The sequence below is a fragment of the Vombatus ursinus genome, unplaced genomic scaffold (genome assembly GCF_900497805.2).
Source record: "Vombatus ursinus unplaced genomic scaffold, bare-nosed wombat genome assembly UNPS02014841.1, whole genome shotgun sequence".
Classification (NCBI taxonomy): domain Eukaryota; kingdom Metazoa; phylum Chordata; class Mammalia; order Diprotodontia; family Vombatidae; genus Vombatus; species Vombatus ursinus.
Genome location: NW_020954619.1, coordinates 18,433,973 through 18,506,061, shown reverse-complemented (window position 1 = coordinate 18,506,061; position 72,089 = coordinate 18,433,973). Strand labels below are relative to the sequence as shown.

The window sequence follows — 72,089 nt, the reverse complement described above, 5'->3', positions numbered from 1 at the left end:
AGAGGTGATAAGAAGGTAGTTATTAAAAATTTTGTCAATATAATCAATCTTTCAATCAATCAATAAACATTTATTAAGCACCTGTAATGTGCCAAGCACTGTGCTAAGCACTGGGGATAAAAAAAAGAAACAAAAGACAATCCCTGCTGCCCTCAAAGAGCTTATAATCTACTGTGAGAGACAATATACAAAGAAATATATACAAAGCAAGCTATATACAGGATAAATATAAAATAATTATAGAGAGAATTATTGTTGTTGTTCATTCATTTTCAGTAGTGTCCAACTCTTTGTGACCTCTTTTGGGGTTTCTTGGCAAAGATACTGGATGATTGGCCATTTCTTTCTCTGGCTCATTTTACAGATGAGGAAACTGAGGCAAACAAGGCTAAATGACTTGTCCAGGATCATACTGCTAGTAAGCGTCTGAGGCCAGATTTGAATTCAAGAAGATGAGTCTTCCTGACTTCAGGTCCAGTAATCTATCCTAGATGCCCACCTAGCTGGCCCAACAGCATGGGGTATTCCTGATGGGGTGCTTGGACCTCAGCCCTAGGACCATATCTCTCTCCAGTCCTAAGACCCTATCTCTGACAATAACTCATGAGTGAGCCCAGTGAAACAAACTATCTTTCTCTTTTACAAGAACTGATCTCTATAGAACTTCCCCTGTATAAACAGGACTATCTTGTACTGACTCCTAAAATAATCTTGTACCAACTGGACTATCTCATACTGACTCCCTCAGTCACTGTATACATTCTAAACATCAAGATATATGTCTTCTCCCCTGGCTATCTTATCTAACAGGACATTGACTACCACTCCCTAATCCAGCCCCAGACCACCTAATTAAGAAGACTGCTTGAGTCCACGAAGTCTTTCCAGATGACTCTGTCCTGTAACTGGATATTTTGGTCCCTGCACCCCTGAACTGCATCATTCCCAGGCAGCCTCCCATTCAAGTACGAATGAGGTCTGAACCTGCTTAGCTCCCATGGTCAAATGAGATTGCGAGTGTTCAGGGTGGTGTGACTGTAGATATAGGTTAGGCACTGTAATAAAGAGAGATTGAAGAAGCCTTCCTCTAAAAGATGGGATTTTAGTTGGATGCTAAAGGAAGCTAGGGAGGTCAGTAATTGGAGCAGAGGAGAGAGCATTCCAGGTATGGGGGGGATGTGGGGCAGCCAAGAAAGAGTGCCGAGAGATGGATCGTCTTGTTTGTGGAAAAGCCAGGTGGCCAGTGTGTCACTGGATTGAAGACTATAGGTTAGAGAGTAAGGTATAAGAAGACTGGAAAGGGTAGGCAGGGAGGTTTTGAAGGTCTTTAAATACCAAACAGAGTATTTTGTATTTGTTCCCAGAGGCAGTAAGAAGACAGTGGAGTTTACTGAGTGGGAGGCTGGGGTGACATGAACTTAAGACAACTTAAGAAAATCACTTTAGTGGCTGGATAGAGGATAGATTGAAGTGGGGAGAGACTTGAGGCAGGCAAACCCACCAGCAGACTATTGCAATAGTCCAGGCATGAGGTGATAAGGCCTACACCAGGGTGGTGGCACTTTCAGAAGAAAAATAGGGAACATATTTAAGAGATGTTGGAAAGATAAAGTTGGCAGGCCTTGGTAACAGATTGGATATAGGGGGTGAGAGATAGTGAGGAATCTAGGATGATTTCTAGGTTGTGAGCCTAAAGGAGTGGGAGGATGGTGTTGACTTCTCCAGTAATATGGAAGGCAAGGGTGTGGAGGTAGAGAAGGGGAAGGTTTATCAGGAAAGATAATGAGTTCCGTCTTAGTGAGTTTAAGATGTCTGCTGGACATCCAGTTTGATATGTCTAAAAGGCATTTGGAGAGTCAATATTGGAGGTTAGCGGAGAGACTGGAGCATGATAGATTTGGGAATCATCAACATAGAGATGGTAATTAAATCCATGGGAGTTGATGAGATCACCCACTCAAGTAGTATGGAGGAAAAAGAGAAGAGGTCCTCGTACAGAACCTTTTGAACTGAAAAGGAAGCAGGAAGGAAAAAACTATAACCAAGTGAGTACCAGATAGAGAAGTTAAAATGTAGGAAAAATCATAACTATCGGAATACCCTAAGAGTCACAGGAGAAAAAAGAGCCAGTTCAGATTATTATGCATAAATTCATAAACAATAGGTAATAAACAAGATGAAATAGAGACCTTAACAAATTTGGAATCATAGTTCTCACTGAGACTTGGGGGCATGTGGCCCTTGACTAGAATATAGCTCCTAAGAGGTGTACCTTATTCAAAAGTAAAAAAGGATATTAATGGGGGGGCTAATGGAGCACTATAAAGAAAATATATGCATGGTAAGAAATTCAGAAATCAGATTGAATACACTTGATGAAGAGCACTTGGGTAATGATTAAACAGAAGTGACCTTGTCATTGAAGGATACTTCAGACCATCCGGACAGAAAGAAGAAATAGATGAGGAGCTCAGGTAAAAGATCAAAAGTCTGACATGGAAGCATGAGACAGTAGTGATAGAGGAATTCAATTATCCTAAAGTGCTCTCTCTCTGAAAAATGCAATAGCAAATAGACCCATTTATTTAAAACCAGAGCAAACAGAAATCAAAGAAGCTATACAGATAAATATATGCCAGATGATGTACAGAGTGAATAAGCTTTTCCATGAGAGGGAGATGTGTTAGGTCAACTAAGAAAGAGTGAGTTCCAGGGAAATTACCTATTGTATGGGGTGTTCAAGGAGGACTAGCTCCTCAGTGTGAGGGCTGGCTGAGCCCTTTTCAGGGCTTCTAATTCACTTTTGGTATCTACCCGCCACTCGGCTCTCACCTGTGACTCTTAACAAGCTGTAGCATATGCAGCAGCCACACCCTGGTAAACTGTCTGGGCAGATGGACTAAACTAGTTTGAGGGTAACTGACAAGCCTCAAACCCAGCAATGAGTGTGTGCTTCCAAGCACATGAAGACTTGCCCTGGTGGAATAAACAGATGAAAACAATTTATTCCAAAGGCCATGAAGGCGGCTGACAACTTTGTGCAACTTTGCTTCACTTAAATCCAATTCACACAAGTCAAGACATCACCCTGTGATGTTATTGGTCCTCTTTGAAGACAAAGGACAAAAATAACAACAACCTATAGTATTGTCTATAGTATACTCCTCTTCATAATGGCTTCTTCTAGAGTCTTTCTCTCCCTTCAGGGATGTTTCCCTGAAGTGAATTGGGAAACATGTGCCTCTGCTCTCAAAGCTGGAAGCCAGAACAGTATCTCTCTAATCCGAAGATCTCACCAACTCCTTTCCTTGTGCAGGTATGGAGCATTGAGTCACAGAGTCATCAGTCTGTACCAGTGAAGAAATGGTCTTGAGTCCCTGGCTACACCACACACACACACACACACACACACACACACACACACATATGTGCATGTATATATGCATATAATATGGGCTAACCTGGCACAGTGGAGGGAGAGCTGGCCTGGAAAGTAAGAAGACCTATGCTGAACTCCCACCTTTGGCATACTGCCTGTGTGAGCCTGGAGAAGTCACTTATCCCTCTCAGGTCTCTAGGCAACTCTCTAAGACCATAAGATGCAGAGAGGGTGTCAGCCTGCATTGGTAAAGGGAATTTCCTGTACCAAGGAAATCAAAATCACTTGTGGTCTAGTCCCTGTTCTTCCAACCCCAACAAATGTACAGGAGAGATAGAAGCTAAGGTAAATCAGGAATCACAGTATTTTAGAGTTGAAAGGGACCTCAATGAGCAATCCATTTCCCCAAAACAGTTTCCACTGTAACACACATAACAGATGGTCATCTAGTCTTTGACTAAAGAATTCCAGTGAAGAGGAACCCATCATCTTCAGAGGCAACCCATTCCACTCATAGATAATTTTAATTGTTAGAAAGGTCTTCCTAGCCTAAATTTGTCATTTTTTGCTACTTCAATCCATTGCTGCTGCCCTTCTGGGGCCAGACAAAACATATCTACTATCTCTTCCAAATGAAAGCCCTTCAGATACTTGAAGATAGCTGTCGTGCCTCCCCTGGGTTCTTTTACCTCCAAAATAAATAGTTCCTTCATCTGTTCCATATAGGGCATAAACTTAAGATCTGTCACCATATTGGTTGCTTTCCTTTGGATGCTCCCCAACTTAGCAATGTCTTTCTTACATGGTGACACCAAAACTGAAAACTGCACTTCAAATGTGGTCTGATCAAGGCAAATAGAGTAGAAATGTCACTTCTTTATTCCTAAAAACTTTCCTTCTTTCAAATTACAATCTAAGATCACACTATCTTTTTTGGCTTCTGTATCTCACCATTGAATTATGTGGCACTTGCTATCCCCAAAATACCCAGATTGTTTTTTTTTTTAAGATGAATCATGTGCCACTCATCTTTTATTTAGGAAGTTGGCTTTTTTCACCCAAGAATGACTTTACATTTAACTCAATTCAATTACTGCAGGACTGGGGAACCTGTGGCCTCAAGGCCACACGTGGCCTTTTAGGTCCTTGGGTGTACAGCCTTTTGACTGAGTACAAGTTTTACAGCACAAATCCTTTTATTAAGGGGATTTGTTCTAAAACTTGGACTCGGTCAAAGGGCCACACTTGAGGATCTAGAGGGCCACATGTGGCCTCCAGGCTGCAGGTTCCCCACCCCTGCTCTAGCCCTGCATTCTGGAACTGGAATTTTCTGGGAGACAAGTTTGAGACTCCTCAAAGGATTTTGCTCAGCATTACAAACAGCTACTGCCCCCAGGTGCCTTCAGGATGTTAGTGCTCTATGAAGCCAAAGGCATCAAATCCCTTTCTTACGCCTACAAAGAATATTCCTTCCTTCTCTTGAAGCTCATGACCCGTAAAGAAAAAGTTCTCTATCAGAGATCCTATGAGATCCATCCAGTTCCAGCCTTGCCACTAACAGTTATTTTCCAAACTCCTAGAATATGTCTGAACTGAAGACAAAATTGTCTATAGGATGGCCCATGCTAGATTTAACTTTGAACTGAAAAAGGAGGGGAGGGAAAAAAACTACATGTAAAAATCCACCAAGTGAGATATACTCTTAACTCAGTTGTTTTTTTTTTTTAAAGTCACATTTATACAAATATAAACCTAGAGAGAATGTCTCTTCCTTCATGGACATGTGAAAGACCTACTCTTCAACATCTAGAGAATTATTCCCTTTAAAACTGTTCATCAATGTTCATGAAAACCTTTATTTTTCTTCAGAAAGGTCAGTTGGTTCCAATTCATTGTGACGATTATTTTCTAGAATGTAAGGGACCTGGAGACGATGCTGGGTAAGGATTCCTGATGGTAGAGATACTCCTACCTGACCCTGCCTGAAGTTTACCTGCTCCCAGGGAGTTCAAACTCTATTTCTAAATTCTAACTGCACCAGCAACTCCAATCTGAGAGCTGCTAATGACAGTGGGCTAGTTATATATGCTGAAAGTAATATTACCCTCAATAGAAATACCCTAACATTTTCTGAAAGGCCAAGGGAGGGTAGCAAGAGGAAGGATGTAGGCATGGCATATCATCAACTCAGGGCACTTGGTGACATGGCATGGGAATTAGTGCCCAGGGGTAAATTAATGGATTGGGGAAGAAGAGTCAAAATATAACTTGCCCTTAAAGAGACTGGGAGACAAGGTGAGAAAAATAATAAAGACTACATTAATAATATCTTCCCAATTCTCCTTTCATTCTGGAGAACAAAAACGATGAAATGGCTTGATTCTCCACTTCAATTAGGCCTAGTTAGCCATGGTGGAATTTGAAAACTGTATCTAGGACAAGCTATTTATATGTAGGACTAACAACTAGAAAGGCCTTTGGTGACCAAATATCTCATTTTACAGGTGAGGAAACTAAAGGCCAGAAATGTTAAGTCATATTTCCTCTAAGGTCTTACCAAGAGTAATTACCAGGACTGTGCTGCAAACTCAGGTCCTCTGACTCCAAAAATGAGGCTGTCTACACAATAACATACCTACTGCTGATACTTACTTTGGTTACTCTAAAAACAGGGGCTGCCACTGCACAACACATTAAGATAGACTTATGGTTATGCCACCCTTTCGCCTATAATTCAGACAAAAAAAAGTCACTCACATAAAAGGATACACCTAGAGAGGTTGTCCCACTCTCCATGGACATATGAAAGATCCCTCTCCAATTTCTAGGTTAGAGGATTGTTCCCCTTAACCCTCTTAATCAGTTTTAATGGAACCTTTTTTCTTAAGAAGAGGTTCATTAGTAAAATTTAATCTCTTTGTACTCCTTTTATCAGTTCTATTTTATGCTCTCTCCCTCATTTTTCTCCCAAACCTGAAGTGCCTGGGTGGCTTACACAAGTGTAACCAAAAGACACTAATAAAGTAATCTGTATGATTTAATCATGGCTTCTGAATACATAGTAATTGGGATTCAAGGGTAGTTAAATGTTCTCCCTTAAAGCAAAGCTTGATTTTGTTTCCCATTATTTTGTGCATAAATTATAAATTTTGTTGTGGAACTCTTTTTAAATATATTTAAGAACAGGGAATTGTTTCTTTTCTCTTCTTTCTTTTTAATCTTGGCATTGCCAGTGCCTAGCACAATATCTGGTACATAGTAGCAATTAATAAGTATTCATTAATTATAGCTGATTACTTGATCTTGCTTGTTGCCTAAAATTCACTGTTAGTTCAAAGTTAGGCTTTTTACTAGCTTTAACTTTTGCTGACCACGTAGGTGTCATTTTGTGGACCTCAAAACTGGCTGCAGTCAGTTCAAACCCTCTTTAAACCAGTTTCAGTCAGTTTCAGTCTATGAGTTCACATCTAAATAGTTCACATCAGTTAAAGCCAGTTCAGATGGATTCTGGCCATCTCAAATCTGTTTTAGCAAGTTAAAATAATTTTCCAAGTTTCAAAACATTCTAAAAATGTTGCAGTATATTTACAGAGAGCTTTGACATGTTTGAATTTCCATATGTTTTCAGTTTCTGGAAAATAGTTCCAAAGCATTTGAAAAATTTTCCTCAAAATTTTATACACCTCTCTCTTAGCCTCAACATACCATTAATATGCCCCGACTTTACGCATGAACTTGTCAAGGTCAGACATCAGAAATGTGCACATAGACATGTTTGTATTTATCCATACTCCAGAAATGTGTGTGTGTGTGTGTGTGTGTGTGTGTGTATATGTATACACACAAATACATATTAGCTAAAATTAGTTTCTACTTTTTCTTGAGGGTGGGGTGGGGAGAGAAGGGAAGAGGATTTTGTCCAGCAAAGGCCCTCCCTCTATTTTAGTTGTTTTGGGTTTTGTGTCACAGTCTTGCTTTGAACTATTTCTGGAATCACATGGTTTTTCCTCCTCCTTTTCCTGTTGTCCTTAAAACAAACATTGAGTCAGTTCGTTTGCATCATACCTGCATTCCCTGATGTGAGTTAGAAGAATTGGGTAGTAGTGTATTGGAAAGGGCCCTGAAATTGAGGTCAAAGAACTTGGGTTTCAACTCTGTATTTGTCTTTACCTGTGTGACCTTGAGAAAGTAAGACTATCAAATAAGATAATATATGCAAAGCACTTTGCAAATCCTAAAATGCTATATAAATGTTAGCGATAATGATGATGATGAAACCTCTCTGAGTATGTTTTTTTTATAAGTAAAATTTAGATGACATCTAAGATCCAGATCCCTTCCAGTTCTAAATCTCTGACACTATGATAATTTTATGATAGTCAGTGGGCTAATGTTGGAATGCCAAGTTACAAATCCTGGCATAACATGATTTGTTATGGAACTGCTGACAAATCTGAAACTATAATAAGAAAACCACTTACTGACTTGGCTCTCTAAAGTGCTGTAGAATATTTCAATAAATGATCTTTTCCTTTTTCATCTAAATATAGTTTCAGAGGCACAGAACTCAACCAACAGAAATCAGCCTTTCATTTCAAAGGCTGTACTTCTTGAGCCCCAAAGCACTTCTCTTAGAGATTCAAGTCAAGAAAGAAAATGACAACAAAATAAAAGAAAACTTATTTTTCTCCATTTCTTTTCAGAAAAGACCATGATGCTAATCAAAACATGAATGAAGATTAGCATATAATACTGCACTATGGTTATGATCTATAGTTTTTCTGTTTTAACCCCAAAGTGTCATCCTCATCCAAAAATATTCCATCGGTTGACTAAATAACCAAGAACATAAAATAATTTATCACTAGCATTATCATCATCATCCATCCCTAATCTTTCTTTTGAACTCTGCTCCAAAATTAACTACTACTACCTGGATGTCCTATGAGTATCTCAAACCTTACATATCCAAATCCAAACTCGTTATTTTATCCCCAACTATGCTGCCCCTCCCCACACCAAAAAAGCAACAACAACAAAAAACCCTTTCCTATATCTGTTGAGAGCAGCATAAATTAACAATGAAGTCATTCTCTACTCTTCCCTCTCCCTCTTGCCTCAACTCCATTCAGTTGCCAGATCTTGTTGATTGCATTTCTACATCTCTTCCTCCACTTACAGAGCTATCACCCTGTTAGACTTCTATCTCTTGACTGGATTATTGCAATAAAATAGACTCCTAATTGGTCTTCTGATTTCATTCTCTCACAGGGTTGTTGTGAGGATCCAAATGAGATAGTATTTGTGGTTTTTCCACTAATTAATTAATTAATTTTACTCTGAACTTGAGAAATAAAACAAGCCTTTCCATAACTGTAAAAAAAAAAAGTCGGCAAAGTGCCTGGCATATGTACTAGGCACCATAGAAATGCTTATTCCCTTCCTCTTTTGAATCTTTCTTTCTCCCAGCTGCCAAAATTATCTTCCTAAGGCACGGGTCTCCTGTGCAGCTCCTCTGATTGAGAACATTTAATGCTAAGAAGATAAAATACCAACTCAGTCTGGTGTTTAAAAGCCTTCACATTCCACTTCCATTTACATTTCTAGCCTTGTTTCGTGTGCTACAATCTACGTTATCACCAATTAGGACCACTAACTTTTCCCTGAATTCAGCATTCCATTTTCCATCTCTGTGCATTTCTATTGCTTTTGTCCCATTATTGGAATAAACTTTGTACTCATTTCCATCTCAGCATCCTTAGCTTCCATCAAAATTTAATTCAAGGGCCACCTCCTCTTGTGAAGTCTTTCCCTATTCCCCTAGTTTTAATGCTTGACCCTTCCTCAAATGACCATTTGTTTACTTATCTGTTTTATGTATTGTATCAGTCAGTCAACTTGCCAGTCAGTAAGCATATATTAAATACTTCCTATGCGCAAGGCTCTGCAAGCATTAGGGAGATACAAAAGAAAGGCAAAAACACAGTTGCTGTACTCCAAGTAGATCAGGTTTAATGGAGGAGAGAACATCTATCAGATAGATACAGTGTAAGTAAGAGGTAATTTCAAAGAGAAAGCACTAATAGTCAGGTAGCATTTAAGTACCTACTACGTATCTGGCACGGGGATTACAAAGAAACACACTCTATCCACTGCACCATCATTTCTCCATTTTTTTTCCTGCAGCACCTCATGCACTGCCTTGCACTACTAAGAAAAAAAAGTTTGTTGATTTTAATTGAATCTTAAATGATGATGATTATGAGGAGGAGGAGGATCATGCTGATAATTAGCTATGAACAGTCAATTAGGACAGCAGTTTGTTGCAACTTCATCTCTAACAGGATTTCCTTTTTGCATTGTTTGATTTAGAAGTAACATTGTAATTTCTATGAGTCAAAGTTCTAAAGTGATAGCTTTAGCTATTGCTTCATTTTAACTAAATTGGAAGAAGAAAGCTGACTGGATTGCAATAGGAAAATTGTACAGTGAGTTATAGTACCTCTAGCTGCTTCCTGATGTGAAGATCCATCTTTTCAATGCAAAAATTCTCTTGACAATGTTTTATTGTTAAACTTGGATAATACTGTTCAAGGAGTTAAAGTGGTAAGCGACCCAAAGGATTACAGAGACCTGTGGCAGGAATAAATAAGGTACAACTTATTTCCAATAATGATATGCTAAATAAGCGATGAAAGGGATGTCAGTGAGGAGAGGAATACTTGGAAAAAAGACATCTGCCCATCATTTGGCATAAACAAGGGATAATTTGCAGATGGATAGACCCACATTCTCCATTAATATCTTCAAATTACAGAACATATTTTAAAGAAAGTCAAGTTGTAGTCTGCCAAGGTCTTAGTTTCTTCAACTGTAAAATTAGGAGGTTGAAGCAGTTAGCTTTTGTGTTTTTTTCTCAGCTTCTTAAGATACTAATGTGGCTCCAACACGTGGATCCTCTTTGGTGTAAAAGAATATGAACAATAATACCATGGAATAAGAAGGTATGGAGGGGCTGCAATATATCCTGATGGAGAGAATCACTACATTGATGAACTCATAAATTCACTAAATGTGAAGTCAGCAGAATGGTTTATTTTTTTTAAAAACAAACATTTCTTAAATGCTTGTTGTCTGCCATGCACTGTGCTAAGTGAGAAGAAGCAAAGATTAGCTAATAGTGTCTTAGATTTAGAGTTGGAAGGGACCTTAGAAGTCATGTAGTCCAATCCCTTCATGTTACAGATGAGGATTTGAGCCCATTGTGAGGTGACAATGTGATGTCACTAGGAAAGCTAAGGCAATCTTATGCTGCATTAAGTTCTGTCCTTTAAAACCAAGCAGGACAAGTCGAATCACTGTTTCACATGACATCCTTTCAAAAACTTGAAGATAGTTCCATGATCCTTCAAGCCTTTTTATTTGTCAGGCTAACCATCCTAATTATATTTGTTTTGTTTAATTCCACAACTTGAAGCAAAAAGAAGGAAGTTGTAAAAAAATAGATTTAATGTTGAAATAATTACTAACGAGAGCTCAACAAAAGCACAGTGGACTGCCTTGGGAGGTAGTAAAGGTCTTCAAACAAGGACTAAGTTAAAAATTTTAATGTATTACAATGCAAGAGAGTTCAGATAAAGAAGCAGCAGAGGCTTGCAGGGATAGCAGCAAAACTTTGTTACTACTGTACTCACAAAGGGTGGAGGACAGCAGATGCTAACAAGGAACAGTCTAGGTGGGTAGGGCAGCATATCTTGGGGTAGTTTCCAAATATGGAATCATGCAACAGCTTTTTTACTCTGGTAGAAGGCCCAGAGCAGGGGTGGGGAACCTGTGGCCCTCTAGGTCCTGAAGTGTGGTCCTTGACTGAATCCAAACTTCACAGAACAAATCCCCTAAATAAAAGGATTTGTTCTGTAAAACTTGAACTCAGTCAAAAGGCCACACCCAAGGACCTAGAAGGCCACATGTGGCCTCTGGATCAGAGGTTCCCCACCCACAGCTCAGATCCCTCTGTACTCAAACTTACATAGAGTTTTAGACTAAAAGCTGGTGGCACTCATAGGAGACTGCTCTGTTATCCAAAAGGGAAAATAGTATAGCTAGGACCAATAAAATGAGGTTATTTTCTAAATTGTCTAAAAAAGGTGTGAGGAATGAGGTGCATGGACATAAGGAACTTAACTATTGTTGCCACTCATTCAAGAGGCTGGGGGGTGATTAATTCTCAGTCCCTGTATAGTCTGGAGAGACATGAACTCTGGGGGACTGGAACTGTACCAGTCAAACCAGTTTTCACTGAGGATGCTTGTTCAAACACAGGCTGGATTCTGAGGCCTCTGGCAACTCTGAGATTCTGGGGTTGTCTTCTTTCAAAAAAACCTTTTTTGATGTGGTGAGGAAGCAGCTTAGGGTCACTGAAAACATCACACCATTTTCTAAATACAATTCAGTCTGCCCTTTTTATTCCTATTTAGTTTTGGGTACAATATAAAAATTGTATGTATTCTAAAAATGACGCTTCAACCTAAAAAGAAAAGAAGAGAACAAAAGTAAAAATTCATACCATATGACTCCTTCCTTGTCAGACTTGTGGTTATACAATTTTGTTCTATTTTTTAGTTCTTTTCTGTATTTAGAGATAATGTTTGGAGAGGCCTGATCTCAGACATCTATTTTAAATTAGAAGAATTTTCCTGAGATTCTTATGGTTCAGTTTGTACATTTTTCTGAGCCTCAGTTTCTTCATCAGTGAAAGGAGGAAGTTGACTTCTTTAAGATCTTTTTATAGCTATACTAGTTGATGAATGTCTAAAAAATAAATCAGCAAAATAATATTTTACAATGTACCCATATAGACTTTTTGTTTGTAACTGAACTGCTTTCATTTTCACTTAATTGGTACCTGCTGTACTTAATAAGGGTTGTTAGTACCTTGATGGATTATTGGGCCTGTCAAAATGCATAAATTGCACTTGGGTTTATCATTTTGTTTTGAGCTAGTCCTGCCTCAGGTCAGTCCTCTAGTAGTTTAGGTTCAATATTGATAGTCATAGGTCATTTAACAGCTAATGGAAAGAGGAATATACTTACCCAGAGCAGGCAGATATTCCAGTAAGGGTAATCATTAAGAGTTGATTCAGCTGTGGAAAACTCCCACTGAAGTTCATCAGACAAACATCAGAGGGGCCCTCTAACTTCTTGGAGATGCTTTTTGTTGTTCAGTTGCATCTGACTCTTCATGAGCCTTCTAGACCTCTGTCCATGAGTTTTTCTTGGAAAAGGTACTGGAGTGGTTTCCCATTTCCCTTTCCAGTGGCAAGCAGAAGTGACTTGCCCAAGGTCATACACCTTGGAAGTATGTGAAGCTGGATTTGAACTCTGGTCTTCCTGACTCCAGGCCTGGCACTCTATCCACTGTGCCACGTAGCTGCCGGTAGTTAGAGTATTTCCTCAAAGCCAACTGAGTCTCAAAAAATGTCTCTCCCTTTTAAAGAAAAACTAGAATAAATCTTCATGCAGAAAGGGGTTGAGATATTTCTTTTACCACACCTTTTGTTTACAAGGATCATCGTTAGTTGTTTAAAACTCCTTTCAGTTCAATTCAATTTAACAGTGATTCAGGGCCAGTGATTATATTTGCTCAACAAATGTCCTAGGCACTGGAAAGAAAAATATAAAAACCCAAACAATCTCTGGCTTCCAGAAGCTTTATTACCACCAAAATGTCCCCTGAGTTCATTTAGTCTAATTCCCTCATTTTAAAGATAAAGCAAGTGAGGTCCAGGATGACTTTTCAAATTCACACTGGTAGGAAGTTACAGAGCCAAGATCTGAACTCAGTGCCATTTCAAAGTCAGTTTTTCCCCCATTGCACTACACTGTATTTGATAGAATTTCCCTAACTCATCTTCTGCAGTACATATTCATTCATAAAACTGTAATTATCTTTCCAGTAGTTTGCTGTGGGGTCTGTGAGGTGAAATGACCAAATGTTCTATAAAATTGTTTCTTGTCATTTTGAGCCATAGGATGAAAACAAATCTGCTAAATCCTTTACTTGCTCCAGTGAGGAGAATGGTAAACTCATTTTGTGGTCCTTTATATTCTTCTTTTGGTTTCATTTGTGACAAGTATTAATAGGAGGAGGCAGCTAGATGGCACAATGGATAAAGCACTGGGGCCTTATCTAAAATCCAACCTCAGACACCTACTAGCTGTGTGACTCTGGGCAAGTCATTTCAACCTTTTTGCCTCAGTGTCCTCTTCTGTAAAATGAACTGGAGAAGGAAATGGCAACCTGCTCTAGTATCTTTGCCAAGAAAACTCCAAATGGGGTCACAAAGAGTTGGACATGACTGAAAACCAACTAAACAACAACAAATAAATATGAGGGGCAGTAGCAGCAGTGTGGTTCAAATCCTGCCACTAGTGGATATTGATTATTTGACAGTGGGTAAGATATTTAACCTAAGGAAAACTCTCTAAGTCTGTAGGATAGGTGCAGATCTATATAGAGGAAATTTCACTAGGAGTTCTCTATACCAATGAAATCCCAGGCATTATATATATGTTTGTGTGTGTATATATGTATGTATAAATACAATTAATGTATAATTATATGTAATGGATAAATGAAGCCTTCATGCTTACTATGAGCAAAACACTGTACTGAGTACTGAGGATACAGATAAAAAAGTTAGACAGTCCATCCTCTCAAGCAGCCCACATTCTAATGGGGTAAATAACACATATGGAAGATTTCTTCCTCAAATCAGATGGAAAGGCCCCCTGGTCTTTAGGGTATAGCAGCAAAGCAAATGATGATACCTCTTCTTTCATGTTACTTCCACTGATAACAATCTTTAATAGTTTTTTATGTGGAATTATTTGACAGTGCCAAGGACTTTAGTGGCAAGAACTTTCTTTTCTGGGTCTTCAACAGATATTGTAGAACCTAGAGAAACAGTTGCCAAGGTTGCCTCTCCACAGGGATTGGATAATAATGGATAAGTACCATTACATAGTACTAATGAAAACTCTGTATCTAATTATCATCTATTTATCTAACATATTAATCTGTCTCTCCAACCAACCAATCTCTTTGTCTGTCTTAAACTAAGTGTTACACATACATCTTCTGCAATGGTGGGGAGGAGATAATTGCCATGATATAAGTGCATAGAGCTGCTTAGAATCAATGAAGTTCTTCATTATTGCCAATGGAAAATTGCCTCCTTGATTTAGTGCTCTGGATGTTGCAGAAGAAGTTGTAGATGAAGTACAGCTTGACTAGATGACCCATGAAATAATGTTTTTGGTTTGTGGTGTTTAAAAAGGTTCGAGAGACATAACTTGTGGATTTTTAGTCATTTTGTTAGCAATGCCAGTATTTTAATAAAAGGATGGTCATTTGGTTGTCTCTCTTTTAGACCAAAGACAGTTATGGAAGTGAGGCTCACAATTTATACATTCTTTCGGAAGAGGAGTGGTCAAAAGGATGGCAATCAGTTCTGATTGGTTAACAATTAATGAGAAAATGAATATTACAATGAGGGGCTAGACCTGAATTTTGATTATGTCATCCACTTCTAAGGTCCCCTCAGTCAATCTCTTGGGCAATCTATTCAAAGAATTTATACCCCACCCAAGCCTGAGCAAACACAATGGCTGCCCCACAGGGTCTAGTTAGAGGAGAAGGTTAGCTTAACTTTGAGAGAATGAGACCTTCAGGCAGCTAGGTGGTGCAGTGGATAGAGCACTGGCCCTGAAGTCAGAAGGACCTGAGTTCAAATCTGGCTTCAGACCAAACAGTTGACATTAGCTGTGTGACCCTGAGCAAGTCACTTAACCCCAACTGCCTTTAAAGAAAAAGTAAAAAAAAAAAGAATGAGGTCTTCATTTGAAGATTAAGAAAAGGGCTGAATCTCTCCAAGTCATTGGTTGTTAATAATCATTTCTCTCAGGTTCAAGGTGAACATATACAAGTGCACAGTTTTACCTTAAGTGCAGATTTTGGTATAACATAGGGGGAAAATGTCCTAATGATTAGAGCAGTGCAATAAGAGAAAAGGCTATTTTGAGATGTAGAGAGTTCACTGTCACTGGAGGTCTCAACATAGAGACTATATGGGTACCTGGGGATGTTGTAGAAGAAATTGTAGATCAAATTCAGGTGAGACTAGGTGGTCTTATGAGTTTTCTTCCAGTTCTTATATTCTGAAATTTTATCTATCTTATATTCTGTAATTTTATCTATATGTACATATAAATATAATTATAGATAAAACATACATACAATGCTCCAGTCATGGCCAGATAACCATTAAATTTACACAGTATGTAAACAAATATATATTAATCTTAACATTCTCTCTCTGAAATTACCCCCAATTTATTCTGTATATAACTTAATTGTATTGTATATTATATCCACCATTAGATTTTTAAAAATTTTATTCTGAACTTAAGAAATAAAACAAACATTTTCATAACATAGTAGAATAGAAAAAAGAAGTTGATTGCACATGAAACTATAAATATATTATGTACAACTTGTTATTTCTTTTAAATATATATTAAAGCCATGATGTAATTTTCTTCCCCCATTAGATTGTAGGGTCCTTGAGAGCAGGGACTGTTGCATCCCCAGTACCTAACACAATGCCTGGCACATAGTAGGCACTTAATAACTGCTTCTAGACTTTATTTACATGCATTCACCCGTATATAATATTTCTAGTCCAAAGGGTTACCTATACATGCATGTACCCACATATTTCTATGCAAAAATAAGTACATATTCCCAAATATTCATATAAGCATAGGTATATGTATATATGTATATATATATACTAATATTAACATAATCTCGAGCTGAAAGAGACCTCATAAAGTCATATAATCTGACTTGTACCTGATTTAGAACCCCTTTGCCAGCATCACCAACAAGTGACCATTCAGCTTCTATTGGAAAACCTCCAATGAGGATAAATGCACTATATCTTAAAAATACAGCCCATTCTCCTTTTGGACAGGTTGAATTCTTGAGATGTCTTCCCAAAATCAGTCTAAATCTAAATAAGTCCATATCTGTATATGCATTTTCTACCCATTGTCTCTGGTTTTAACTCTTTGGAATTAAACATAATAAATCCAATTCCTTTTCTACATGAGATAAGGTAAAACAACTCAACTCCCCCTCTCCCCAGTTTACTTTTATCAAAACAGGCCTCGGGATAAGGGACTCAAGGGACTCTGTATTCAGTCAGTGAGTGTGTTAACTTGTCTCTTCTTAATAAGACTGGAACTTACTTATTGAAAATTGAACTGTTCTTTAGAAAAGGACAGTGGAACACTCAGTTTCCTCATTAGTAAAATGAGGGGGGTTGGATTAGATGGAACAAGGGGGACTACAATGGATCATAACTATGGATTGAGGCAGTTTTATAGTAGGAAGTATCATTCTTTGTACTTATATCCCTAATGCCTAGCACAGTGCCTGACACATAGTAGGTGTTTAATAGATGCTTATTGGTTGATTGGGGCATATGGGGTGTTCAGGGAGAACTTTCACCTCTTGTGTGAAGGCTTGCTGAACCCTTTTCAGGGCTGCTCATTTGTCTTTGGTATCTACTTGTCACCCAACTCTCTCCTGTGACTCCAGGAATGCCAGCAGCTGGCTTAGGACGACACAGTTATGGAAAAATAAACAGGAGAAAGCCGGGTTAGGCGAGTCAAGGGTGATCAGCCACAGGACTGTTTATTTCTAGTAAGGCTTGAACTTTTATACATAAAAGTGAGTGATGATTTACAAAATCCCAAGAGCAAGAGATAAAGATACAAAGTTCTCACTAGATAAGACACCTGAGGAGCATTGCTTCAGGGTGAAGGTTAATTGTCTATTCTAAGACTTTTGTTTACCTGTGACTATGTGATTCGGGACTCAGTACATGTTTACTTAGCAGCAAAGCAAGTCCAGGGTACGATCAGGGACAGATGATCCAGTGAAGGCCATTGCCTTTACTTGTACTGACCCCTAATGGTTTAGAGATTTTCCAGGTAGATCCGGTCCGCAACACAGGAAGCTATAGCATGCACAGTGGCCACACCCCAGTAAAACGGTCTTCTCATACAGGCTAAACCAGGCAGACCTCTTACCTGTTGGGGAGTTAAGGAGATGTCTAGCCCAACCATATGAAAACTTCACTGAGTGGAATGGGCAAATGAGAACAATTCCATCAAAGTAGCTGAAGCAGGTACTATGGAGCTCTTCTAGCTTGGTTGAACATTGAAGACACCAAGGTCATCTACTTCATCTTGGGCCATCACCAGTTGTCTTGACTTTTGTCTTGCCACTGGACTTCGGTGATAATGGAAGAGAGTGTGAAGCTGATGACTTTGTGCTTTGCTTTGCTTAAATCCAATTCACTTAAAAGTCAAGACATCACCCCATGATGTCACTGGTCCTCTTCAAAAATGAAGGATAATTCATTGATTATTTGATTGATTGACAAGAGGGCAGAATGTCTTTGATTAAAAGCAGACCTTTCTCTTATAAGGGATTATTTACCTCTCTACCCAACTCTGACCCTTAGATCTGACATAGGGCTTGGTATGTAAAAGGTAAAATTATGCCTCTAAAATTCAAGAGCTTCTGGAAAACAGGGTTAAAACACTTGCAACATATGAGCCAATTGAACTAGAAGTAACGGAAAGGACACAAAGACACATAGGTCTTTGGCACAGCTCTTTGGTTCTTTCCTTAATCTGCTTTTTGACAGACAAAAGTGACAGCTGAGCCCTGGAGGCAAGTGTGCTTCCGCGTGGCAAGAGAACCCAAGCATAACTTTTCTCTCTCTGGCTTTGTCTGTTTCTCTCTATCTTTTTATGCCTCTCTTTTTTGTCTCTTTGTCACTGTCCTTGTCTCTATCTTTATCTTTATTTTCAGTTTCTCCCTCTTGGTTTCTCTTTCTGTGTCTCTTTGTCTCTCTCTATCTGTCTCTGTCTCTGACTCTATCTATGTCTGTTTATCTGTCTCTGGTTTGGAAAAGCTTGCTTAGTTATATTGTCAAAGTAGTCCCAACTGGGTTCAATAAAGAATCTCATGACATCTGATTAGGACATATATATTTTAGGGTTTCTGTTCAATATTATAACTTCAATTTTTAGAAGTGGGTTTTGATGGATTTTCATGTTTATATTGATTTAGAAATTTCCCTTAAATTCTACGTGCTTGATAGCTCTTATGAGGTATTCTCATTCTGTGTCTAGAGCAAAATTGTCCAATTGTTCAGTGGAGCTAAGCCAATCAGACATTTTACTGTGTGCTGCTTAAAAATATATCCCAAGATTTACTAATTGGGAAGAGAGTTGTACCTCCAAACCCATTCCCAAATCAGTGATATTAACAAATATGGTGGAACCCATGGCTAACCTTTAATACCAGATAAAATTGAATATTTTGAGTTTCTGCCTATGAAGTTCTTCTATAAATTGCTGCGGGGACTGGTGGTTTTTGCACTGATTCCCATTCTTCCTATTAATAACTACTTTAATATCTACTTGGATTTGTCATCCCCTACTTGCTAATTTGTCAACTTGCTGTTGAGTGTTAGTAATCAAGAAGGCATTATTTATCTACTTTTCTAGGATACTACTCACCCACACACACACGGCATCCAAAAAGATCTTCCATTTCTTATAAGCACCAGGTTGGCACAGTAACAATCAGTACCTTGCTCACTTGTCTCTAGGCTTATTCTTCCTGCTATAACCATCTCAATTGTTTCCCCCCCTTTAAATCTTATTTTTTTAACGAGACCTACTGAAAGTTCACCTCTTACCCATTACTCTGTCCTCATGAGATTCTAATTGTAGTTATAAATTTCTTGTTTCATTAAGGTCAGTGCTACTCTCTGTAGTCCCTTTGAACATACCAGTATTTTCTGAAGAATAAAAGAATAAAGTGAACTGGAAATATCAGAGATATAAAAAACTAAAATTTAACTAAAACGATGTTTCTGATACTAAATAGTATATGTATGTTTAATCCAACTGTTGCAGGATACTGTATCTTTGGTAGAATCATAGAATTTTAGAGCCAGAAGAATTTGAAGGATAATTTATAAAACTTTTTTATATATGAGAAAACTGAAGAACAGAAAGATGACTTGACTTGCCCAAGACGTCTGTCTGTCTGCCTCTCTCATTTACTCTCTCTGCCAAAAGTATAACTAATATATTTGATTTGTATCAATGATAATTTTATTCTTTGACAGATTTAGAAACCAATAAAGGGAAATTCTGTTACATATCTAACTATCACAAATCAGGAGGAACTTACTGCTGGGATGGAAATAATGAGAGCATTGACCATGAGTGACCACTCTGTACAGTTTGCGATAAATAGGAAGACCAGATACAGAATGACAGGTATTCCAGATTTGGGGAGAGCATATTTCAGAGAGGGTCAGGGAAAGACTAGAGAGGATGCTATAGCTTAAGATTCTCCTGGGGAAGTCAGCTCAGAAGTAATGAGAAACTCTGAAGATTAAAGTTATGAAGACACAGATAGATGGAATTCTAATGATTAAGAAAAAATGAGAATTTTCCAGAAAGACCTATGTGGATGTGGGGAAAACTCACCAAACAAGTTTTAATAATAAGCAACATTTGTATAGCTCTTTAAAGTTTGCAGAGTACTCTATATACATTATCTCATTTTCTCCTCACAATGACCTTGTGAGGTAAGTGCAGCTATTACCTCATTTTACAAATGAGGAAACTGAGGTATAGAGAAGCTAAATGACTTGCTCAGAGTTAGAGTGTGTTTGAGGCAGGATTCTTGTGTCTTCCTAACTCTTAGTCCAGTACAATCCACCATGACATCTACCTACCTTAGCCTCTTTAAATATATATTCTGAAGAAGGAAGAAAGGTCAGGAAACAGAATGAATATATGAGTAGGACACAGCCCAATATATCAAAATAAGCTCAGGAGTTCCAAAGCTCAGAATAAGCTGGTTAAAAAAAGCTAAAAACAACAAAAATAATTAAAAAAAACCCAAATGCTGAGGGAAAAGGGACCATCATGCAAGCAACTGGACACATGGGATGGTCATAACCAGCAACAGAGAAAAGGAAAAGCTGCTTCAGTTTTCCCTGCCATGGAGTATGACTTTTGCCCTGGAAATGATAAAACAAAAATGGCTAAAAGTGAGCTGATACTCACAACAAATAAACAGATCCTTAAGAAGGTACCTTTCTGTCATTTATTAACTTTGTTTGCCTGGCCCAGATGAACTGCATCCTCAGGGACTAAAAGGACTGTTAGGTATGATTGATGAGTCACTGTCAGTGATATATAAAAGATCTTTGAGAATAGCAGAACTACCACGAGATGGGAAAAGGGCAAGTGTAGTCTCAATATCCAAAAAAGGGAAGAGAGAACAACAGAGTACATAAAGTATAGGCCAGCAAGCTTGACTTTGATTCCTGGGAAAATTCTAGGAAAAAAAGCATAAAGAGATGGTTAGTGAATCCCTAGAAAAGAAAGCAGTAATTATTAAGAGTCAGCATGACTGTATTAAAAATAGGTCATGCCAGATTAACCTTATTTCTTTTAGTCAGTGTTACTAACTTGGTAGTCAGGGAATGCTGTGTAGTTTATCTAGATTTTAGCAAAGTTTTTGATAATGTATCATATGCTAGTCTTGTGAAAAAAAAATTGGAAAGATTTGGGCTAGACAATAAGACTGCTAGATATACTAAGAATTAGTTGAGTAGCCAGATTCAAAGGATAGTCATAAATGGTTCAACATCAGCTGGGAAGGAGATTGTTTGTGAAGTCCCCCTGGGATCTGAATGGCTCTGTGCTATTTAACATTTTTGTCAGTGACTTGGATAAAGGCAGAGACAGCATGCTTTTCAAATTTGCAGATGACACAAAGCCCATAGGGATAGCTAACACATTGTATAAGATGACTTAAAAGTTTTACAACATTGGGATGAATTTAATAAGATGAAATTCAATGGGGATGAATGTAAAGTCTTAAACTCAAGAGTTTATTTTTAATTGACTTCTTAAGTACAAGATAGAAAAGGCATGATTAAATAGTAGTTTATCTGAAAAAGGATCTGGGTATTTTAATGGACTTCAAGATCAATATGAGTCAGGAAGGTGATGAAGCAGCTAAAGTGACTGCAATATTGGGTTATATTAAAAGAGGCATAGTTTCCAGGAAGAAGATGGTAGCCCCTTTGTGTTTTGCCCAAATCAGACTACATCTGGAGTATTAGGTTAGGTACTTGATGCCATAGGTTAAGAAGGATGTTGATGGCTCAGATTCTTATAATCTAGCAAATAACTCACTAACATTCAGACTCCTTAAGAGCCTGCACGATATGATGGATGTTCTAATAAACCTTGTCTTTGACTGGAAAAAAAAAAAAACAGAAGGATGTTGATGAGTCTCCTGAGTCTATATCATATGAGGGCATATTTAGCTGGAAAAATGGAAGATTCAGAGGGCAGATGATAGCTGTCTTCAAGCAGTTGAAAGAGGGATTAGACATGATTAGAATGTAAGCTCTTTTCAAGTAAGAATTGTGTGCTTGTATCCCCAGTGCCTAGAATGTCAAATACTTCTTGATTGGTTGGCTCCAGAAGGCAAAAGCAGCACCAGAAGATGGCAGTTGCAAAGAAGAAAATTTAGGCTTGATGTCAGGGGAAAACAAAACGAAACCAAAACAAATTTGCTAACAATTAGAGCTGTCCCAAAGTGAAATAAACTGCTTTGAAAGACAGTAGGTTATCCATCACTGGAGGTCTTTAAACAGAGGCTGGGTGACCAGATGTTGGCTGTATTATAGTGGAGATTGCTTTTTTTTTTTCCACATGTGTTATCCCAGATGGCCACCGTAGTCCTTTCCAGTTCAAGGATTTCCTCATTGGGAAAATTGAATAGCCTACAACACTTCTCTACATCGCTCTCTGGGATACCTTTTTAAAAAAAATATTCTGAGATTATAGTTTTATGTCATTTCAAGTCATAAAGCAACACTGGGAGATTATCACTTTAAAATATGTTGTTTTATTTCCAGGTATGGCTTGGGATCACTGGAAAAAATATGCAAATTGCATATTTTTTCCAGTGATCCCAAGCCTGTTTTCCTTTTATTCTGGAAACAAATCATCATCCATCTGCGGCGTCTGCCTGAGATATATGTACAGATGCACTTACCCAATGGGTTTCACAAGACATCTTCCATGACATTGGTAAATATATGTCATCCTGTCATTTGCTTTATTTGATAATGATTAACTCAAGATTCTTGAACACAGTTATAGAACACTCCCTCTATAAAGTTGAGGTTACATATGTGTCTTTATGTGTCTCCCAAACATACCTGTGCTTGGGGAAGATGGACACACATAAGGTTTACAAATGAGGAAAATTTGTGAAAGGAACATATGTGGCTAGGGCAAATGCTTATGGACCAAGTCATGCCTCTGACACTGCAGGACCACCGACGTCATCAAGTATCGTCATTGTGGTATTCTCTCTGGGTCTGCTCTCTGTTGCATATAGCACCTCTGTGTTGTTGTCCTGATGCCCACTGGGCTTCCTAGTTTCTGTTGGACATCATTCCCTGCTACCAGCTTCTAGTCTCCGTCGCTTCAAAGACACATGCCAGTTCATATCTGATAGTATATAATAACTAGACTCTCTTTCTGACAATATTAGTGTAATGACTTTTTAGCATAGCCATATGCCTAAGCTTACAGAAACCCAAGCAGTGTACCTTCAGGCTAAGATTTTTTTCTTAAATTTTAATCCCTATATCTAGGTGATAAACACAGGCCTCTGTTCCAGACAAATATCTCATTTAGGGTAATCCATTTTTCCTTATTTTTAATCTGAGTCATCTTGGTTGTTATAAGTTTCCAAAAAGAAAATAGGAAGAAAGGGATATGTAGGAAAGCAAGTGCAAAAAAACCCCCCAAAAAAGAAAGAAAAAAAACTGTACCACAGCAAGGGACAGCAAAGGGAGACAAATGAAACAAAGAGAAGATGATTGGAGCTAACAACGCAAGCAAAATAACAAGAGTTAAGTTCCAGGAGTGAGAATAAATTTGTTTTTAAAAGGGCAGTTAAATGAAAAACTTAAAAATGATGATTTTCAGACAAATGAGAATTTGTATATGAGCATGTCACATGTTTTTTAAGTGGACCACATCTCATTTTAGAAAGGATGTTGACAAGCTAGAGTGTATATTCTCTAGAAAGTGACCAGAATGTGAAAAGAGTCAAACCAAGCCAAACTGACAGAACTGGGCATGTTTGTCCTAGACAAAAGAAGACCAGGCAGTCACATAATATGTACCTTATTTCCTTTTTAGAAATTAGGATATGTCCAATGTCACTCCCAAGAAAACCTCTGTTTTTCTCCAAAATGTTCCTTCCTTTCTTTCTTTCATTCTTCCTTCCTTCCTTCCTTTTGAAACTGAATCTCTCTATCCCACCAAGGCTGGAAGTACAACAACCATTCATGGCTCCAATGCCACTATTAATAGGCATATAATCTTTGACCTGCTTCATTTCTAAACTGTATCAATTCACAGAGACAGCCTAGTGGATCCCCACCTCTGGGGGCTCATCAAATTAGTATCAGATTTACTGAGGATATCTGATCTGCTTTAGCCCTGCTGCAATTCGAACTCTTGAGCTCAAATAATCCATTAGCTGCAGACTTCCCAAGTTGCAGGGACTACAGGCATACCCAGCTCCACAATTTTTCAAAGATTACAAAGGCGGCAGTTCAGAAATAGCATCTAAAAGTTCTTTCAGTTCCCTGGGGGCCCTGTTCATCCAGGCTTGGTGGCTTCAATTCACAAAGTGCAGCTAGGTAAATCCTTCATTACTAGATCAATTTTCTTGGTTTTCAGATCTCTCTTAACCATTTTGGTTCTATCTCTTACCATTCTGAAGGGTCATTTTTTTCCCAGCAAAAAAAAGAAGCTAAATGAAAGTAAAATAATTTCCCCTTCATTTCTCATCAATGTTCTATCCAGTCTGTGTAGCTGTCAACAAGCATATATTTAAAAAAATTTATAAAAAGGCTGTTTTGTTATTTTTTTAAGAGATAGACTTGCCTAGATAGTAGAGGTTTGTTTTAGGGAATAATAGAAAATAATATGGGGAAAGAAAGATTATGCTGGAAGGCCTTGAAAACCAAATAGATGAAAAAACTTTGTATATAAAATGTTTGCTGTTAGCAACTCAACAAATAAAGAAGCAATTCATTTTCTTATTACATACCTTAACATTTTCTTAGCAACCATTTCTAATAGTTCTAGCATATATTAGGAAGCACTGACCAGAAAGATATTTACTTAAATTATTCATCTGTAAGCATATGGCCTTTCCCATAAGGCTGGTGTAACAGGGCATCAGAGCTCTGTATCTCTCAAAATCCTTGGAAGAACTTAAAATAGAAGGAAGGCAAGATCTGCTAAAAAGGCAAAATCCATTGCCAAAAGTCAGCATTGCTTCCTTCCTCCTCTCTCTTCTCCTCTTCCCACCCCCACCACAGCCCAGTGGTTTTCTCCCCATAATGCTGAAAATTCTTATCACTATGTATAATAATCCAAGAAGACCAATGGGAAACATAATAAATACTCCACATTTTGATGGATTTGAGAGAAGAAATAATTTTCATTTTGAACTAGATACAACATGGAATGCTTCAGACAGGAATGGGAAGAAAATCCATGATAGATATCTAAGGGTCTAAATTCTTTGCCATCTCTGTGTTTTTGCACTGGCCATCCCACATGCCTGGAATGCTCACCTTTCTTGCTGCTGCCTCATACAATCTCTCTCTTCCTTTAACATGCAGGTCAGGTACATCATCAACATGAAGCCTTTCTTGGGGGAATTACCCTAAATGCTTGTTCTCTCTCTTCTAGACTACCTTGTATTTAAGTATTTTATATACATCTATAATTATTCACTTTATGTTTATGCATTTGCATATGTGTGTGTGTACATGTATGGATATATATATATACACATATATATATATATATATATATATATACACACACATATACACATGTACTTGTCTCCCCCATTACAATATAAGCTCTTTTCAGTTAGGAATTGTTTAGATCTTTGTACTTATATACCAAATGCCGCCCTAGCCCGTAATAGTTGTTTAATAAATATTTGTTGATTGATTGTTGCAATTAAGGGAAATGATACCCATATCTCTTCTCTTATAACTCAGTATTTCAAATGATATTAATATGCATTGGGAACTAAATTTCTTTCAGACTTGAGATAAAGAAGCCAGGGCAGTCACAGTCCATCTTTGGTTTCAAGTGACATTAGAAAATTTGGACAGAAACTAAAAAAATCCAGTGAAATGGATTAAATCCAATTTAATTTAAAAATATTTGCTAAGAGTCTACTATGTTTAATAAGACAATAAACTAAACACCATTAATACAAAGATAAAAATTACCAGAGACCAACATTATACTCAAGGGGAGCGAATAATAATAACTGGCATTTATGTAATGCTTTGAGGTTTGTAAAGTGGTTTATATTATTATCTCATTTGATCGTCACGACAACCTTTTGAGGTAGGTGCCACTATTATTCCCATTTTACAGAGGAGGAAACTGAGGCAGATAGAGGTAAAGTGACTTGCTCAGGGTCACACGGCTAGTGAGTATCTAAGGCAGGATGTGAAATTAGGTCCTCCTTACTCCAAATCTTTGTTTATACTTTATACACTGCACTTTATACACTGTGCCACCAGTTCATACACAAAGAAGATATCAAAAGAGTAAGGGGAGGGATGAGCAGGTCGGGAAGAAGAAATCCAGCCAAAGTGCTGCAGAAATATTTAAGATGAGAGACAACAAAGCATTTCAAACTGGGAGAATTAAGGAGAGTTACTAAAAGGAGGGAGTACCAGCAATAAGCTTTAAAGGAAGATAAGGATTCTGAAAGATAGAGGTGATAAGGGAATATATTTCAGACATGGAGAACGGCCTATGTGAATGCATGGAGGTGAGAGATGACGTCAGATTCAGGAAACAGCTACCAGCGTAATTTGGCTAGAACACAGATTATACCAAGGAGAGTAACGTGAATTTAGCTCATTGGTGGTCCACCTACAGAGAGCTGGGGATAAACACAGTTATGTGAATAATAACTAGCTTGGGCAAGAAATTTAGAGATAGTAACATCATGGGAATTATAGTAGAAATGGCTTCTAAGGAAAGCTATCTGCTTTTGCTTGGATTTGAATAAGCATTGTGTCCCTCAAGTAGAACCCATTCAGACTTGCTCAGTATTTAAAAGATAGGGTGTTGACCAGATGTACATAGCCAGTTTTGAGCAGAGTTGCAAGTGTCTACTAATGAAGCTGTAATTGCCAAGGAGAGGAAATGAGTACTATGACGTTCCACCCACAGAAAATACATCTAGGTTCATATAGCAGCTTGAACACAAATCTATACTTGAAGAGCAACCAGAAAAAATGACCTGGGTGACCCCTCTCCCTATATGCTACAGGTAGGGAAAGTTCCAAAACCAGAGGGTACATTGGAGTGTCAGTAATAGCTCCAGGGGCCTTGCTATATGGCACCAGTCAGAATTGTTCCCTGGCTCTGCCCTTTATGGAGTGGGTCCCAGATTCTTTCTCGTTAGAACAGCAATTTGGTATATCACTTTCTCTCTTTCCAATCTACTGGACTTCGCCTCTTTCATTCACCTACACGGTATAGAACAATACATAGGCAGAGAGGTAGCACGTTGGAGATAGAAAGACCTAAGTTCAAATCCTGCCTCAAGACGGTTTCTAGCTGTGACCTTGGCAAGTTACTTCTCCTCTCTCAGCCTCAGTTTCTTTGTCTGATAAAATTGGGATAATAATAGTGCCTACCTCTCAACGTTGTTATAAGGATCAAAGGAGATACCATATGTAAAGAGTTCTGCTAAACTTAAAGCAGTATGTAAACACTAGCTAATATTATATAAAAAATTCATTAGAACAGCTATAATAAATCAGACCAGGCTGACATCACTGCATGTACAGAGCAGCCCAGAGCCCATCCAGTTCTTGTAACAATCTATAAACAGCAAACAGAATGTGTCCCTTCACACGCTTAACTCCCCTCCCTCTAGTCAAGCCCTTTTCTTCCCAGTTTCTTATCCACAAAGCCTTTGTAGTAGATATTTAAAAAAAAAAAAAAGACAAAAAAAAAAAAAAGCAATGAGTCACAAGCTTCCCATTGCAGGAACACACAGTGCTGAATGTCTCTGGGAGGCTCCTTGAGCTAAGCAGGGCACTGGGCATTTGCTCCTCTGTTTTTTACTTTATGATATTAAAAGAAAATCTTTGTTTGGGCCTTGCTCTCAATAATGAAGCAAATCCTGGATGAAAAAAATTTTTTTAAAGGAGTTTATTGAGGCCCAAGGCAAAGGCATGTTGAAATGATTTCAAACTGCCTACTGCTTTTACTATAGACTTTTCATAATAAGAGTAAGACAATACTGATAAGTATGCATTTCCAAAATGGGATGGGTTAGTTCCATCTCAGAGATGAGTTTACAATCATGTTTCTAAAAGGGAACCGAAGCGCATGTGGTTGACCTTTCTTATGCTTGGGTTAGCACATATTGAGGCCACCCTATTTTCAGATGGCCATCCCTTACCAGAGGGTTGGCATGCACCACTAGGAAAAAGGGAATGGAGAATCATGAGTTCACTCTAATTAACTTGGCAGTAGTGGCTAAATTCCATACAATAGCCAGTACATTTCCATTTCCAAACAACCCAAACACCTGAAGACAGGCGTGTGCATCTAAGCAGCATCCCTGCTCCTTCTAGCCTGGGGAAGTCTGAAAGAATGCTGCTTGAGGGACATAATACCACTAGATTTTCACAGTTCCAGAGTAAGCAGATTGCTCTAGGGAGGACAGCTTGGCTCAGTAACTCTCTCAATATGCCCTTCTCTAACTTCCCTATGAGGGCTGGGTCTCTATCACTTATATGCTCATGCACATTCCAGACAGAATTGAAGTGAACTTCATGAAATAAATCTGTAAAGGCAGAGTAGAACCTGATTGTGAAGGACCTTCAATTCTAGGCTAAGGAGTTTCTGTTTTACCCTAGAGGAATAAAAAAGTGCTGAAAGGTTTGGGCAGAGGAGTGTCATAGTCAGACCTAGGTTTTAGGAAGATTATTAGTGAGGGGAGAGACTAGATGCAGGGAGACCAAGTAGACAGCTATTAAAATAATTATTATTATATTAATAAATAATATTAAAATAATCTAGGTGGAAGGGGGTGACTGATTGGACAAAGGGGGTGGTGTTAGTAGAAGTATAGAGAAGAGGATAGATGTTAACCTGTAGAATTGACAGCTGTTTGAATGTGGAGACTGAGAGAGAAGATTCAGAGGGAACTTTGAGCTTTGGAAGAATCAGGGTGTCATCAACAAACACAGGAAAATTCAGAAGGGAAGTAAATGTTAGAAAAAGAAAGTGATGAGTTGCATATTATAAATGTTGAATTTTGGTAGCCACTAGGATATCGAAGTAAAGCTGTCCAGGAGGCAGTTTGAGAAGTGGAACTAGAGTTCCAGGTAGAGATTTGGGCTGAATATATGTATTTGTTTTGTCTATGTGATATGAAATATCAGATATTTAGAAAAACTGAAAATTCTTCTAGGAATGTTTGGCACTGTGTAGACATGGCCAAAATGTTTGTTGGAATATAATTTCTTTATTGTCAAGGTAAGAAAGCAAATAAAAATAGAGGAAGAGAAAAAAATAGAAAAACAATTATATTTTCAAAGGTATAGGGGAAAATATAGACTGAAAAAATAAAAGAAGAAAGCATGTGTAATATTACTAGCAAAGGAATATAATTAAGTTCATAAATCAACTTAAAAAATAGAAAGTAAATGTCTTTGAATAAAAAAGGCAATTAAATGACTTTTGAAATCAAAGAATGATTTATCCAAGAAAAAGAACGTTAAAGGTTAAAGAAAACTAAAGCCAATATCCTTACCTTACTCTAAATTGAAAGATGAACAATTTTATAAAGAGAGATAAAATTCCATTGAATTGTTTTATCAGAACATGAGAATATGAATTAGGACATATGCTAACTCTTTCTTGCCCTCAATAACTTAAAAATAGATGATATGAGACATTTAAATTTATACAAACCCAGTAGTTATATTCCAAAGCTTAGACTATTCTGATCTGATGTCTTTGGGATCTTTCTGTGTTGCAGATTTTAAGGAAAACCATGATAATGGGTTTTTGATTGTCAAGTTAGAATAGCAAATCTTTTTTTTTTCTCCTAGGTCTATATCTAAACAGGGCTAGATTACATCAAGAAGCTTGTAAAAGGCATCAAGTAGCCTCACTAAAAGCCATAATTAGGATGGGCAACTACTGGGGTTTTGTCCCTCCTTCTTTCCTCCCAGAAATTAATGTCTTGAGAAGTCATACATTCTCTTTGTAGCCATTCTGTGTGCCTCAAAAGTCCTTTGGAAATTCTGGCAGTAAAACCTCACCCTCTCCATCTCAGCTCAGCTCCAGACTACCATACTTCAACGGTCTTATCACCGTAAGACTCCTCTCCCAGGGATCCCCCTGAGTGATGATACCCAGACCAGCATTCATTCTCCTCTCTTAACTACATTTGCCCTAGGTGCCACAACTCTTCTTTTATTCATTTGCAAGAGAAAATGGAGGGCCAAATGGCTATGGAGATGGATTTCTCCCTCCTTCCCAGCCTCTGGAAGTATGTCTTGTAACATAATATGTTCTTAATAAATATTTATTGAATGAATAAATGAATAACCCTAATGATGATGGTATGTTATGACTCAGTAAATAGAACCATGGAATGCTAGAGGTAGAAGTAACCTTAAAAATTATCTGGACAATTCCCATCATTTTCTAGATGAAGAAGATGAGCCTCAGAAAGATTTACTGACTTACCAAAAGGTAATTTTAAGCATACCTCAGAGATACTGCAGGTTTGGTTCCAAACCACAGTAATAAACTGAGTAGCAAGAATGTTTTGGATTCTCAGTGCATATAAAAGTTATGTTTACACTATACCATAGTCTATTAAGTGTGCAGTAGCATTATGAATAAAAATCTATGTGTCTTAATTAAAAAATACTTCATTGCTAAAAAAAATACTATTATTATCTGAGGCTTCAGCAAGTCATAAACTTTTTGTTGGTGTAGGGTCTTGCCTTGATGCTGATGGCAACTGATTGATCAGCATAGTGGTTGGTGAAGGTTGTAGTGTCTGAAGCAATTTCTTAAAAAAGACAAGAATGAAGTTTGCCACATTGATTGACTCTTCCTTTCACGAAAGGTTTCTCTGTAGCATGCAATGCTGTTTGATAGCATTTCATTCACAGTAGAACTTTCAAAATTGGAGTCAAGCCTCTCAGACCCTGCTGTTGCTTTATCAACTAAGTTTCTATAATATCCTTCAATATTGTTCTCTCAGGATATAGGGAGGCCCGAGGAGAGGGAAAGAGATGGGGAATAGTTGGTCGGTGGAGCAATCAGAATATACACATTTATTGTTTGCTATCTTATGTGGGCACCCCAAAAAAATTAAAATAATAACATCAAAGATCACTGATCACAGTTTCCCATGACAGATATAATCATAATGACAAAGTTTGAAATATTGTAAGAATTACCAAAATGTGACACAGAGACATGATATGAGCACATGCTATTAGAAAAATGGCACCAATAGACTTGCTCGAACAGGGTTGCCACAATTTGTAAATTTTTGTAAATGTAAAAAATTGCATTTTTTTACAATTTCTAAAAAGAAATGCAATATTTGTGAAGTGTAATAAAGCAAAGTGCAATAGAAAAAAAAGGTATCTCTGTAGTGGTAAAGACTGGGAGTAACAGTGGGTATGGTGCTTGTGGACCTGGAATCAGAAAGACCTGAATTCAACTTTAAAGAATTCACATCCTGCCAATTGCAAACACATCCTAGATGTGTGACAATAGGCAGGTCACTTAACCTTTCAGTCTTTGTTTCCTCATCTATAAAATGGATAAAATAGTACTTACCTCACAGAGTTATTGCAAGGCTTAAATGAGACAATCTATACAAAGAACTTTGTACAAGTTAAAGTTCTGTCTATATGAATGCTGGCTGCTACTGCTGCTAGTGCTACTACTAAGATAATGACTACTATTAGTGTTATTATTATTTGTTATCCCTTCTGATTCATGCTCTTTGTATAAGTTCTGGCAGGAAAATGAAGGATTTGGGAGCACTGGCTGTTTTTCTCTCTCCTGTCAGACAGAAATTTGGCACAGAGAAGAGTATATAGGAGGTGACCAGCTGGCTATGGAGATGGTTCCAGAGAACACAATTTTTTTTTTGAATGATGACTTAAAATGCTACTGTGATGGACACCTCAATAAGAATAGAGTTTACACCCATCTTCATAGCCTTGGGGAAATGAGGCTAGTAATAGGAATAAAGTAACAAAAGATTATCACTTGTACAGTAGAGACAGACTGATAGAAGGGGGAGCTGTTTACAAGAGTGTTTCCTTGTAATAAATCCTCAAAATGTAAGGTGAAAGTTCAGTGGAGAGAATTTTTGCGACGATAAAAAGAAAGAGAAAACAGATGTGATATTGTTGTTTAAACATGTCTGTCCTGGTAAACACAGTAGTTTTCTACTTTTTTTTTAAAGAGCTAAATTAGCTGCTAATCGTAGTCTTCTCCCATTATTCTGCATGCATGCAAATGTTGAATAAAGTGACAACTGAGGGTGACTGTCTTCAGCTCCTAATTTCTGCCAAGTAAAGTTTGTTTTCTCATTTATACACTCTTGATTACCCTTTGAGGAAAGAGAAGTAGGAGGAGATATATTATGTCTGGCAAATTTACTCATGTAGAAATGATCTGTACTAAAGTCCAAGTTTACTAAATGATACCCTAACTGCCTGAAAGTAGGAACACCTCTCCTGTCCCCATTTTCCTTAAACTCCCTTTCCCAATCCTCCAGTTCTTTGTTAGTGGGAGAAACTGGTCCATGTTCTTGGAAAACCTCACTTACAGTCTGTTTAAAGCATTTTGAAATGAATTATAGTAATAAAACATTTCATTGTTGCCAGTTCTTTGCTATGAAGATAGCCCTGAATATAATTATTCCATAATTTAATTAATCTACAGAGTAGTTCTCTTTTCATATTCTGCCAGAGTTCAGATTTTTTCCAATCCCCTTCTAATTATCTGTAAACTTCCTCATTATGTATGGTATTTATATGCAGAATTACAGAGTGCACTGGGCACAGTAATATTTCCAAACAGATTGGACAAGAACATTTTTTTCCCTAAGCTGGAGAAGTCCCAAGCAGATAATATAAAGACAAAATGGCAAGATGTGTCATTGATTATAAATGACATTCAATGGTATAAAAAACACTAATTATATCATTAATATGCAGGAGGGGGGAAGGGAAGCTGGGGGGCACTGTGTCCAAAAATCAGAAATTATTTACGTATTTACACTCGGATGGACAATATTTTTCAGGTCAGACAATCACATATTTAGAATTGTAAGTGACCTTAGAGGTCATCTAGTTTGGGCTCTTCATTTAACAGATGATGAAGTGAGGTCTAGAGAAATCAATTGAATCATCTAAGCTCAACGTAAGTAGTATTTGGTGGAGGTAGGATCCAAATTCTGGTATTCCACCTGCTTGCCATCATCAACAAACATTGGTGATAGAGTATTGTGCCTTGCTAAGGTCTGGGAATACAAAGAAAGAAAAAATGTTCTCTCACTAAAAAGCCAAGACTTTTTCCATTGTACCTTCTGCCTCAATCATATGTTTCAAGGCACAAGCTATGTCTCTTGCACATAGTAAATGTTTTATAAAAAATATTTGCATTTATTAATTTTATGTTTATGCCCTATATTATTTCAAAGGTACTAGTCTCCCCCATTCAGATGTAAAATCATTGGGAGTATGATGGATTATTTCATTTTTTGGTCTCGTACATCCAGGACTTAGTGTAGTATTAGGCATATAGTAAGTGCTTAAATAAATACTGAGGCAGCTAGATGGTACAATAGATAGAACACTGGACCTGGAATCAGGAAGACCTGAGTTCAAATTTAGCCTCAGATACTCAACTAGCTATGTCACCCTGGGCAAGTCACTTCACCTCTGTCTGCCTGTTTTCTTATCTGTAACATAGGGATAATAATAGCTCCAGGGTTATTATAAGGATCAATTGAGATAATAATTGTAAAGCACTTAGCATAATGCCTGGCATGTTAAAGGCACTATGTAAAAGTTAGCTATTACACTTACTTTTGAACAGCTAGGTGACACAGTGCATAGAGTGCCGGGCTTGGAGTCAGGGAGACTCATCTTCCTGAGTTCAAATCTTGACCTCAGGCACTTAACTAACTGTGTGACCTCGTGCAAGTCTCTTAACTCTGCCTCAATTTCCTCATCTGCAAAATGAGCTGGAGAAGGAAATGGCAAACCACTCCAATATCTTTGCCAAGAAAACTCTAAATGAGGTCACAGAGAATGCGACATGACTGAACAACAAAATTACTTTACTTTTACTATTCAGAGTAGTCTTTTCTCTCATTTTTATTTTCAATAACAAATGAGAGAATACCTTACTTCCTTACAGAACTGAACTCAGAGGCCAGATTTTCTTCAGGTTTCTTTGTCTCAGATGCAGATCCTTGAGCCTTTACTGAGGCTGTCAGTGTTGCTAAAAGACTCCTTTGATTTGTTTGTTTTCTTCATACCCTGCATTACAAGTAGGAGTTTCCAATTTTACTTCAGTTCAAATTCAACCTTCTGAAAGGGATCTTTCCTGATCCCATACTCCCATCCCAACCTTCTCTCTACCACCTCCACTGTTAGTGCCTTCCCTCTGAGATTACTTTCCAGTTAAGTGTGTGTGAGTGTGTGTGTGTGTGTGTACCTTATGTGCACACAGTTATTTCCATATTGCTTCTTTCATTAGAATGTGATCTTAAAAGCAGAGATAGTGTTGTTGCCTTTCTTTATACTCCCATTCCTTAGCACAGTTCTTGGAACATAGTCATCACATAATAAATCCTTCTTGACCGAATAACTAACCTTTCAGGAGCCTTATCCAATCCATTTTATCCTCATCTGCTTTCCTCAAACTATTAGCTGTTCCTCAGACCATAGTGATGGGGCTACCTCCCCATTAACTATGGAAGCTACCATTCTGAAGATCTCTGAGACTATACAGGAGGACTGGGAGCTCTCTCTAACCCAAGTATTTTCCTTTGGTGGTATCGTAGGTATCACTCTTAAGGGAAACTGATATGGTTTGAGAGGCATGGAAACTGGAAACTGAGAAGTCTTCTATGTTGAATGTCTGATTTTGTTAGGGGAAGAATTTTCACAACCCTTCTTTCATGTATTTCTTCTGGATGGAATTGTATTTCAGGGCTATGAAGTCTCACATTCTGTGCTTGTCAATCATTTAGTTTCCTCATTCTATAAAACCAGATGGCTTGTTCAAGTTGGCAGTTCAGTCATTCTTGTCCCCCTTGTCACTGTTCTTCCATTCCTTATTCTCTAGTAGCTGTGTCAACTGGTTTTCCTTCTCCAAAGAGGAAGGCAGTTCAGCTGGACTGTGAGGTGCTAACTGATGAGCCTTTATCTTTAGGTGTGCTTTGGTGCCTCACATTCTGTTTGATTCAAGATCAGGGTTGGGTTTGGGGAGGGGAACCTCCTTTTTCATGCCTAAAATTATCCTGAGAGCCATCAAGCTCCATGTCTAATTATCCTATGTAGAATATCAATCTTCATAGCATTCTCTCTGTGCTCATCCAGATGCTCCTCAGCCATTTGCTCCTGAGATCAAAGCCTCTACAATAGTGTCTGCTTCCTTTGCCATTCTGTTGATCCTAGCCTCCATACTAGACTATATTCTATAATGATTCATTACATAACTGCAACAATCACACTACTTGTCTCTAAAACTACATCACCTCTTTGAGGAGAGCAGTCACCAATAATATTGGTGTCAAGACAAGTCCTATAGTCCTCATAAGTTTTCCCAGAGTTCCAATTTTGATCCTTATTGCAGCCAAAAGAATGATCATCCATTCCCGTCTTTGTCTTGTACTTAGTCAGCAACATTCACTCTTATTTTTCTGCTTCTAGAGACTCTCCATTAAGACTTAAAGGACTAAGCAGGAACTCCAAGTCCTAAACCTTTCAACCTTGTTGGATTGCTTGGTTCACATGGCAAATGCATTGCACTGGTATTCAGTCCTTTGAAGAAATCCTTACTTCACTGTCCTGGCCAGGTTCTCTCCAGAAGTTGGTTATAGTCAGTATTGAGTTCCAAATCAGCTCATGGAATAGAAAGAAGGAAGAAATAACCAACTAGAAGCACTCCATAATTTGTCATTACTGTGCCACACAATGAAGACATCTCCTTCCAGATCAAAAAATCTCTTTAGCCCAGCTAACTGATTCAAGGACTTTAGTTCATCCTCCATCACCATTCCTACCATCCTCATTATGGGAGTCTGTCAAATTGAAGATGTTCTCATTTTTTTTTTTTGTAAAAAATTGAATCCTTCATGGTCACAGAGGGAAAGGACCCAGAAGAGGCAGTTGTTGTGAGGATCAAATGATATATATATATATATACTAGAGACACTAAATAAATGTTGGTGGGTAGCTAGGTGGTGCAGTGGATAGAGCACTGGGCTTGGTATCAGGAAGACTAGTCTTTGTGAGTTTAAATCTGGCTTCAGACACTTACTGGCTGTGTTACCCTGGGCAAGTCATGTAACTCTGTTTGCCTCAGTTCCTCATCTGTAAAATAAGCTGGAGAAGGAAATGGCAATCCACTCTAGTATCTTTGCCAGGCAAACCCCAATAAGATCATGGAGAGTCAGACATGACTGAAAAAACTGAACAACAAAAATATAAATGTTAGCCATCATCATTATGTTGGTAGATTTTCAATTGCACACTAAGCAAAATTACTTATTATTTAAGTAGTCACTTATTGCTTTAATAATATAGTCATATGTTTCATGTATAATCATACTCCCTCTTTATGGGGAAGGGGAGAAGAGAAAGGAGAAAACTATTAATTTGAACTATAATCTGGAATCCACATTTCTCAGAATCTTAGAGTTGGAGGGGACCTCAGAGACCATTTTGTCTAACCCATACCTGAATGAAAACACCTTCAACAACATACCTGATAAGTAGTTAGCCAGCATTTACTTGAAGACCTCAAGTGCAAGGGATTACCTTCCTCCCCTGGTAGCCCATTCCACTATTGGCCAGCTATAATGATTACAAAGCTTTTTTGTCTCTAAAGTCAAAACCTGCCCTTTAACACCTCCATTCTTTAATCCTTGTGCCCTCTAGGGCAAAGTGGAATAAATCTAATATCTTTGCTAATAATAATAATTTCATAGAGCCATTAAAATATTAGAAGATCAGTATCATGTGCATCTCCATTTTCTCTTTGGCAGGATAAACAGCCCACAGTTCCTTCAGTCAGCTCTCACATGGCATGATCTCAAGGCCCTTGACTATCTTGTTTGCACTCCTTGTACTCCTCAGTTTGTCAAGGTCCTTATTAAAATATGGTGCTCAGAACAGAACACAACATTGCAGAGATGGTCTGAGAAGGACAGATCTGCTATAACGGGACTATTATCTCCCCATTTTTAGATACTTATCTTCTAATGAAATCTAAAACGTTTTCTTGCTTCCGTGCCACACTATTCATTCATATTGAGCTTGCTGTCCACTAAAACCATTGCATCTTTTTTGCTTGTCTGTTTTTTTTTTTTTTACACAGTCTGCTGTAAACACTAGGAGGCAAATGAAAACTGTGAAGAGAATTATTTTTCTCATACAGAGACTTCAAATTATTCATGAGCCACAGCATCCAAGAGCACAGTCCTGAAAGAAGATATGCCCAGGGGAAAATCAAGAATGGTCCTGTGACAATTTTCTGGTATCCACTTTGACATCTTCTGGGAAGAAATAATTTTGCTTCATACACTGTTTACACAGCTATCTCTCTCATAATTGTCATGGAACCATAAGCTTGGTTAGAGTGACAACTCTATCATCTTCCAGAACACCCAAGGGATAGGGTAAGTATGTCAAAGATAGTGAAGGATGTACTTACTATTCCTGTCCACAATTGGCAGAAGGTATAGATAGAGCCTGAAATGTCCTTCCCCGCACAAAAGGAACCATTAAACTCTGGAGCATTTGATTCATTGTATCTAGTATCCGAGAAGTTGGAATATATCCTCCAGAGCTTTGTTCTAACATGATTTCAATACTGGATGGATTCAATAGCTAAGTGGTCACGCCACATATCCAGTCAGGCATGGGACACAGGACAACTCACAATTCTTTAACTTGTTTTTAATCTAGAAACCTCATTATGAGAATATCAACAATAACTTCTGGATTTATCTAATATATAAAGGATATGACATGATGTTATGGAAATAGCACTGAACTTAGAGTGAGAAGACCTGGGTTTGAGTTCCAGTTTTATCACTCATTACTCTGCAGGACCTCGTAAAGAACTAGACTAGTGTCGAGTATTGACATTAGAGAGCCCTCTGGAATTATGACCAAAGAGCTGTTAAACTACCTTTAACCTTTGACTCAGCAATACCACTACTTGGTCTATTTCCAAAGATGATTAGGGAAAAAAAGGAAAAGAACCTATATGTTCTAGAATGTTGATAGCAGCTCTCTATAGTGGCAAAGAACTGAAAATTGCAGGGTTGCCCATCAACTGGGGAATGGCTGAACAAATTGTGGTATGTGATTGTGATAGAATACTACCATGCTGGAAGAAATAATAAGCTCAGTGATTTTAGAAAAACATGGAAAGATTTGCATGAAATAATGAAGAGTAAAATGAGCAGAACTAGGAGAACATTGTATACTGTAATAGCAATATTGTTTTAATAATGACTTTGAGCAAATAAGTTAATTTGTCTATTATAAATACCCAAATTAACTATAAAGGACATATAAAGAAAGATGCTATCTACATCCAGAGGAAGAACTGATAAATAGAAGTTTGTATAGAATAATTTTAAATATATATGTATATATTCCTATTTGTGTCTAATGGTAGCCATCTAGGGCGGGGGGAGGGAAGGAGGGAAGAAAGAAAGAATATTTGCTTGATAATTTTGTTGTATATTTGAAAGGAATAGCAAGTTGTGCATAGTAGATTTGCAGTTTCATGTACAATCATATTTTTTTATTGTACTATGTTATGGAAATGCTTGTTTTATTCCATAAATATAAAAAATAAAATTTAAAAATTAAAAAATATTGATATTAATTTATAAGATTTTAAGCTCCTTGCAACCAGACCCCTTGTATTCATACTTCTTTTCACCATTTTGCTCTTAGAACAATACCTTGCACACAGTACTTACATTTTGAAAGTCTATGGTATTTTATTACCCCTAGTTGTGCAGTATCACTGGATGAATATTGATATTTTAAAAGTTGGATGTTGATTTCAAGTAGAAACTTGGAACATTTGATTTGAAATAATACAAGAAACAAAAATTAAACATATCCTGACCTGTGCAGTTTTGACACACTTATGTAGCACCTAGGGCATCCCTTATACGTGGATCCTACAAAAAGCTTCTCAAGGTTTGAGATACTCTGTGAGTCAACACCATAGCTCATAAACCCCCATTAATTAATTTTTTCCAGGAGGGTGAGGACATAATAATTCAAAATAAAAGATATTTATTGACCAACAAAAATGGAAAGACAGGCTTCCTTCAGGCATACCCGTACTACACTCCCTCCCCACCCCACCCCCAGCCCCACCCAAAGCTACCACAGAACTAGTGGAGGAGGATATGTACTAGAGAAAATGCGTGACCAAGGAATGTACTTGAAGGCTTCCCACATGAGTGAGACAACGTAATATATACGAAGGGGCACGTTTTGGGGACATGTGACGAGAGGAGCAAGGGATAGTATGAGACAATAGTCAGGATGCAGTTCTATTTGGTTGTGCTGAATAAGGTTCTGGGGGACAAGAAGTAGAAGAGGTTTTGTTCAAAGTTAGCTGGCATTGGAAGTCATGGAATCTGGGAAGTATATGGTATTGCCTGGGCCCGACCTTAGAGAAAGCTGTTGGACAGGGCCAAAAGAAAGAGAGAGGCAGGAGGGAGTAGGCAGGGTCTGGTTCCTGGTAGCCTGTGGTAGGGTTCCTAGTGGCAGCTCAGTGCTCGAGATGGCTCCAGGTGTGGGCAGGGAGAAGCTGTGTGTAGTGGCATCTTAGTGCTGAAGCTGACCCTCATGTCTCATTTGTTCTGAGTCTCATGTTGTCTCTGTTGGCTATTTCTGGTCACCCAGTTGCTCTCCCTTACTTCTATTAGGTTTCAGTAATTTAGGTCCATCTACTGGTTGTCTGCTCCAATCTATTAAATTTTGGCAGCCAGAAAGTCTGTTCTTGACAAGGTCAGGCAGAGCTACTTTAATGTATAGCTTATGGGACTGTAAGCCATCATATTCAGATAAAAGCATCTGAACAAAAGCCAGCCATAATGCCTTGAGGTTGATCATACATCCTTTTGACTGCCTGTTTGGTGCTGATTCCAAGTGCTTGGCTCCAGACAACTATTTAATTTAGAGTTATAAAGTTCTTTGTCATCCCTATTTAAATAATATGGGGTTCCTGTGTATTCCAAATCAAATTTGGGGCTATAATCCTACAAAACTAACCCATAGACCTTGGGCTCTTCTGACCCCAAATCCAGCACTTTTTACAATGTATGTCTTCCTTCTCATTGTTAGCCTGTGTTGAAATCTTAACAAATGGCAGCCATTAGAAAATGGCTGATCACTGCATCCTTAACATCATAACTGAACTGTTGTAATGAAATCTTTCAAACTCAGTATTACATTAAAGCAAAAAAAAAAAAAGCAAGCATCTTTATGATACTTCGAAGTACTGCAGGAAGCATTTATATGTGCATAGAAGCTCCAAGCCTGCTAGCTACATTTCTATGTTAAAGTAATTAAACTAAAGAACTTGAGGTAGGGGTGGGGGATGGGGGCATAGCCTTGCAATGGTACCACCTAACTTCATGTTGTTGATGCCATTGTTTTTCTTGTCCTCTTACAACTGTTCATTTAGATGGAAAGACTAGAAGATTTGAAGGAACTGAGGAAAACTGAGGTGCCTTGGAGAAATGCCATTCTGTGCAGCTTATTGGAAAGTAGCTGCTTCAGTGATGGGCAAGGGGAGAGGTATAGGCAGGCAATCGTTAGTTGATAGGATTTAAAGGAGACTTTCTAACTTTGTTAGAAGGCTAGAAGTAAGAATTTTGATACTGCTAATAGAAGGGCACAGTTCAAAAGACAGAGTAAATATGGCCATGGTCTCTAATTAGCTGGCAGATTTTTTGTTATTCCAAAAGAGTTTGTGTCTTGGAGGATAAGATTTTGGTTACTAATAGACCTCTTCCTTTATGGAGCAAAAACAGTTGAGATTTGGGGAGTATGAGTGCTTGGTTTCTCATTAAAATGGTTGAAGTTTAGCTTCTGAATTGTAAACTTAAAGAGAAAGAGATGGAGATAGAAACACAGAGAAACAGAGATGGTTAAGCCAAGCCAACTTTTCCTACCATAGAGAAGAGGTGGTACCACAGCAAGGACTAAAGCTAAAACCTAGTTGGTGGGAGCAGTGAGAACAACCCAGTAGAAACTGAGAACAACATGGGGAAGCAGTTATTTTATATCCACGAGAAAGTAGAGATTATGCATTGCACAGTGGGTAACAGGCCCATCGTGTCATCATGAGAGTGGTGGCATGGCCTGAAGTCCTTGGCAACCCTGCAACATCAGAGGCATATCTTTCCACATATGTACCAAAGGCATGTTGGCTAAGCTATTGTTGGTGAGTAAATGCATAGGACAATGTGCCCCAGATTCTTCAGGGAAATGTTCTTACTATGAAATTTCATTAAATGAATTTGGTTAGAAATAATGATGTCCTTTGGCAAACTAATAAAAGTAAATACATTCGTAGCTTGTGAGCTATGATTTTCAGTGAATGTGGAACCACAGAGTAACTTTAGAGTATCTTTTTGTTGACATCCACATATAGAGGAGGGTGCACAACTGTGCATACCCCTTTGACCCAGCGATAGCACTACTAGGTCTATATCCCAAAGAGATCAAGGAAAAGGAAAAGGTCCCATATGTACAAAAAATATTTTTAGCAGCTCCTTTTGCAGTGGCAAAGAATTGGAAATTGAAGGAATACTCATCAATTGAGAAATGACTGAACAAGTTGTGGTATATGATTGTGATGGAAATACTATTATGCTATAAGAAATGACAAGCAAGATGGTTTCAGAAAAACCTGGGAAGACTTACATGAACTGATACAAAGTGAACTAAGTGGGGCCAGGAGATCATTGTACACAGTAACAGCAATATTGTATGATGATCAACTGTGAATGTCTTAGTTATTTATCAACAATACAATGATGCAAGGTAATTCTGAAGACTTATGATGAAATATTCTGTCTGTCTCCGGAGAAGGAACTGATTTAGTTTGAATGCAGATTGAAGCATACTTTTTAAATTTTATTTTTCTTGGTTTTTGTCTGCTTTTTAATTTTTTTTTGCAAAATGTCTAATATGGAAATATGTTTTGTATGACTGCACATATATAATTTCTTTCAAAGTGCTTTCCTTCCCAAGGAGAGGGGAAGGGGAGGAAGAGAGGGAATTTGGAACTCAAAAAATTATAAAAAATAAATGTTTAAAATTGTTTTTACATGTAATAGAGAAAAATAAAATGATTATTTTTAAAAGAAAAAATCTGTGACCCTGAAGATGGAAGCATCAGGATGCTCCATTACAGTCAAGGAAAATTGAATGCGTTTTAGAGACTAAGAGAATTATGGTACTCATAAAACTACCCACAGTGCATTTAATTTTATAGCATCTTGCTTCTTAAGGAGTTTAGAAAACTTTTCTGACATTTCATTCATGTTTATAGCTTCACTTTGTCAAAAAGTAGCTCTGCGATTTTACACATGAGAAAGTTGCCCATGGGCAGATACATTAGCTAGGATTAAGGACCCAGGGTTTCTGGTTCCTACTCCATTTCTCTCAGTGATCTCATACTAAAATATCATGGTTTTTTTTTTAAAGTTCATAATACTCATATTTTTGCACGACTACTATTTAAATATTCATTCCCCTTCACAAAGATTTTCAACCTTATTGTAGTTGGTTTGTAATTGTCAGAACAAAGGGACAAGATCCCCTTGGGAAGGGGATGAAGTGGAGGGGCTATATGTGGTTCTATTTCAGGAATTTAAAATCCTTGCTTTGATTATCTTTCATGGTATCCATACAAAATATGCCACAACTCATATTTTAATAAAATGTTAATGTTTGAATAGTATCATGTCACATAATTGTATATCACTATGAATGGATAGTCATTCAATTTTATATTATTGCCAAGAACATGTGATTAGTATTGTTTTGAAATAATTTTATGCTGAATTCTGCTAGTGATTTAAAAATCTCTAATAGATTCATAGTTTTAGAAAAATACCTTAGAAATCATCTAACCCAAACCCCTTTGTTTTCACAAATGTTAAGGTTGAAGGAGTTAACATGATTTGCCTCAGGTCATACAGGAAGTGAAAGATAGAACTAGAATCTCAGTTTTCTGGCTTCTAGTTCACTATTCTTTCCATTACTTAATGCAAGCATAAAATGGCATTACATCCAAGCTTAGGAGCTGGGCACTGCAAGTATACAGTAATTACTTTTCATATCATCTTGCCATCATAATAAAATCAGTTTGTGGTCTTACACTGTTATTATGGTAACAATATGAAGACAAATTACAGCCCTCAAATTGTTTTAGTAGAAGCTTAGGAATGGCCATACCAGAATAACTAGATAATACAATTGAATTGCTTGGGAGAAGCTGCTACACTGTAAATGAAGAGTGCAAATGGAAATTAAGGAGGAACAAGAGGACCAAGTGAAATACACGAAGGTCAAGAGGATGACCTCCTTTCACCCCAAACACCTGTGATTTTAGAGCTACAAGAACTGTGAATGCCATAAAAGTCATAGGGTCATACATATAGAGCTGGAAGGGAGCTCATGATCATCTAGCCCATCCCCCTCATTTTACAATTAAGGGTAACTACTAAGTACCAAGAAGGTTAAATTACATGCCCAAGATAACACAGGTAGTAGGCATCAGAGAGGGATTGAACCAAATCTGACTCCAGTACCAGTAGTCTTCAGTGGAGGATATGTACAATGTCCTTGGTATATCACAATGTCCTAAGTTCTTACTTAGCTGCCTTTTAATAGGGCGATTATGGAGTGGATGAAGATGGTGGTAACCATGGCGGAGAAAGAGAATGAGTTGTTTGTGTGTTTGAAAGAAAATACTAAGTTACTGCTTCTGGAACTAAATGGTAATCTAGTGACACAGAGAAATTAATCCAGATTCCAAAAAGATTGCTATATTCACCTTACTTTATAGACTATTAGAATTTTATAGATTTAGAATGAGTATTTGAGAAATGAGCAGCTAAATGGCTCAGTAGATAGAGTGTGAGACTTGCAGTCAGAAAGATTCATCTGAATTAAAATCCAGCCTCAGACACTTACTAGCTGTGTGACCCTGGGCAAGTCACTTAACCTTGTTTGCCTCAATTTCCTCATCTATATAATGAGCTGGAGAAGGAAATGACAAACCAATTCAGTATCTTTGCCATGAAAACTCCAAATGGGGTCATGAAAAGTCAGTCACAACTGAAAAATGACCAAACAACAATGACCTGCGAAACAGAACATTGTACCATCATCACTGGGATTTATTAAAATGAATGTATTCCAGCTTCCATAATAATGGCTTCTTCCCACTTGGAGATAGCCTCCAGCTCATTTGAAATATATTCTTAACAAAAACCTGTAACAAATACCTACTTTGAAACCTCATAATGATGTGGAGAGGATTGACATTGAGTTCTCAGTGATCATGCTTGTAGAATAAATGCTCGTGCAGATCCCAAGAAGCTGTTTAGGATGGCCTTGCAAATTGTTTTTGAAACACATTTTTAAAAAGACTTTAGTTACTCAAAAATGAGATTTTGTCCTTACAGTTTATAGTGATCTCACTCTTATTTACCAATTTCATACTTTTCCTTTTGTTACATATCCTCCCCTGTCATTCTCCTGATTATTTGGCTCAGATTATAGGAGCAACAATTTAATTAAATTCAACAAATATTTGGTAATTCGATATTATATGCAATGTATTCTGCTAGACACTGAGTAGACACAGGTAAAAATGAAATTAACTCTGCGCTTAAAGGAGCTGATGGTCTAATGGGGGGGTTGGGGAAGGATTCATAACATTTATACAGATGGGTAAATTCCAAGTGTATATGAAATAATTGCAATAATTAAAGAGTATTAACAATTTAGGATTAGGGATGGGAAAAGGAAATTATACATATAAGAGGTGACAACTGAGCTATGTCCTAAAGGAAGCTAAGGTTTCCAAGAGGTAGAGATGAGGAAAGAGTGCATTTCAGACATGGAAAACCATCTGGTCTACTTGCTCTTGCACCATATCACCTCTCATTTCAATGCGTTTGCATAGCCATTTCCCATAAACTAAATTGTCATCTCCTTTCCCCCCACCTTTTCCAGCCTTCTTTCAAGACTCAGCTCAAATCTTACTTTCTGAAGGAAGTTATTCCCAGTCCTCCCTCCACCCCGCAGCTGCTAGTACCTTCCCCATTGAGGTTACCTTCCCTCTAATTCTGTATATAGGTTATTTACGTGTTTCTCCCCAATATAATGTAAGTTCCATGAGGATAGGGATTATTTTGGCCTTTATTTGTATTCTTAACATTTAGCATAGTTCCTGGAAAACAGTAAGGGCTTAATAAGGGCTTGTTGACTGACTAACTGATGCACTAAGTCATGAGCCTTTATTAAGTACTTATGTATCAAGTATTATATAAAATGCTGTGGCTATAAAGAAAGGCAAAAACAATCCCTTCCCTCAAGGAGCTTGCAATACAATGGCAGTGACAACATACAAACAAGATAAATATAAGTTAAGATGTGAGGTGGAATGTTCTGTTTAGGGCCAATTTTACTGAAACAAAGAATGTGTGAAGGGATGTGATATGAAATAAGGTTTGGAAAAGTAAGTGGGAGGCAGGTTGTGGAAGGCCTTAAATAGGAGATTGTAGATACTGCATATTATTTTAGAGTCAATAGGGAGCCATTGAAGATTCTGTAGTATTTGAGCAACACCTGTAAATACAAATTCCAATTGAAGAAAAACATGAACAAGAAAAGTTTGTAAAAACAAATAATGCATTTAATTTCTTTTTCAATTCCAATTAAATAGACCCATTGCTTGATTTTCTGTAGACAACGTGTTTGATTTCCCTGAGGTCTGTGACAAAGGAACCAGCTAATTTTCATGGTTGAAATATTTACCATAGTCATTAATGGTAGATTCTTCAATCCTCACAACTGTTGTGCATTTATCTTTTCAATTGGGAAGAGTGGAGATGTTAGTGAACATTTTGAGAAGGATATGGAGGTTAAAATGCAACAGGATCAGGGAAGAATGAATATACAACGAAAATGTTCGTAAGACAGTTGAAGAGCTTTTAAAAATAATCTCTTGGAAGTTTAATTTTGAAATGTAGAAAGGACTTATTCCTATTGCATACCTTCCGAGCACAGTAAGAGAAAATGAAATTGCTGAATATGAATTTGAGCTTTCATTCTCTCCTAAACCATGAAGATAATATGTGTCTTATTTCTTAATAGAGATTTAGAAAAAAATTTTATTTTGACACCAAAGTCCATTTAAATGAAACAATCACAAGAAGGGCTAGAAAAATCTAAGTGATTTAAAAATTTCATAAATGAAACTAAAATGCCTATGTTACTCTGACCTTTTTGTAGACAAAAAATAAAAGTTATCCACTAGATACAATAAGTGCTATTTTTCATGTAGGTCTTCTCTCTTTATCTCTCTCATTCATTTTCCCAGTGACCTCCTTCTGGTTTGTAATAATTATTTCTTGCTCCCTATCAACCAGGTTACTGACAATGATAAAAGTGGTAGAATCCAAGAAAATCAATTGTAAGTAGTCACTGCTGGTATTCCCATGATTGGTCTGACCCAAAGACTAAACAGAGACTGGGATAATTTCCAGTGATAGAAGCAAGAGAGGAGTTATAGGCAGAACATACCCCACACTGACATCTGATCTTCTTTAATTAAGATACGATGGCACTGTGCAACTTTTGGGAAATGAATGTTGGGAGGGAAGGCTAGAAGAGTCAGCAAGAAAGAAAACATGTATCTGTCTTGCTTTTCGGTTCTTCAAGTCCTTCTCAGGAATACATTAAGCAGGGCAAAAACATTTCAACTTAAATACAACGCTTTAGTAGGTTAGAAATAACTTATCTGTGGTAAAAAGGTTTGTGTGCCAGTATTTTGCCTCTGACCCTCTGGAGTTAGAGAAACTAGAAAGCATGTTGGCTGGGTCATTTTCACATGCTATTGAATTTAATTCTAACTGCAGCAATCTTCTATCCCCTTTAAAATAAACCATGAATACAAGTAAAACTGATCAAAGTAAAAGTAAAAGCAAAATTGATGTGTATTGAATGTAATTCCAATAAAACATTTGTCTTCTCTGAACACTATGAGTGTTCAAAGAACTAGACCTGAAGAATTATTATGAAAAGGCACTGTTACTGAAGCACTAAATATATAATTTCCTAGCAATTCTGACAGTCAATTATTCTTTAAAAAAGAAGAAAAGAAAGAAATCTTCTTATTCAGACTCAGTCATGCTTGGGAGACTCAAGTTATAAATTGTCAATTTATTCTCAGTTCCTTTCTATAAGCATTAGCATTTCTATTGTTCCAAATAGTCTCGGTTGAATAATAAAGTAAGTTACTAGTTTACTTTAATTTGCTAACAGTTTATTTCTCTTCTTCCTCCTTCACTTAACTTGGACCATCATCAATATTGTATTTTATCATCTTTTGCTGATGATTTCCTGGTCACTATTATGGTAAATTAATTAGTCAATGTTCAAAGTCACTATACATCTAGTTATAAAGAGCCTCCAGCCCACTTGTCTTAGACTAATCATTTATGACTAATGATTAAAAACAGTGTTGTTGATTCCTTTGATATGATTGCCTATTGTGAAAGGCTAGGCTATGTCTGTGTAACAGAGCCACAGAGTTTGTCCAGTTAGAGATACCCTATCTATTTCTGGTCTGGCCACTTGTGGCTTAGAGCTGAAAGACTTGGGCACTTTGGGGATAATGAGGCAGTCCCCTTTATCAGCTGTTGAGTAAGATTCTATGAAGGATTTATAGGAAAACATGGAGAATAAATGGGCAGAATGAGAAATTAATTTTAATTTAATAAGCAGCAAGTACTTACTATGTACAAAATACTATGCTCAGTGCTAGGTAAACAAAGACCATATGAAAGAATAGGACTTGCCCTCAAGGAACTTACATTCTACTGGAGAAGTAGAGTTACAAAATTTGAATATTTAAGTGAATATAATGCAATCTGAGAAGGAAAAGAGCACTAACATTGTTGTTGTTCATCCTTTGTTCTCAAAGAGGACAAATGACATCAGGAAGGGAATGCCTTGACTTGAAAGTGAATTGGACTTTTAAGTGAGGCAGAGCTGTGCAAAGTTATTAACCTCACTCTTTCTTCCAGAGTTGTAGGAGTCCACTGGCAAGATATAAGTCAAGACGGCAATGGCCCAGCAGGAGAGGGCACATGAGCATTCCTTGAAGGAAGCTAAGGAATTTAAAAGGAAGAGGAGAGAAGAGAGAACACTGCAGGCCTGTGGAACAGACAGTGTAAAGGTGTGGCAGTGGGAGACGTAACAATGATGTGAATGAATAGTAAGTAGGTCAGTTTGGTTATAGCATAGTGTGTGAAGAGTGATGTGATGTAAGTATAGAAATATAGGATGGAGCTAGGCAGTTAAAATCTTTAAAATGCTGCACTGAAGAATTTATATTTTATTTTAGAGAAGATTGGAGGGGTTCTGATATTGTCATCTGTATCTGTTAATACAAGAAGCTATCAGAGAATCTGAGTGACCTCCTCTATGCTGGACCAGCCCAGAGAAATGCATATGAGAAAAGATGGGGCTGAACAAATGCAGGAGCAGTCTAAGATTAATATCTAGGTTGAGCCAACCCAAGTACTATAGAAAAATCCATCATAATTAAGTTAAATATTTACTAGCATGAAATGTTTACTTGTATATAACATTGCACACATATATTCACATATATTTATGTTTTACACATATATACATGCGCAATTTTTATATTAGTACATATTTAACTTATATTTGATTTATTCTTCTATAGTGAGTGCTTCAGTTGGCTCCGTCTAGATATTAATCAGAGACTGAATCCTGCATTTTTTCAGTATTATATTTTCTTATATTTCTCTCAGTAAGTTAAACACAAAGCAGGGCATTCATCTTTCCTGATGACTCCTTGTGGTTTTAACCATGACAAGTATTGATGATCATTATGTCCTATCAATCATCAGATTGAATTGAGTGGATCAGGGACCTTCCACAGACCAATTGTTTCTCTCATAAATCTAATAGTTGGTACTGAATAAACACCTACACACAATTTTACCCCCAACATCCTATTTTTTTTCTTTTTTTCATTAAGCTGTGTTTTTTTTACATGAGAATGTAAGCAACTGAAAACTATACAGAAGAGCAATCCACAATCGAAAGGGGGAAAAATAAAGGATCCCTATGCTTTGAATGTTCATTGCTACTTTCCTACTGAGCTTAAAATTCTCTTCTCTCTAGGTTCTCAAAACAACTACTCTCCTATATTTACTTCAACCTGTTTGACCACTCCCATACCGACTAATCATGAGTGTTGCCCAAGGCTCTGGGCTTGGCCTTCTCTTCTCTGCCTATAGTGTTTTTTTCAATGATCTCATAAGCCTCTATGGATTCAATATTCTTCCACACATATGACTTTTGGATCTATTTGTCCAGCTTGAACATCTCTCCTGACTGCCAATTTCACATTTCCAAGTCTCTCCTCATTCCAGTTCATCCTCCATTCAGCTATCAAATTAATCTTCCTAAAATGTAGGACTAATCATGTCACCCTCTACTCAATAACCTCCTTATCCTCTCCAGGATCAAATATAAAATTCTTTGCCATTTGAAGCCCTTCATAACATGGCCACATCTTACCTTTCTGGTCTTCTTACTCCCTCCTTCCCTCCTCTATCCTGCAATCCAGTGACATTGACTTTCTCACTGTCCCTAACACAAGACACTGCACCTCCCCCATCTCCATACCCCTCATACTCCTCAGACTGAGCATTTTCACTCTCTTTCCTTCATGTGCCTGGAATGTTCTCCCTCCTTATCTCTATCTGCTTTCTTCAAATCCCACCTAAATTCCCACCCTTTACAAGAAGCCATTCCTATTCACACAAATAAAGTCAGATCTAAATAATTGGAAAAATATCAATTGCTCATGGGTAGGCCAAGCTAATATAATAAAAACAACAATTCTACCTAAATTAATTTACTTATTCAGTGTCATACCAAGCTACCAAAATTATTTTATAGAGCTAGAAAAAAATTAATAACAAAATTTGTCTGGAAGAACAAAAGGTCTAGAATATCAAGGGAATTTAATGAAAAGAAATTCAAGGGAAGGTGGTCTAGCCATACTTATTATTATAGATCTTAAATTGTATTATAAAGCAGCAATCATCAAAACTACTTGAAACTGGCTAAGACATAGAGTGGTAGATCAGTAGAATAGATTAGGTACACAAGACACAATATTCAATGACTATAGTAATCTGCTGTTTGATAAATCCAAAGACTCTAGCTTCTGGGATAAGAACTCACTATTTAACAAAAACTGCTGGGAAAACTCAAAAAGACTATGGCAGATACTCGGCATAGACCAACAAACATCTCACGCCCTATACCAAGATACAGTCAAAATGGGTACATGATTTAGATATAAAGGCTGATACTATAAGCAGACTAGGAGAGCAAGGAATAATTTACCTGTCAGATCTATGGAGAAGAGAAGAATTTATGATGAAACAAGAGATAGAGAACATTATGAAATGCAAAATGGATGATTTTGATTATATTAAATTGAAAAGTTTTTGCACAAACAAAGCCAATGCAACCAAGATTAGAAGGAAAACAAAGCTGGGAAACATTTTTTACAGCCAGTATCTCTGATGAAGACCTTATTTCTAAAATATATGGAAAACTGAGCCCAATTTATAAGAATACAAGTCATGTCCCAATTGATAAGTGGTCAAAGGATATGAACAGGTAGTTTTCAGATGAAGAAATTAAAGCTATCCATAGTCATATGAAAAAATGCTCTAAATCATTATTGATTAGAGAAATGCAAATTGAAATAACTCTGAGGTACCACATCACACTTATCAGATTGGCTAACATGACAAAACAGGAAAATGATAAAATGGAGAAGATGTGAGAAAATTGAAACACTAATGCATTGTTGGTGGAGTTGTGAACTGATCTAACCATACTGGAGAGCACTTTGGAACTATGCCCAAAGGGCTATAAAACTGTGCATACCCTTTGACACAGCAATCCCACTCCTTGCTCTGTATCCCAAAAAGATCATAAAAATGGGAAAATGACCCACATGTACAAAAGTATTTGTAACAACTCTTTTTGTGGTGGCCAAGAATTGGAGATAGAGGGGATGTGCATCAATTGGGGAATGACTAAACAAGTTGTGGTATATGAATGTAATGGAATACTATTGTGCTATAAGAAATGATGAGCAAGTGGACTTCAGAAAAACCTGGAAAGACTTGTATGAACAGATGCTTAGTGAAGTGAGCAGAATGAGGAGAACATTGTACACATTAATAGCCACATTGTGTGATGACTAACTTTCATAGACTTGGCTGTTCTCAGCAATGCAAGGATCTAAGACAACTCCAAAAGACTCACGGTGGAAAAAGCTATACACATCCAGAGAAAGAACTATGGAATCTGAATGCAGATGGAAGCATATTATTTAACCTCCTTTTCTTTTGTTTTTTTGTTTTGATTCTTCTTTCTCATTGTTCCTTCCATTGGTCCTAATTCTTCTTTACAACACGACTAATGTGAAAATATGCTTAATGTGAATGTATATGTAGAGCCTAAAAAAAGTTTTTTAAAAAGATGCCATTCCTAATCCATCTTAATGCTAGTACCTTCCCTTTTGATTATTTTCAAGTTATCCTATATAAATCTTGTTTGTGTGTAGTTATTTGAATATTGTCTCCCGGTTTAAACTGTGAAAGTCTTAAGAGCAGGGATTGCTTTTTAAAATTTCATTTTCCTTTATGTCCCCAGTGCTTGGGATAATCCTGGAATATAGTCAGTGCTTAATGAATGCTTATCGATTGACTGTGTTTCATGTACAATGACATTTCTATAGGTATCACCTTTCCTAAAACCCTATGCAATTTATTGCAAATAAGTAGCTCATTGGGCAGCTAGGTGACAGAGTGGATAGAATATGGCACCTGGAGTCAGGAGTCAATCATCTTCCTGAGTTCAAATCTGTTCTCAGATACTGAGATAGAGAATACAGATACTCAGGTACAGAACAGCTGTACAACCCTGGGCAAGTCATTTAACTCTGTTTGCCTTAATTACCTCATCTGTAAATGAATTGGAGAAGGAAATGGTGAACCACTCCAATATCCCTGCCAAGAAAACCCCAAATGGAGTCACAGGGATTCAGACATGCCTGAAAAATGAGTGAACAACAACAACAAAGAAGTTCTCTGTTGAGAATGTCTAAAAAGGGCAGGACATTAGAAACTTGATTTTACTAGTAAGATCGGCTTTCCTTCTGCCTTTCCACATTGCTTTTCACAATACCTCTACTTGTCTTCATCCTAAGATATTTTATATAGTCATCATCTACAGATTTCTGAGCGATAATACGGCGTGCTTAAAGAGCAACATATCTTAGAAGGCCACTCTTCTCTAAAGGGCCAAAATGTAGTAATGTATAAGCACCAGGCTGATAACCCCCTGTGGGGGTTCAGGAAAGTGAAGTATATTTTACTGACTTATTCCTTGAGGAAGGTTAGGGAAGAAGGTATCTAAGGGGTATCTTATAACTTAGGGAATATGGGAAAGTCAGATAGAGGGGATTGTCTTAACCATGCCTGACTCTTTTCTCACTTTCCAACCTTTCATTGATTGCTGGTGCTTCATTTTTTAACCTTAGCCTTTCTATTCACAGTGTATTAAAAGAATCAGAGCAAAGCCTTCAGCATGTTGGATGAACTTCTGTAGAGTATTTATGGAAAGAGATGAATGAAAAATGCACAGGATGAAAAGGTGGATATCTGGCTTTGTGGAGGAAGTGCCCACACTGATGAGACCTCAGATCTTTCACAATATGAAAGTATAAGTAAATTAAAATATCAAAAGAATATCGTTTTAGTAGCTCTGGCCACTTTTGAGTCTTAGGATGAAAATTAAAAGCATTTTCTCACTAGGAGAAAAGAAGAGAAAAACTGCTTTGAGAGACAGTGTTGAATCTATAGAAGCAATTAACTAATCAAAGCATTTTCTAAGGCTTTACTATTTTAAAATGAGAAATGCAGAAGAAAACTTCAAAGCAAAAGCAAAAATAATGAATATGTTTCATACCTGATTTTTTAAAACTTGTGTGCACCTCCATGTTGTTGGCACATATGAAGCTAGGTATGTTTATCTTTCGTGTGTCAAATGTGCTCTTAAAGAAACATGGGCTGTATTTGGTTATATTCAACATAATTTCACATTAATTTATGTGAAGTATGTGTCATGTAATGGAATTAATTATTCTTGCATTTAGTTTAAGAGCTAATAACAAGCAGTACATTATGGTTAACCCAGACTGTAAGCAAATAAAGAATACCTCCATAGTGCCATTTAAGGAATAGCAATTCATCCATAACCAAAATATCTATTCCATCATATTATAACAGTACCTGAAGTTCCCAGTACTTTTGTCATTCTTGGTATCCCCAGAAAGCATCTTAAGAAACTCAATTGTTTTACTTCAGATAGGCCTACTATGTACAAGGTGCTAGTCATTATAAAGGTGGGGAAGATTTAAGTACTGCCCTGATTTCATTTATCAGCTGTGATATCAGGCATAAAGGAATATTACATAGGGTTGCGAAGTGTTGATGGGTACTGATGATCTAGTACATGTTCTCCTTAAACCTCTAGGGCTGAACTTCCAGAAACCTGGATCCATGGGCAAGTTTCCATAATCTTTGGATATGAGTTACATCATCTATAAAGAAAAGGGGTTGGATTAGAGTCTAAACATCAAATGATTTTAACGATCTTTCCAGTTCCAAAATTCCAAGTATCTATAAATCTGAAGCTCAGTCATTCTATTACTATTTTCTAGGTGCTAGTAATATAAAAATAAATATAAAATAGACTTTGCCCTCAAGTAGCTTATATTCCATCAAGTAAACAGTATGTATAAGTGAGGTTAGTGGTAGTATAGTTGAAGTTGGTGAGAAATATGTTGGAAAATGTGGATCAAGAGTACACAGATACTTCTTATTTATCCATCACGAATACTTTCTTTGATAAAAGAATTAGAGGATATTAGTTATAGAGAACACCAAATAATATTACAAAAATTAAACTGATTCTATTTCAGAGGACAGGAAACAATTTGTTTCTGCTCTTGAATCAGCTACCAGTACCTGGTAAAATCATTGACTCCTTAAAGCAAATATCAGAATTACAAGAAGAAAGCAAAAATAAGAAAAAGATAAATCATTCAATGAAAACAACAGCAACCTAATCTATCATAAACAAGATGTTGAAGCCAAAAAATGGGAAATGAATAGAAGAAAGTACATTATAAGTAATGATAACAATTCCATGCAAAATTTTTACCTTGCACAGACATCAAAGACTTTCTTGGTAAAAGTAGTAAAGATAAGTCAGTATTTTATAAATAATATTTCACAGTATACCACATCTTTGACATCATAAAATTGATGGAAATGTGTTAAGAATACAAGACGTCACTATGCTTATTATTTGTTTACTATAAAGAAGCATTTGAATTGGTAAAGCACCAAATTAACAGCTCTCCTGTGAAAAGATATTTCTCACATGTAGTACCCTTTTCACTCTTCCTAACCGCCCCCCCCCGCCCATGCCCTGGTATCAGATTAATGGGGATTTGGTTAGGTCGTGTTGATATAAGAGTAAATACAGTTGTTGATATGAGTGATATATAGTGTTGATATAAGGGTAAATACAGCTGTGGGATGAGATGCTTCACTCAAGGTGAAGGGCACTGAAGTACATTCTGATTAGCTTCGCCGCAGCTTCCTTCCTTCCACTAGTTTGGTCCCTGTCAGGAAGGGGAAAGCCTAGACTGAGAAGAAGTTGCATCTTCTATATGTTTGCTGGATCCTATACTCAGATGAAGAATGAATTGTTCAATCCCTAGAACACCCGAGTTTGAAGCAGATCCTGCGTCTGAGTCTTGCAGAATATAAGAGAATAACAGGTTTACAGCTACTTTGTAGACAAATGATTGTCATGCATAGTTTTCTTGTTATTATATACTGTTAATTTGATTTTCAATTCTCCTCTAAGAGTTAAAACACTGTATGCAGTATACAAGCCTGTTTGCTTCATTGGAGGGCCAGCTCTGTTAGATCAAGGTTACATGGCTAGAACCCTCTGAAATATAACAGATCCAGAATGAAATGAGATTCACTTGTAGGTGGTGATTTAAGAGGTGGTTTCTTACTGGATAAATTCATAAATCCACATACTAGCTAGATGAGCCAGAATTTCTTCTCAATGGTACAAGTGCAAACCACCAGGAAGTAGGTAAGACTTTCAGGATCCTCTTTGTTAAATAGAATTGGATAAAGAATGGCTACTAACGTATTCTGGTGGTTAAACATGTATATGTCCATTTCTCAAAAGATATAATGATCTTCTCTGATGAACCTAAGGAACACCGGTGTCAAGGGAGGCACAAAACAGGAGATGTACACTGATCAGTGGTATTTGCCACTGTTGTAAAGGAAATCCAGAAGAGCAAAGAAGTTAAAGAGGGATTCCTAATATATAGTGAAATCCTTTAGATGCTGCTGGTTGCAAATGACAATGTACTGATTGCATTAAGCTCCTCAATAACACAGAACCTCCTAAGTGAGATTGATAATTACTCAAAAGTTTTACCAAACTATACACAAAGGAAAAAAAGTCACTGAAAAATTCTTAATGTCTGGATTATGATATGGAGTTGAAATCCCATTGGAAAATGTAATGCTCTTTTAAGGGTCCCAAGTTTGTCTCTGAGACAAAGACCTATCTTTTTTTAATGATAATCTCACTCTAATGTTTCTGTATGGTTGAAAGTCATAGAAAACTATTGTCTCTGAAGAACTGAAGTAGAGGATCAACCAAAAGATCAAAGAGAGGAACATGGAGCGCATGAGCATTGCAAAAAAGAAGTGGTTATTGTGAAAAACACCTGAGGTACTTAGTTGACCATAAACTCAATATTAACCAACATAAGGTGGTGGCTTAAGAACAACAACAAAAAAAGGTAGTACAATCTTAAAGTTCTTCAGGGATCTATGATTTCATCAATGTGGGTTTTGTCCACCAACACAGACCACAACACTTCTGTACACTAGCAGAGGGTCTTTCTGATTTGCTTTGGCCAAAAAGTCAACGCTTTGTTTTCAACTTATTGATCAGTTTCTCTGGAATTAGCTGAGTGGATCCTAAGAGAAAATAAATACCATCCATTAATGAGGCTGTACTCAAAATCTTTTTAACTTGTCAGACCCATTCTAGAGCTTATACTCTACTGGCATAATCTTCACGATATCAGGGTGACACAAATGCACAAGGTGACATGATAGCACATGGGGATAGAGCTTTTGCGAGCAGCTAAGTGGCTCAGGAGATTGAGAAGTGCACTGGTATTCAAATCCAGTGGACTCAATTCAAATCCAGCCTTGGATGCTTACTGCACCTTGGGCAAGTCAACTTGACTTCTCTGTCTGCCTCCTTTGTAAAATGAGGATAATAATAGCACCCATCTCCCTGGGTTGCTGTGAAGATAAAATGAGATAATATTTGAAAGGTGCTTGGCAGACCTCAAAACAACGCATGAATTATAGTTATAATTATTAATCATTATTATTAGCATTATAGCCTCAGGCTGCATTAATAAAATTTCCTGATCAAGGGAGGCAGAAGTCTAACCTTACTCTGCATAGATCACATCTCAATTGCATATAGCTATGAGCACTACATTTTATGGGGCATATTAAACAATTGGGTCCAGTGATGAACTGCATATCTGTTACCAGTGACAGGTCTTGACAATTGGGGAGAGGTTTGCAACCAGTTTGACTGAAAGGTGGTGATTTCGGGGGCATACTAACCCTTGAATATAATCTCCTAATTTTAGAGGGGTTTTGATCTGCATCAGTAGATGGAAAAACCACTTCAGTAGATGAAGTTACAGAGTTTTGAATTAGTGTGAATTCAAGGGAAGGTGACAAGGATGTTAATGAGTCCAGAATCCATCTCACATATGATTGAAGGACTTTGGTATAGTGGAAAGAACACTGGATCTGGAGACAGAGGAATAGGGATCAAATTCTATTTCTGTCACTTATGCCCTATGTGATCTTAGAAAAGTCAAAGCACTTCTCTGGGTCTTGGTTTCCTCATCTGTAAAATAAGGGGATGAGGCTGGATCACCTCTAAGGTCTCTTTCGACCCAAATTTGTGTTCTTATGATTCTATGATCTCAGAGGTAGTTAGAAAAAGGAAGACAAGTAGAAATGAATTTGGGAAGATGGGCTGGCATCATGAATCACTGACCCTTAGAATTGGAAGGCACCATCAGAGATCACCTAGCCCAGCTTCCTTCCCATTCAGTGCCTACTACACAGTGGACCCAGTGCCTAGTACAATTCCATTCATATAGTAGTTGCTTAACAGATTTTCATTGTTGAATTATAGAATTAAATGTATGAAACTTTCCAAAACATTGGTGCTGTCTTCAAACATTTAAAAGTTTTGTTTTTGTTTTTGTTTTTGTTTTTTGTTTTTTGTTTTTTTGGGCAGAGGGTCCCAAATTTGCTTGGTTCACAGTGCCTCTAGTGTTTCGGTAATGATTTTCATGTCATCTAAAGATTAATAGAAATACCATTTATTAAGTAGTTAAATCCAAACTATGTATTGTATTCATGTCTTATCAATTTACTAGCCAGTGGAAAATAATACATAAATATTGAAAGAAAAAATAACAGTTGTTTAAAAATTTCATTCTTAAATAACCACAACTTACTAGAGGGATGTTTGTGCTTGTTGGACACTACATAATTTCACATATCTTGGAATCACATACCAGTGTCACAAAGATATGACCCAAATGGAAATTCAGGAAGTTACTGGCATAGCTGAAAATACAAGTTAAACAAAAACACACCTCAAACATTTTTTGAGTCTATAGTATAGAAGAGAGAATCGATATTCTGTGCTGTTACAGAAGGTAGACCTTGAATCAGAAGATGAGAGTTTGAGAGATTATGGCTCAGCATAAAGAAGATTTAAAAAAAACAATTATAGGAGTTCAAAATAGAATGTGATTATTTGCAAATTAATGAACTCTCCCTTAGTGAAAGTGTTAAAACAATGCTTTTAACAGCCTTCTATTGACAAACTTGAAGGGATTCCTTAATTCGGTGGGTGCTTGGACTCTATAAACTCTAAAATCCCTTCCAGCTCTAAAATTTCATGATTCTTTGATTCTGTGGCCACAGCCATCTCCGCAGACACTTCTGATTGCATCTCAAAAAGGCATCTGGTTTTCCTTTGTGCTCCTCTCGGCAGGAGCTATTAATCAAATTCATACAGAAACAGGAAAATTAAATAAGGGGACAGGCACTATTCAAGGAAATCCATGGGCCTTCCAGTATTAGCAAGTTTAATGTGACCTCAGTAGAGCTGATACTCAGAATCTATTTAACATTTGCCATTAATGGAATGCTTTCTAATCATTCAGTGAATTGACATGAAGTTATCATGATTTAAGTCAGATAAGGTTTTTAGCTCTTGTAAGCTTTATTAGTTGCAATGGAAAATATTTTCTGTTTTCATGGCATCTCTTTTTTATTATTTAAAAAAACGAATAGGAAATGAATATATAGGGAAACATTTTAATCCAGTGTGTAGTATATCTTTTTATTATGCAGAACTTATCAAACCATGGCAATATAAATGGACAGTTCCTGACATGTGCTTTCCCACAAAGTGAAGCAGAGTATTCATAGGCTCTCTTCCCCTTCCTGCTGCCTACCTGGCATTTTCCTCCCTTCTCCTCTCATTCCTCTTCCATCTATAGCATATGCCACTCCCTACCACTTTCACTTGGGCTCTGTTCCTTGGCCAAGGATGGGTCCAATGTTGGATCTAGAAGATCACTGTCAGGAGCAGGGCTGGCTATGGCAAGGGGAGAGTTAGTAACAGAACCTGATATCTTTCCACCACATCCATGAAAAATGAAACTTGTGGAGTGTGTGTGTGTGTGTGCATGTGTGTGTCTGTGTGTCTGTGTACATGTGTAATCTGGTACTTTCTCTCTGGCTAAGAGGCATAGAAGAGAAGATTTCTGCTCCTTACCTTTTTCTTCTATTTGTAGTGCAAGCAGTAAAAAACAAAAACTTAGAAAAGACTGTATGAGATGGCAGTGGGCTAGAGAAATGGAGAACCTGGTGTGAGGTATAACATGGAAAAAGTTTAGGCAGGCAATTTCTGTGGCCCTTGGAAAGTAAGAAAGGTGGTGACTAAGAAGCTCTACTAAAAGATTAATCCTTTTTCCAGGATAGACCTTCAGATTCATTAAGACTGCTATCATATTGCCTACTCTACTTCTTTCTTCTTGGAAGAGAAAATAAGAGGCAAAGTGAGAGTTGGTTAAAGTTGTCATTGCTCCAGACTCCTCCTCTTCCTCCTCCTTCTTTTCTAATATAGCTTTAAAAATGTCCTTTTGCTTTATAGCTCAGGAATGCAGAGAAATGTCCCAGGGGGGTCCTATTATCAGAAGTCTCTTGCCCTCATAGTCCCAGATAACCTTGTTGTCACCTTGCACCCCAAACCAGCTCCAAGTCTTCTGATCTGTTGCTCTGTGGGAACTTTTGCCAGAGGCCAGGAAAGGCACTCAGTAGTCTGTGGTTGGGAGATACTCATATCCCTGAATTTAGCTAACTAGGGAGGAAAGAGGAGAATAGTGATTTTTTTTTTTGCATAATAGACTGCAGACTCCTCAATTGTAAAAATTACATCTCTCTTATCTTTGAATTTTATCCCATTCCTAATCATAGTATGCTGCATGTAAGAGACATTATGATTGATTATTGGAAAAAAGAATACATTCCTATTGAGAGAAATGCTCTCTGGGCTGTTATGTATTAACTGTGTGACTTTGGGCAAATCATTTAATACCTCTGAACCTTAGCTTTTTCATCTGTAGATTGGTTATAAGAATACTTTCACTGTCTATCTCAAAGGATTGTTGTGAGGAAAGAACTATGTAAACTGTAAAGTACTACATTAAAGTAAACTGTTATTATCATTGTTATTTCATATTTTTTAACATTCTTGGTAGAGATCTGGTAGTATTATGCAATTGGACAAACTGACAGCCTTTTGTAATTGAATGAAAATATTAGGATGTAAGTTCATATTCTATAGACTTTTTGAAAGCATCTTTAGGACAACTCTGGCAGCTGATGGTATGATAGGGATGCTATTCACTTAGTCTTATTCCCATGTGGTTTAAAATTCTTCCCCTAAGTCCCTATGTCTCAAAAACTTTGTATTTAATGCTGTTTGGAGGCTGTGAGTATTTAAAAACTATTTAGCTATGAAACTACTTAAAACATTGTTCTAACATTTTTATGAATTAATGTTGTGGGCAATAGATTGTTCTATAATAATTCCTTGGTTCCAATATAATTTATTTGCTGAATTCTGAAGGATATATCAGGATTTGTATTTGTAGCATAGGGGTTTGTCATCTATTAATTTATAAAAGATTGCAAGTTCCTGGAAAATTATCTTGGTCACTTGACTGTTTCTAGGTATCTAACAGATACTAAATTTTGAAGCTTACAGTAGCATGTTGTATGGTTTTTCCTGTTTCATTAAATAATTTGCATCAATCAGTAAGTCCAGACTTATTTCCATAATTTCTGTTGGCAATGACCTGGTCCTGAATCACTGCTGTAAATCCTTCTGTTTCTACAAAGAAATATACAGGACTCAGCTATCTGTTCAATAAATCTTTGTTGACATATTATTGGTTAACTTCATATGATGTAATTGGATCTTTGCCATTCCATTAGGAAAATCTCATAGTGTATATATCTTGTTATTCTTTATGAAACAAGATATTGTCGTTTCAAAAGTATTTCTGTATATCATATACTCTAAGGACATCTATCAATCCTTTTCCTTCTTTTTGGTGAGGAAATATTATTTTTCTATAGCTACCTTGGGGTGATAAGGTCTATGTTTCATCACTATTTCATTACTACATTCATTTTATAGGGTTTGTTTGAATACCATTTAGATCTGTTATTGTTCATTTTACCATGTCAAGAGAATATGTTGAGACAAGTGTTACCCAAAGGCAATTAAGACTATGCAATGCCTCTTAATGTGTATTTCCTATTAAATGTTGACTTTAGTATGCCAGTCAGTTTCTTAACATAACATACACAGCCTTAGCTTTTTCCCTAAGAGATAGCCTTGTGCTCTGTTTTGCTTGGTGAAGATCAAGGTATTTATAAATATTGTCTATGTTCGTTGACTCAATTTTACCTCCAAATTCAAGTTCACATCTTTCAGTCTTTATTTTTTATTGACTCACTTAAGACTTTTACATTTATTGATTCCATATGACATTTTTGTATATCTAGAGAAAGTTTCCATTGGGTTGAATTAGCTGTTAAATGTACTCTCTTTGAAACCATAAAACTTCATGCCATCAATGTGCATCAAGTGATTAATATGATATTTTGGCACAACTCTCTTTTTGACTGGAAAGTCATGTACAGTTCAATTCTGCCATGATGGTAATGAATATAAAATTAGGGAGAACTATAGTTGTTCTAAACTGTCTCCCTGAAAGATATCAAGTATTATACCAATTTTATATTTTAATATAAAAGTTAATAATTATGTATCTTATTTGGAACTTCCATTTTCCAGTTTTTCAGATAATCTATGGTTTCAGTAATTTTCTTTGGCATAATCATTCTATCATTCTTTATATTACATATATGCAAACTTTTCATTTCACTTTTGATCAAATTAATGATTTTATTGTGTTGAGATTATTTTAAAGGTAAAAATGACCAGAAATTTTCCAAATCCTGTTTCTTCATAGTTTCTCATATATATTTACATGTTATCTATACATATATGTGTATGTATACAAATGTACATATTATATATGCATATATATATATTTCTCAGACTTGTGCAGTATGGTTTGGACTGATGCTGAATTATTTTTTTCTTTGTGCTTCTCACTGTATCACCTTAAGATTTTTGTATCTTCTAATTGATGATGAAAGATATATTTCTGATGTACTTTTATTTTCTGGATTTTGTACTCTGTGTTTTATAATTATTCAGTCAATAAACATCTATCAAGCACATAGCACGTGCCAGGCACTGTGCTAAATACCAGAGATCCAAAAAAAAGCAAAAGACAAATGCTGCTTGGGCAATGTGGTATTCATGTTTTCTGCAGTGTGTACTGGCTTGATATTGCTATAAACTCCCAATTTTTTTTGTAGGTATTTAATGTGTTCTTAAATATATTTTGCCATGGTAGTGTTTAACTACTGTCTCTAGGGGTATTCTTTGGTAACAAAATAGCACATATACTGTGTTATGAACAGATCCTGCAATATTTTCACACTTGCTGTCAAATATTGTAGAAGAATACATTCATTCACCCATTATGATTATGGCCAGTCAGCTTTTTTGAATTACTGTGCTTTGGTCCATTTAGTTGGATTCATGACACCAATATAAAAAAAGGATTTTTTCAAAACTTTGTTTTGAGTATGCCCATATGCTTTTCAAAATCATTGAAGACATCCTTTCCTATTTCATTTTAGGTAGCTATGGGGCAATTGATAAAGAGCTAGCTTAAAAAACAGGAAGACTGGGTTCAAATTCCACCTCTCTTGGCCCTAGGCAAGTCACTTAACCTCTCAATGCTCTAAGCAACTCTCTAAGACTATAAGTTATAAATAATGTGTCTTAGTAGTGGGTGAAAGAATTAATTTCTTTCTCATGATTGGTTTCTATTGATCTACTATAATTTGCTATGTTACTTGGAGCTGAGGATATTGTTGACAAAAGCAGTGGGAAATCTTTGCATCTAACTGGTAAGATCAGTTTTTAGTTCAGTTATAATATACTACTGGTTCCTTATAAAAGCATTCATATATTCAGTTCATCTCATGCACACTCATGATTTGTCAATTTTTGCAGCCAATAGAATCCACACAGAAGAATTTCCAATAGGTATATTATTGATATTTATGATTTATTCCAATATGTAGTGCCTTGTTTTGGTATCAGAACACAAAAGAACATCACCCACTCTCTACTGTCTTCTATGTTAAATTGATCAAGATAGTGGTTTCAGGTAAGGCCTGCCTACAACTCTATTTCTTAACATCCTAGCAGTTTCAATTATATCACATTGGCAAGGGTGCTAACCTAATCTGTGGAATCACCAGAACTTAATTGGCCAACATTTCAGAATTCCTATTGATTTCTCACTGTTATAATAACAGTCTCAGAGCACATGAAATCCACTGAACATCACCCTGCCTGTCTTTCCCTTACTTCGCTGCTTTCCCATGTCACTCCCCCCAAAACATGGAAGATAGACTATTATTATTGAATGGTTTACTAATAGTCTCATTCTTCTCATGTTTTTCTAGAGGGATCAGATTAAAATGACTCTGAGACATATTGCTATCTTGCAAATATTCTTTTATATTTAATTTTCTATGGACTGTTATACAAGTGATTAAAATCACTACCTGTTTTAGTTGAGTAAAAGTATTAGGATGTGAGTTCATCCTTTGTAGACTTCTGGAAAGCAATCTCAGTAACACTCTAGTAGAAGGTAGGTGGAACAATAGGGATAATATTTACTTCACTCTGCTTCTTAAGCAAATTTGATCTCCATCAGGTCTTTATATTTGCTAAACTCATTTCATGGAGCTTGCATATTATGAACGTTTTGTATGATTACATTTCTTAGAAACATTATTCTTACATTTTATGGATCTAAGTTACATATAGGCAATTATTGCCATTATTATTATTTTCCCCTATAAATAATTATGCTACATGGTAGCTAGACTCTATAGTATTAATACAGAACAACATTTCACATACCCATGGATTGAATAAGCTTTTGTGGTCTTTAATTTATAACATTATATATAGGGAGAAATGAGATCTGAGAAAGAGGGATTTTTTGTGTCTTGGTTTTCATTTAATATTGAATATTAGACAGTTCCCAGGCTAATGCTGAAATGCATCAGTGCTTTAAAGCATATCAAACACATCCTGGTCTAATACTGAAAATTAATTGCTGGTGAACCTCAGCAAAGATGGATTTATATTAAGTACACACACACACACACACACACACACACACACACACACACACACACTCCTGTAGTTCTTCTACCAAAGAGAAATTCTATTTTTTTAATTTAAGGGAGAAATAAAGAATACATAGCAGAAAACCCCAATTTGGTATTTTTCAGTTAAGAAAAACCAAAAATGAGATTATAAAGAAAGCTTTTGAAGACTTTAAGAGTTATCAGTAAGAAAGCAGCTGATATAATGCAGTTCAAGTGAAAGAAAAGAAATAAAAGGGGCAAGAAAGTTCACCATATTTAATAGAATAATATATTTGAATCTTTTAATTCAATGGAAGCCTTAATTATAGAGGCCCACAAAGCAATTTTGACTAAGGAGAAAATGCTTGTGGGAAATGGAATTTAGAGAAGGTTAAAAAAAAAGAACAGAAAATACAAAATGGAAATTTTAAGGAAATGAATATGAACAATGGGAGAATAAATTCAGGTTCTGTATAATGTTAAAGAGACTTGTTGAATAAAAATGGAAAGGAACAGAATTTCAAAAATATCCAACTGAAAAGTCTCATCTGCATAAAATCCTAATATAACCTGAATAGGAACCTAGGTCATCAAAACAAAAGTGAGAATTAATAACAATTGCAATAATTATAATAATTATTAACTTAGAAAAAGTTTGTCAAGTGCTCAATACTACCCAGAAAGCTAAGGCCATGTTGGGGTGAGGCCAAGACTTACTTCAGCCAGCTACTAGCACCAAGCCAGGTAGCCCCGAAAGTGGCCTCCATTTCTGAGCTCTCCAGCATCTACCTGGCCCTCACCCTACATGAAGATGAGGTCACAGTCAGGAAGGATAAAATCAATGCCCCCATTACAGTAGCAGGTGTAAATGTTGAACCTTTCTGGACTGGTCTGTTTGGAAAGGCTGTGGCCAACACGGATGTTGGAAGTCTCATCTGCAATGTAGAAATTGGTGGTGCTGTCCCAGCAACTGGTGCTGCTCCTGCTGGGGGTGCTGCCCCTGCTGCTGGCTCTGCTGAAGGGAAGAAAGAGGACAAAAGAAATCAGATGATGACATGAGCTTTGGTCTTTTTGACTAATTATCTCTTGTAATACCTCAAATAAATAGTTGAACTCTTCAAAAAAGTTCATTTTTTAAAATTACATTTTCTATGTTCTTCAAACATTTCAAACTCTTTCCAAAAGCAAGGGTGAATAGAAAAGTCTTCTTTCACCGAAAAGTATTATATAAGCTTAGCTATTATTGTATTCAGACAATGTAGTAGATTATAAAATGAGTAAGATGAAAAATGTATATTATATTTAGTTTGATTCTCCATCCTCCTTAAGGAAATTGGGCTACTTTCTCAAGGGAAATCTTTTTTTATATATACTATGCAATTGGCACATCTGTCTATAAATCAAAAGTTCTTAAGCTGGGGTCCATGGACTTAGTATACTTGATATGCATGTGCATGTGTATACATATGTATACATGTACAAATACAGGTATACATATGTATATATGTACAAATACATATATTGTATTTTAGTATAACTGGTTTCCTTTGCAGTCCTATGTATCCTGCTTTATGCATTTAAGATAATTTTTCTGAGATGGATTCAGAGACTTCACCAGACTGCCAAAAGGGGTCCATGAATAAAAAGGTTCAGAACCCTGAATATAAATGATTGAAAAAATAATGAAAAAGCATTTGTTAAGGGTTTACTATATGCAAAACTCTGGAGAAACATGTAGAAAAGTAATTCAACTCCAACTTTCAAGGAGCTCATATTCTAATAGTAAAATACAACACAAATAGGATTCAGCTATATATCAGATGGCAAGGCACTGTGGCCCTTTGTCTGCAACAAAGCAGATAGTAACACATCTTCTTTTGGTTCACTTTCATTAATAAAACCATACCCATTTGTGATGAGATATTTGACAGTGCCAAGGAATTTACTGAGGAGAAATTTATTTTCTGGGTCTTCTATGGCTACTGAGAGAGGGTAGAGACTGGAGGGAGACTGCATCAGGTGTAGAGACATTTGCCAGCTCCCACCTTCACAAGAGTTTGGCTACAAAGCAGAGTGGAAGCAAGGACCTCTGGGGGGCATTGGTGTTCCTGGAGCTCTTATGCTTACTTGCCCATTAGTAGCAACTGTTCTGCAGTTCATGTATCAGCGATGATGGGGATGGCAGGCCCCTTCTATAGAGGGATTGTTGTCCTAGAGGATGACTGCAGGGGCCAAGCTGGAAACAGGACAGATGGCCTGGGAATGGGTTGTTGAGCACAGGATCCTGCTCTGTTTCCAGCAGGTCTAAGGACAGTGGTTTGACTTGGCATGTGTGTCATAATCTTTCTCTCCCTTGGGGCATCTTGTTACTTCAGCTAGGCTAGCTTTCTTACCCTGATAGTGGCAGCTGGTTGAGCTGTTGGTGTTGATGGCAGTAGGGATAGTGGGTCCTTTCTCCACAGGTGTTGCTCCCCTGAATGGTGGCTTTGGACTCTTGGATGCAGCATACAAGACAAACTTTAGTAGAATTTGTGATGCAATATTGTCAAATCCTAAGAATGCATATCAAGTCTAAAAACAATTAATTAACTGAAAATAAACATTAACAATACATGAAGCTCTACTTTAATAGTAGAATTTTTGTGAGGTCTAATCTGAAATCCATATATTTTGTGTGGTGATCTTGTTACAAAAACTTGATAGTACATTGGTCTATTTTAAAAGGACATTTAAAAAGCAATATCTGACTGTTATGGAAAAGCCTGTTTTATTCCATAATTTTTTTTTAAAAAAGCAAAATATAAGAAGGAATATTGTATAAGGAATGCTATATGGAGCACTTAGGGAGAAGGGGGGTGGATTTTCTATACTTTGCTCTTATAGCAACTTTGCTTGCACTAGGCAAACTTTCTTTTCTACCAGAAGCCATTTTGTGATAATTCATTGACTCATGTCAGTTCAGAAGGATTCCATCAGGAGACGCTAAGGTGGCACACTCCCTCAAAGATAAGGAAGATCTTTAGATCTCTGGCCACCCTGAAGTCCTACTCATTATAGATTCTAGTATTTGTGAAGTTTGGACAATATGGCAGAAGAGTAAATCATCAGTTTAAAAACTGGAAAGGACCTGAGCAGCCATATAATCCCATCTCCTGATTTCACAGAAGAGGGAAGTAGGGCCCAGGGAGGACTTATCCAAAACCACACAAAGTAGCAAATAGCAAAATACATATTCAAACCCAACTCCTCTAACTATAGGTCTAACTAATACTCTTTCAGTGTTCCTCCACTGTAACCCAGGCAGGTATTGAACTCTTTTAGGATTTCAAAGGATAGAATAGAACCTATTGACAATGTTTTCCTTGAAAGAAAAAAAAAATAACATGTTTATGACTTAGAAGATGCCAAAGAGAAGAAACAGGCAAACTAGCTGAAATACTTCCAATTTGCTGAAATGAGGGATAAAACCACATCATGATAAAAGTACCAGTAGCAAAGAAAACCAAAGGGAGCTTAAAGAAAAAAAATTCCAACACATTTGAGTAAGTTTGATGAGTCACACTGAGCATTTGCTGAGCAGAAGAAATGTGGTTTTCTTGGTCCTTCAATTATAACACATTTACAGTTGGCCAAACTTCCAAACCAGGCTTTTATTTTGAGGGGATCTGTTATTCATTCTTTATCTTGTAACAAATAGTCATAACTATAATCATAAATGACCTGAAAGTAAGATTTTAAAGTTATTTTCAGCAGTTTCTTTTGTCTGTCTATCTATCTATCTATCTATCTATCTATCTATCTATCTATCTATCTATCTATCTATCTATCTATCTATCTATCTTTCTGTCTTTCTTTTTGGTCTATATAAAACAATTTTGGCTAAAAACTATAGTGATTTAAGTATCTCACCTGTTAAAGACTTGGTAATTGCAGCATTCCCAATGACTCCTGTGTCTAATAGAGATAAGTAGATATTATTATTTCAGAACAGCTCAGAACAGCTCTACTTACTGTAAAGAACTGAATAAACATTTAATGAGTCTACAGTAATTAAGTAGGTGAAACTCATATTTGCAGAATAGATATTTATCTGACATTAAAGAACTGTCCTAATTTTTTAAATCATGAGGGACTTTTGACATTTGCACTGTTAATTTTCCCAGGAAGGACAGTGAGTCCTTAAAATAACTATTGAGCTAACCTCTGCATGAATCAGCTCCGTTTGTAACTACTAAAATTTGGATGTACTCATTGTACTAATGAATTTTGGCTTGTCTCAGCTGCCTCACTTTTATCTTTGAAGACTAGACATTATTTTGTAGTGGCCTACACTGTGAAAAGACAAAAGGTACAATTTTAATGAATCCTACTGAACCTTTTTACTTTCTTGTCTCCTTAGAATTGGGTTTCAGAATTCCATAATGGCACTGAAATACTGCAATTAACCTCATGGAAGATGCTGGTGCTTCCTGCATCTTTTTCTTCTCAGCTGTGGCCATCATTGCTAACTTTGCCTTTGAGGTTGTTAGACTTTCAGAAATATCCAGGGTTTTCAAAGTAAATACCTGGTCTCCCTTGAATGCTAATTAATACTCCAAATGTTTACTAGAAGTAGGTTAGTAAACTGTCCCTGTGTGTGGGGGTGTGGGGTTGAGTGGAGAAATAGACTCCTCATAATATTTGGACTGTGAACTATATGAATTTTAAATTTTACTTTGCATATTGGTATGTGTTTTTTTTTTAAATTCAGTTCCTTTGATGGACATTATTATTCACTTCAGTGAATTAAATCCCTTCATTAATATTGAGCCCATGCAAGCTTTATGGTATCTTTATCTCAACTCCCGCTGCTAAGTCATGTCTCCAGAGAAGAGTCAGTGGTAATTCTCTAATGCCTCTGGCTTGAGTCCCTTTTGGTGTACTTCCCCCCAAGATTGTAAGTTGTGAATCATTTCATCAGCCTTCCTTAAGTAACTTTTAGAAAGAGGAATTTACTAATGTAATCCATTTAGAACAGTGGATATAAAACATCCCCTTAAAGGTCTGTGACATGTTTTCCAGAAGTACATACAGAATCCAATGGAAGAGAGCACAAACTTGGCAAGCAAATTAGCAAATGTGTGACTTTCAGCCCCCAGTTTCTAGAAACACCTTTTCCCATCTGTGGGATGCTCAAGAAACTGCCTTTAAGCATGAGGAATCTGAATCCATATACTCTTGACTTCCAGTGTTACCAGCTGATCCAGAGATGCCACGAAGGATACCAGTGGGAAGATGAGAAGTACAGAATCTCTTTAAGCTCTTCAAAGGTGGAAAGTCCTCCTCTGATGTCACAAAATGATGAAGGAAGGAGACCTTTATAAAACTACAATCTTCCCCTCCTCCTCCTATCCTGCTAGGCAGATATATCCTCATCAGTGGTGTACTAGAAAACCACATTTTTTCGCCAGTTTCTAGAATAACTTCCCATTTTAGCAAACTCATGCTATTATATAGGACCCAGAGGGACTAACAAAATCCCACAGTCATTTGTGACTGTACTCTTAGATGACATTTTTTTATTTTATCAAATGTTTTTCAAAGACTTTTCAAACTTAGTGTAAAGTCTTTTGATTAACTGATAGATTGAGACCAGTTCTCACCTAGTTAAGGTATATGGCTGAAATTGGATGGGATGGCTTCAATTTCACCCTTAAAATATCAAGACTCACAAATATAGTAGCTGTCCTGAAACCAACTAAAATAGGAGTGCTACTTTGTAAGAGTGCCTTTTGGTAAAAGAACAATGGTTAGATACAGGAGCGATTGATTTTACTTCACTTTACTTACAGAATTTGCCTTTTCCTTCAAATATTTTTTTCCTCTTCTAAAGAACATGTAGGAGGCTCAGTAACTATACAGGAATTCCAGAAAAAGAAACATGTTTTGTATGATTCTGGCTATGTAGAAGGAGAAAGAGAAAAAGAAGGAAACAGATTATCATTTTTCTTAAACTTTTCTCTTGAAAAGCATCCAGTGGAAGAAAGCATAAAATAGAGGAACAACAAAGGTAGCTTGCTAAGTAAAATTGTTATGCTTGAATAATTTCATTTCAATGCTGTTCCCATATCAAATGTCTTTATAAGTATATAAATAAACATAATATATAAATAAATGTTACAAATTCCTCAAATGATCTTTTGCCATCCAATAATACATATACTTCAAATATGCCCAATAAGATGAGGAATACATTTCATTATGAGAAAATATATCTTCCTAAATTTTTAGTAGCTAATCTGTTTTCATTTGAAAAAATATACAGTGTATCTCCATAAGGATAGCATATCCATGTATGACATTGTATAGAAACATTTGTATGAAAAATGCTGTGCACAAGGTCATTTTCAGTTAGGGGAATATAATGGGCTTTTAAATTTGAAAGGGTATTTCTCAGTTTACTGATGATCACCCGTTATAAAACTGAATTATGGAACTATGAGTGGCAAGGCTGATAGTGGAATATAACAATACTATGCCATTTCATGCAAATAGAAAAACAACTAAGTATATAAACTTTTCGTAGTTGATTTTTCTCTTTAAAAAATGACACATAGGGCATGTACTTTTTAGCCTATTTGAAAAATATTGAACTGAATCAATTTTGACAAAGATATTAGATATAAAGAAGGAAGTAAAAATCCGGTTTCTAGCCCAGCCATCACAGACATCATTCAGAGAAGCAACATCTGTGAAGGAGGGGTCAATCATCCCCAGTAACTGTCAATCAGCTCTCATTTATAGAGCAAACAAGTCAGAGTACTTGATAGGATCCCTTCTATCACTCCCTCAGGTTTACTCTGAGGGAGAGATAAGAAGTAGCATGTGCCAGGCAATTCAAACCACAATCACATCCTCTCAGAATCTGATGGAGACTGCACAGAACCCTGAACCCAAGAGGCCTTGGAATAGCAATGCTTCCATACTAATGCCCTCAGTCATCATCCTGGGAAGAGGCTCCTATGGAGATGAGGCTTGACTACTGCTCCTGCAGGTGTTATAGTTCTAGATACCAAAGTCCTTGGCAATGGCAAATGGTTCAACATCTGAAACAGAAGGGATTTTATCAGTGGAATTGACATTAAATAAAAATAATAACCATCTGCTTTGCTGCTGCAACCTAAGGATGATGGAACCATCAGATTTGCCACTAAAATTCTCTATTTGTTGTGTCCCTATTAGTATGTGAGTATCTAGAGAACTGAGATTGCCTTACTTTTCTATCTGCATCCTGATAACTTAGCATAGTGCTTTTCATATAGTAGGTGTGTAATAAGTGCTTCATTCATTCATTCATTCATTCATTCATTCATTCATTCATTCATTCTATGGGTACAAGCTCTCTCTTTAGTTGACTTCTTATTTGAGGAACGCACAGCTGTTCAGAAGGTTCCTACTAGTTTACGTTCCTTTTATGTTAGGCATGCTTTCTTGGATCCAGATATAGGACACCAGCAATTCAGTTGCTTTTTTCAGCAGCACATATCATTTGAGAAGGTCACAAGGCTCTTGACTCAATACTTTTGGGAGTGACAAATTCTGATGATATTATGTCACTTCCCCTTGAGAGCTATTGTGTGTCAGTTCTAACTGTATCAAAATAAGTAAAAGTTTTCATTATATATATATATATTTAACCAAAGC

General features: G+C 36.9%; 1 pseudogene; it reads left to right on the top strand.

Moving 5' to 3' along the window:
- The first annotated feature begins 26,432 nt into the window (after positions 1-26,432).
- Positions 26,433-65,485, top strand: LOC114026575 (annotated as a pseudogene).
- The last annotated feature ends 6,604 nt before the right edge of the window (positions 65,486-72,089 follow it).